At 49.2% G+C, this 72,089-nt stretch overlaps 1 protein-coding gene across 1 annotated transcript; it reads left to right on the forward strand.

Moving 5' to 3' along the window:
* Positions 1-5,176: 5,176 nt before the first annotated feature.
* Positions 5,177-26,338, forward strand: map6d1 (MAP6 domain containing 1). The gene is made up of 3 exons (XM_072474754.1): positions 5,177-6,008; positions 20,426-20,651; positions 25,927-26,338. Exons 1-3 carry the CDS (start codon positions 5,458-5,460, stop codon positions 26,008-26,010), a joined length of 861 nt encoding a protein of 286 aa, XP_072330855.1. The 5' UTR covers positions 5,177-5,457; the 3' UTR covers positions 26,011-26,338.
* The last annotated feature ends 45,751 nt before the right edge of the window (positions 26,339-72,089 follow it).

Below are 72,089 nucleotides of genomic sequence, written 5' to 3' on the forward strand. Positions count from 1 at the left end.
GTCTATCTGGGATCGAGTGGAGGCGGCTTCATGCAGGGGCACCAGTTTGGCAGCGCTGGTCACGGCTCCCCTACCACTGTCGCCGGCCAGGTACTCCACCAGCCCGGTAGTGGGGGCAGCCCTGCGGATATGGGGCCAGTGGAGGAGGCATGTAGGGGGGGGTGGGTGCGTCTGTCTGGGCTCCAATATGTGATAACCATCGATTCGCCCCCGGGAACATGGATGGAGGGTTTCGAACATGGCCACGGGCAGGGATGTGGGGGGGTGGGCGATATGTTCCTGGAGGGGAGCTTTGCGAGTTTGAGGGGCTTGGAGGAGAAATTTGGGCTGGTAAGGGGAAATGACTTTAGGTACTTACAGGTGTGGGACTTTGTACGCAGACAGGTCCCATCCTTCCCACGCCTCCCGCCAATAGGGATCCAGGACAGAATAGTCTCGAGAGGAGAAGGAGGAGAGGGTAGAGTCTCGGATATCTACAAGGTGCTCATGAAGGGGAAAGAGTCCCAGACGGAGGAACTGAAACTCAAATGGGAGGAGGAGCTTGGCGGGGAGATGGAGGATGGGCTGTGGGCAGAAGCCCTGAGTAGGGTAAACTCAACCGCAACATGTGCCAGGCTCGGCCTGATTCAATTTAAGGTCGTTCACCGGGCCCACATGACGGTAGCTCGGATGAGCACATTCTTTGGGGTAGAGGACAAGTGCGCTAGATGCGCAGGAGTACCAGCGAACCATGTTCCCATGTTTTGGGCATGTCCTAAGCTGAGGGGGTACTGGGAGGGATCTGCGGATGTCATGTCCCGGGAGCTGAAAACAAGGGTGGTGATGAGTCCCGAGGTGGCAATGTTTGGGGTTTCGGAAGAAAGAGGGAGAAAGAGACAGATGTTCTGGCCTTTGCTTCCCTAATAGCCCCGCGGCGAATACTGCTGGCATGGAGGGACTCAAAACCCCCGAAGACTTTCGGACATGTCAGGTTTTCTGGGTATGGAAACAATTTAGTTTGCCTTGAGGGGATCTGTATTGGGGTTCGCCCGAAGGTGGCAACCATTCATCGACTTCTTCGCGGGAGAGTGAACGTCAGCAGGGGTGGGGGGGAGGAAGGGGGGGGGAGGGGGGAGATTAGAGTATAGGAGGAGGGATAAATAGACGGGTAGTGTCTAGGGGAGAGGAGCGGGCATGTGCAGTATGGTTTGATTGAAGTATTGGTTTTATATTGATGCTTGCACATTTCTGTTATCTGTAACTGTTTACAATGCCAAAAAATACCTCAATAAAATTGTTTGTTAAAAAAAAATATATAAGTCTACTTGTGACACTAATAAAGATTATTATTAATACTGTAGACATATTTAAATTTAGGAAAGGAATTGATAGATTAGGTGCCGAGAAAATGTTTCTATTTTTAGAGAAATGCAAAACTAGCGGCCATAAATATAACATGATGATTATAAATCCAATGAGGAATTCAGGAAAGATTTCTTTACCCAGTGAATGGTTAGAACTCAATATCACAAGGAGTAGTTGGGGACAAAATAGTATACATACCTTTAATGGAAGCTAGATAAATACATGAGAGTAAGAGGAATAGAGTTTATGTTGAAAAGGTTCAATGAGGTAACATAGGAGGGGCTCACACAGACCGATTGGACTGACCTGTTTAAGATTTTTTGATTCTGTGCAATTCTCTCTTGAGAATGGTTCAACAGTGTACGGTTGTGTTGCCTGAGGGAAAACCCCAGACAATGAAAAGGTTTGGATTTGTGTTTATTGTCATGTGTACCGAGGTACATTGAGAAGTATTGTCCTGCGTAGTCTAGACAGATCATTCCAAACATGAAAAAGCATAGGACATACGATAGATACACAATTTAAGTACATGGTTACAAACATCGGGTGAAGCATACGGAGTGAAGTACTACTCAGTAGAGAAGATTCATGGAGAGATCAGTTCAGTCTATAAGAGAGTCTTCCAGGAATCTGATAACAGTGGGGAATAAACTGTTCTTGAATCTGTTAGCGCGTGTTCTCAGACTTTTGTATCTCCTGCCCGATGGAAGAGGTTGGAAGAGAGAATAACCCAGGTGGGAGGGGTCTTTGATTATGCTGCCCACATTCCCAAGGCAGTGGGAGGTGGAGACTGAGTCAATGGATGGGAGGCAGGTTTGTGTGATGGACTGGGCATTCACAACTCTCTGCAGTTTCTTATGGTCTTGGGCCGAGCAGTTACCATACCAGGCTGTGATGCAGCCAGATAGGATGCTTTTTATGGCGCAGTTGTAAAAATTGGTAAGAGTCAATGTGGGCATGCTGAATTTCCTTAGTTTCCTGAGGAAGTAGAGGCGCCGTTGTGCTTTCGTGGTTGTAACATTGACGGGGGTGGACCAGGACAGATTGTTGGTGATGTGCACCAACACACCACATTGTGTTGGTGGAGTGGTCAATTTACTTCAATCCTTAAGCCTTATGGCTGCATCTGCTTGGGACCCTGAGTAAGTACATGAGTTATACAGACCTGAGGCCATTCCAAGAAGGCGCATCTTCAGACACACAGATACTGGTGACCACACAGAGCCCTCACCATAGATTCTGGTTTGAAAATTGAGGAAATTGTGCAACAACATAAGGCATATGTTAATTTGTTTTAAATGACTGTAAAGATACATGGAAACATAGGAAACATTTTTTAAAATTCATTCTACGAGTTGTGGGAGTTGCTGGTTAGACCAGCATTTATTGCCCATCCCTAATTGCCCTTCAGGAGGTGGTGACGAGTTGCCTTCTTGAATCTGCAGTCCTTCAGGTGTAAGTACATCCACTGTGCTGTTAGGGAGGGAGATCCAGGATTTCGCCCCAGTGACAGTGAAGGAACGGTGATATATTTCCAAGTCAGGGGGTTGAATGACTTGGAGGGGAACCTCCAGGTGGTGGGGTCCCCAGGTATCTGTTGCTCTTGTCCTTCTAGATGATAGTGGTTGTGGGTTTCGAAGGTGCTGGCTAAGGAATCTTAATGAGTTACTGTAGTGCATCTTACCACTGTTCATCAGTGGAGGAGGGTTTGAATGTTTGCGGAAGGGAGAGCAATCACGAGCTTCTTGAGTATTGTTGGAGCTGTACTCATCCAGGCAAGTGGAGAGTATTGCATTACACTCCTGACTTGTGCCTTGTAGATGGTGGACAAACTTTGGGGCTCAGAAGGTGAGTTACTCACTGTAGGATTCCTAGTCTTTGTCCTGCTCTGGTAGCCACAGTATTAATGTGGCTAGCCCAGTTCAGTTTCTGATCAATGGTAACCCCCAGGATGTTGATTGTGGGGGATTCAGCGATGGTAATGCCATTTAATGTCAAGGGGCGGTGGTTAGATCCTCTCTTGTAGGAGATGGTCATTACCTGGCACTTGTGTGGTACGAACGTAACTTGCCACCTGTCATCCCAACCCTGGATACTGTCCAGGTCTTGCTGCATTTGGACATGGACAGCGTCATTATCTAAGGAGTCGCGAATGGTGCTGAGCATTGTGCAGTCATATGTGAACATCACCACTTCTGATATTATGATGGAAGGGAGGTCATTGATGAATCAGCTGAAGATGGTTGGGCCTATGACACTACCCTGAGGAACTCCTGCAGTGAAGTCCTGGAGCTGAGATGATTGACCTCCAACCACCACAACCATTTTCCTTTGTGCCAGGTATGACTCCAACCTGATTCTCATTAACTCCAATTTAGCTAAGGCTGCTTGATGCCTTATTCGGTCAAATGCTGCCTTGATGTCAAGAGCAGTCACTCTCACCTCATCTCTGGCATTCAGCTCTTTTGTCCATGTTTGAACCAAGGCTGTAATGAGGTCAGGAGCTGAGTGACCCTGACGAAACCCAAACTGAGCGTGCGTGAGCAGGTTATTGCTGAGTAAGTGCCACTTGATAGCACTGTTGATGACTCATTCCATCACTTTGCTGATGATCGAGCGTAGACTGACAAGTCAATAATTGGCTGGGTTGAATTTGTCCTGTTCCTTGTGTACAGGACACATCTGGGCAATTTTCCACGTTGCTGGATGGATGCCAGTGTTGTAGCTGTACTGGATCAGAAAACACAAAGGAGGCCATTCAGCCTATCCTGTCTGGGCAATCTCAAATCCCACTCTCCAGCTGCTGGATGTAGCTCTGCAAGGTTGGGTGACTCGCACATATGCAAGTACTTTTTCAATGAGATGAATGTTTCTGCCTCCACTCGCCTAGGGGGATGTGAAAGAGCCAATGGCACTATCTTGAAGAGAGGTCAGTTCTCCCTGGCCTCCTGTCCAATTCCTCCACAACATCACAGAAAAAAAGATTTTCTGGTCGCTATCAGGTTTCTGTTTATGGGATGTGCTGTGCACAAGTGTTAACATTTCAAAAAGAACTTTGTTGGCTATGAAGTGCTTTGGGGTGGCGCGAGGCCTGGAAAGTCGTTACATGGATGCAAAGTGTTTTTGTGCACATTTATGTGGTTCACCGAATCACAGAATCCCTATAGTTTAGCCCCTCGAGTCTGCACCAACCCTTTAAAAGACCACTCTACCTGGGCCCAGTCCCCCGTCCTATTCCTGGCCAATCCACCTAACCTGCGCATCTTTCGACGTTGAGAGGAAACCGGAGCACCCGGAAGAAACCCACGCAGACACGGAGAGAACGTACAAACTCCACACAGTCGCCCAAGGCTGGAATCGAACCGGGGGTCTCTGGTGCTGTGAGGCAGCAGTGCTAACCACTGTGCTATCCTGCCGTTGGTTTCGAAATATCTGTTGATTACACATAGTTTTTTCTTTAAGGGATGCATTTTTATTAAATAGCGTACAAGGCTACGGAGCAAGTGCCGGAAAATGGGATTAGAATAGATAAATGTTGATGGCTAGCGCAGAATAGATGGGCCGAAGGGCCTCTTTCTCTGCTGTAAAAACTCGATGACTAATATGTTGGATGATTTTCGATCAGGTATGTTTGCTTTCTGTGTCTCAGTGTTTGAGACACGAGCTGGAGTCAGAGTACTCAGCAGAGGGTGCTCTGTGACAAGCAGGTTGCAGACACACATCATTGAGAAACAAAAGAGGGGCTGGGGGCTGGAGAATGGCCTGCAGCTGGGTGGCTGAACACTGACCCTCAGGTGCCTGGGCTTGCTGCTGGCCAGGGTGTGGGTGCTGCTCTGTTTTTGGGGGAGGCGCTGGGGGTACACGTGAGCTGAATTTCCAATGCAGCATCTGTCTCAGTGACAGTGCAGGGGAGGGAGGGGGAGAGAGAGGCAGATAGGAGACATGCGCCAGCTCGCTAATCTCGCCGCTAATATTGCGGATTTGGACACGGCCATGGAGGAGCCCGCAAAGGAAGCTCTGGCAGGGTGAAGCTGACCGCTGAATCCTGGGGAAGGCCGGTGCACACAGTGTGTGTGTGTTTGAGTGCTGTTGGCCTCATTGCATTGCCTGGCCATGGCTTGGCCCTGCATCAGCCGGGTGTGCTGCCTCTCCCGCTTCTGGAGCCAGCTGGACAAGTCGGATCTCTCGGTGCCCCTGACCGTCCAGAATTATTCCGAAGTCATAGACCAGGAGGTGAGGTCGGTGGCCCAGCAGGTCCCCCCGGACACATCCCTCAGCAGCAACCCGCCCCTGGTGCCCGAGCCCCGGGGAGCAGAGGGCGCTGTCCAGGAGTCGGTCTCCAAGCACGACTTTAGGTCCTGGAAGGTGCGCAGGGAGGCGAGCTGTAAACCCAGGCGGGAGTACCAACCCTCCGAGGTCCCCTTCTCCAGCGACACCCAGTACAAACTCGACTTCCGAGCCTGGCCAATCCCCAAAAAGGAGAATTACCCCTGGGTGAAGGGAGGGCAGGAGCAGCGCCCCATCAGCAATAGCTCCAGTGCTCACACTCTCCACCCCGAGCCAGACAGGCAGGGAGGACAGAAGCAGCAGAACCCCCGGGAACCCATCCCAAGACACATCAGGGAGGAGCAGATCAGACCAGCAGTGAAAACCACCTCCTACAGGTCAGTGTTTCCATCCCCCTCAGGATTATTTGTTTCGATCCTGCAGACAACAGAGCTTATTCTCCTCAAACAATTCAACATCTCCCACGAGCAGTTGAACTAATCCTATCTGGGAATCAGTGTCAAATACGTTTTGTTTTATATGCAGTAATGAGAAAACAATGATTTGATTGTGTGATATTTGTGAATTGGATTCGGCTCTCTTCTCCTTTGTTAAATTAGACCTTGTGTTTTGATTGTTCTATCTGTCATCCATCTTTACAAAGGTGCAGGTGGGGGTAAGGCAGGATGATCTGGTAGGGATCTCCATGGTAATTGACCAGCCAACGGTAACAATATCTGACATTCTCCACTTTACACTTGCCCTGCTCTGAATCAAAGTTCCCCACTGATTGTTACAGAGCCCCATCTCCATCAGGAGTTTCTCTGTCCCATCTCCATCAGGAGTTACTCTGTCCCATCTCCATCAGGAGTTACTCTGTCCCATCACCATCAGTTACTCTGTCCCATCTCCATCAGCAGTTGCTCTGTCCCATCTCCATCAGTTACTCTGTCCCATCTCCATCAGCAGTTGCTCTGTCCCATCTCCATCAGTTACTCTGTCCCATCTCCATCAGGCGTTTCTCTGTCCCATCAACATCAGGGGTTACTCTGTCCCATCTCCATCAGGCGTTACTCTGTCCCACCAACATCAGGCGTTACTCTGTCCCATCTCCATCAGTTACTCTGTCCCCTCACCATCAGGAGTAACTCTGTCCCATCACCATCCGGGGTTACTCTGTCCCATGTCCATCAGGAGTTTCTCTGTCCCATCATCATCTGGATTTACTCTGTCCCATCACCATCAGGAGTTACGCAGTCCCATCTCCATCAGTTACTCTGTCCCATCACCATCAGTTACTCTGTCCCATCTCCATCAGGAGTTTCTCTGTCCCATCACCATCAGTTACTCTGTCCCATCTCCATCAGCAGCTGCTCTGTCCCATCTCCATCAGTTACTCTGTCCCATCTCCATCAGGCGTTACTCTGTCTCACCAACATCAGGCGTTACTCTGTCCCATCTCCATCAGTTACTCTGTCCCCTCACCATCAGGAGTAACTCCGTCCCAACACCATCAGGGGTTACTCTGTCCCATCTCCATCAGGCGTTACACTGTCCCATCTCCATCAGGAGTTTCTCTGTCCCATCTCCATCAGGAGTTACTCTGTCCCATCACCATCAGTTACTCTGTCCCATCTCCATCAGCAGTTGCTCTGTCCCATCTCCATCAGTTACTCTGTCCCATCTCCATCAGGCGTTACTCTGTCCCACCAGCATCAGGCGTTACTCTGTCCCATCTCCATCAGTTACTCTGTCCCCTCACCATCAGGAGTAACTCTGTCCCATCACCATCAGGGGTTACACTGTCCCATCACCATCAGGGGTTACTCTGTCCCATCACCATCAGGAGTTACTCTGTCCCATCTCCATCAGGAGTTTCTCTGTCCCATCTCCATCAGGAGGTTCTCTGTCCCATCTCCATCAGGAGTTACTCTGCCCCACCCCCATCAGGAGTAACTCTGTCCCATCACCATCAGGGGTTACTCTGTCCCATCATCATCAGGAGTTACTCTGCCCCATCTCCATCAGGTGTTACTCTATCCCATCTCCATCAGGAGTTACTCTGTCCCATCTCCATAAGGAGTTACTCTGTCCCATCACCATCAGTTACTCTGTCCCATCACCATCAGTTACTCTGTCCCATCTCCATCAGGAGTTACTCTGTCCCATCTCCATCAGGAGTCACTCTGTCCCATCACCATCAGGAGTCACTCTGTCCCATCATCATCAGGAGTTACTCTGTCCCATCATCATCAGTAACTCTGCCCCATCTCCATCAGTTAATCTGTCCTATCTCCATCAGTTACTCTGTCCCATCTCCATCAGGCGTTACTCTGTCCCCTCATCATCAGGGGTTTACTCTGTCCCATCTCCATCAGGAGTAACTCTGTGTCATCACCATCAGGGGTTTCTCTGTCCCATCACCATGAGGGGTTACTCTGTCCCATCTCCATCAGGAGTTACTCTGTCCCATCACCATCAGGGGTCATTCTGTTCCATCTCCATCAGGAGTTACTCTGTCCCATCACCATCAGTTACTCTGTCCCATCTCCATCAGGTGTTACTCTATCCCATCTCGATCAGGAGTAACTCTGTCCCATCATCATCAGGAGTTACTCTGTCCCATCATCATCAGGAGTTACTCTGTCCCATATCCGGGCTGTTTAGCACAGGGCTAAATCGCTGGCTTTGAAAGTAGACCAAGGCAGGCCAGCAGCACGGTTCAATTCCCGTACCAGCCTCCCCGAACAGGCGCCGGAATGTGGTGACTAGGGGCTTTTCACAGTAACTTCATTGAAGCCTACTTGTGACAATAAGCAATTTTCATTTCACCATCAGTAACTCTGCCCCAACTCCATCAGGTGTTACTCTGACCCATCTCCATCAGAAGTTACTCTGTCCCATCACCATCAGTTACTCTGACCCATCTCAATCAGGCGTTACTCTGTCCCATCTCGATCAGGAGTTACTCTGTCCCACCACCATCAGGAGTTACTCTGTCCCATCACCATCAGTTACTCTGTCCCATCTCCATCAGTTACTCTGTCCCATCTCGATCAGGAGTTACTCTGTCCCATCTCGATCAGGAGTTACTCTGTCCCACCACCATCAGTTACTGTGTCCCATCACCTTCAGGAGTTACTCTGTCCCACCACCATCAGTTACACTGTCCCATCACCATCAGGAGTAACTCTGTCCCATCTCCATCAGGAGTTACTCTGGCCCATCACCATCGGCAGGTGTACTGGCCCAGCTCGATCATGAGTTATTCTGCCCCATCACCATCAGAACTGGGGTGGTGTCCAGGCACGGGCCTGCAAAGCAGCTATCTTGCTGCATACCCCACTGACCACCAACCTTGGCTCCTGGTACTGCAGAGTGGCACGGGCCGCATGGGTGCCTCCACCCCACCACTCCTGCACCCCACCTGCCAGCGATGTATCACACGGCCCGCTCAAGGGCAATGCCCACAGTACCCCCTTCAGGGGGTACCAATTGGGGGAGCGTACCGCTGGCTTGGGCAGCGCCAGCCCTCTGCACCCCTAGCAGCAGGGATGGGCGCCATGGCTGGAGTCACCCAAGTGCCGTGCACCGACGGGGCTGGGGACATGCGGAGGCAGGGTCCACAGTGCCAAATGGGGCCACCGTGTAGCCCGATGGACCTGGTTAGGCACGGGGGTACGCACCATGCTAACATGTCGGCCTTTCACCCCCTGCAGACAATGGATATTGGAATCCAACCAGGAATGGTGGCCTTCCTCCTAGTCGCCGCAGCCCTGGGGGATGCATTGTGCTGTACAAGCTGGAGCTCTCAAGGGGGACAATGCAGCAGCGGAGCCTGCCCCAGAGGAATAGGAGGCAGCCAGTATGGATGAAGAGCTGGCCGCCCAACAGGCCGAGGAGGAGGGGGTGCAAAGAAGGCACCGCATGAGGCCTCCTATGTACCGGCAGCACCTGTCATAGAACATAGAACAGTACAGTGCAGTACAGGCCCTTCGGCCCACAATGTTGTGCCGACCATTTATCTAATCTAAGATCAACCTAACCTACACCCCTTCAATTTACTGCTGTCCATGTGCCTGTCTAATAATTGCTTAAATGTCCCTAATGACTCTGACTCCACCACCTCTGCTGGCAGTGCATTCCGCACACCCACCACTCTGTGTAAAGAACCTAACTCTGACATCTCCCCTATACCTTTCTCAAATCACCTTAAAATTAAGACAGATTTGAAGGAACTCTGCAGAAATAAAACAGATGAACACTACAATCTTAAGCATATTCAGTATTGATCCTTGAATGAGTTGAACAAAGTCTTAACTAAAACATTAAACATTCAAGTCTTAAAGGGGCATGCATCTACATTCTAGTGGAATTTGGCAGGATTCTCCAATAATGGGGCTATGTCCCCACGCCAGCGTAAAAACACTGACGTTTCACTCTGGACTTTCCTGGCCGATAGGTGGTTAGAATGGTTGCGTGCGGAAAATCGCGGGTTGGGGGCCTCTGTCAATGGCCCCCTACCCGCATAATTCGCGCGCAAGAGACTCCCAAGCGGGAGCGGCGCCGGTCCGAATTTCCGGTTTGATGACCATTCTCCGCCCCCGCGCCGAACGCTATTTCTGACCATTGACTGTACAGCAAAAGGAAATAGACTGTTTATGAAAACAGATGGGTGTAGCTTTGTGTTCATTGTTGTTGAAACAGGATTTGGAATATTGTGCATTGCTTTGGATACCTGACCTTTTAAAGGACACTGATGCATTAGATAGGGAAACACAATTAGGACAATTCTAGGGCTTGGTGAATAATGAAGGAAAACACAGTGGGCTAGGCAACCAGCTCTTGTTTCTTGTTGTCCCTTGGCCTAATTTATTTCTCTCTTTGTCTCTCTTTCACTCACTCATTCTTGCTTCTGCACCACAATCTTTATTTCTCTCCTTTACACTCCCTCTCTCTGTTACCCTCTTCCCTTTCTGTTTCACTCCCTTGCTCTGTGTCACTGTCTTCTTCCACATTGTTTTCCCCTTCTTTGTCTCCATCCCTCTTTCTCCCTTTCTCTCATCACTTTCCCTGTTTGTACAAGGAGCGGTTTGGCCCACTGAAGAGTAAGCGTAAATTGTGTGATAAGCTCTGTGTTGTCATTGTGGCAGGGTTATTTGACTCACTGTCTTACTCGCCCCCAGATACAGTCGTACACAAGGGAAGAGAGCACACCTCCACTGAGCTGCATTATCTCAACGCAAACCGTCTTTGGGGCTTTTTAAAAATTCTTGGTTGATTCTCTGTAACTACAGAGCTGAAAAAGACATCCTTTTATTCGGAGCTTCCATCTCACTGAGGAAAATCATTCTATCTGGCAAGCTCTGGTCAGAAATCACATGTCACATGTGGAGTGCAAAACCCCCTATACTCATAAATAATCAGCCGCAGGGTTGGAGTAGTCAACTTAAAACAAAAGCAGTACAGGACCGTTGGGGTATCAGCACAGGCTCATGTGGTTTCAGCACATCATTTTTATTTATTTTTTCGAAAAAATATACTTTATTCATAAAATTTATCATAAGCATTACAGAGCATTTCTAATTGTCTTGACTGTACATTTCCGTCAGAGCTACACATTGCCTTGACTTTCTTCCATTCAATTTTGATATTATTATACACATATCACTCTTTACATTACTATTCCTTCTTAAATATTTACATTGTCATGTTTGTTTTATACATTGGAGTGTTGGTGGCCCAGACCGAGGTGGGTTTACACTGTTACCCGCCCCTCGGTGTACATTTGCTGGTAAGACCTTACACAGTGGTCTTTCCCCATTGCGCCTTGGCGGCAGCTGCCCCAAGCTTGAGTGCGTCCCTCAGCACGTAGTCCTGGACCTTGGAATGTGCCAGTCTGCAACACTCGGTCGAGGACAATTCTTTGCACTGGAAGATCAGCAAGTTTCGGGCAGACCAAAGAGCGTCTTTCACCGAGTTGATGACCTTCCAGCAGCAGTTGATATTTGTCTCGGTGTGTGTCCCTGGAAACAGTCCGTAGAGCACAGAGTCCTGTGTCACAGATCTGTTTGGGATAAACCTTGACAAATACCACTGCATCTCTCTCCAGACCTTCTTTGCAAAGGCACATTCCACAAGGAGATGGGTGACCGTCTCATTTCCCCCACAGCCACTCCGAGGGCAGCGTGCATTGGCGCAGAGCCTTCGGGTGTGCATGAAGAATCTGACAGGGAGGGCCCTTCTCACCACCAGCCAAGCTAGGTCCTGGTGCTTGTTTGAAAGTTCTGGTGATGAGGCGTTCTGCCAGATGACTCTGGCAGTCTGCTCAGGGAACCATCCAACGTCCTCCACGGTCTCCTTTTCCCTGAGGGCCTCGAGGACATTACGTGCTGACCACTGCTTCATTGCCTTGTGGTCAAAGGTGTTTTTCTTCAAAAACTTTTCCACGAAGGACAGGTGGTACGGTACGGTCCAACTACTTGGAGCGTTCCGCGGCAATGAGGCCAGACCCATCCTTCGTAACACCGGGGACAGGTAGAACCTCAGTATGTAGTGACACTTGGTGTTTGCATACTGGGGGTCCACGCACAGCTTGATGCAGCTGGACACAAAGGTGGCCAACAGGATGAGGGAGGCGTTGGATACGTTTCTCCCTCCTCCAGAGGTTTGTCCATAGTGTCCCTTCGGACACGGTCCATCTTGGATCTCCAGATGAATTTGAAGATGGCCCGGGTGACTGCTGCGGCGTAGGGTCGGGTTATGGGCCAGACCTTCGCCACGTGCAGTAGCACCGAGAGTACCTCACACCTGATGACCAGGGTTTTGCCCGCAATGGAGAGGGAGCGTTGCTCCCACCAGCCCAGTTTCTGCCTTACCTTTGCTATGCGCTCCTCCCAGGTTTTGGTGCACGCCCCAGCAGCTCCGAACCATATCCCCAGCACCTTCAGGTAATCTGACCTGACAGTGAAGGGGACAAAGGACCGGTCGGCCCAGTTCCCAAAGAACATGGCCTCGCTCTTGCCACGGTTTACCTTGGCTCCCGAGGCCAGTTCAAACTGGTCGCAGGTGGTCAAGAGCCTGCGTACAGACGCAGGATCCGAGCAGAAGACAGCAACGTCGTCCATGTACAGGGAGGCCTTGACTTGCATGCCTCCACTGCCTGGGATCGTCACTCCTCTTATACCCGGATCCTTCCTGATGGACTCGGCAAAAGGTTCTATGCAGCACACAAAAAGGGCAGAGGAGGGAGGGCAGCCCTGCCTGACTCCGGATTTGATCTGGAACTTTTCTGATTCCCACCCATTGATTGAGACTGCGCTGTAGATATTTGTGTAGAGCAGTTTGATCCAATTGCGAATTCCCTCCCCAAACCCCATTTTGGAGAGCACATCCATCATGTAGGTGTGCGATATTCTGTCAAAAGCCTTCTCCTGGTCAAGGCTGATGAGGCAGGTGTCCACCCTCCTGTCCTGCACGTAGGCGATCATATCCCTGAGTAGCGCGAGGCTATCAGAGATCTTCCTGCCGGGTACAGCACAGGTCTGGTCAGGGTGGATCACCGACTCCAGAGCAGACCTGACCCGATTGGCGATGACCTTGGCTAGAATTTTGTAATCCCCATTCAACAGTGAAATGGGTCGCCAATTTTGAATTTCTTCCCTTTCCCCCTTCTGCTTGTAGATGAGGGTGATGATGCCTTTCCTCGTGGACTCTGACATGCTGCCTTCCAGAAGCATACTCTCGTATACTTCCAGCAGGTCTGGGCCCATCCAGTCCCACAGAGCCGAATACAACTCAACCGGTAAGCCGTCGCTTCCGGGAATTTTACTCGTCTCGAAGGACTTGACTGCCTTTGTCAGCTCATCCAGAGTTAGTGGTTTGTCCAGGTTTTCCAGCTCGCTGTCGCCTATGACCTCCGTGATGGTCGACAGGAAGGTCTGGGAAACAGTGCTATCTGTTGGCTCCAGGTCATACAGTCCGGCATAAAAGGATTGGCTGATCCTCAGGATGTCAGACTGCGATGAATTTACAGAGCCATCTTCTTCCGTCAGGCTGCTGATCATAGAGGTCTCTCTGTGCACCTTTTGGAAGAAGAAGCATGAGCACTTTTCGTCCTGCTCCACGGAGCGGACTCTGGAACGGAAGATAACCTTGGAGGCCTCCGAGGTGTAGAGCGAGGCTTGCTGGCTCTTCACCTCTTGGAGATCCTCCTTGACATCCACCCCCATCGACTGCAGCTGGAGCAAATTCTGCACACTTTTCTGGAGCCGGGACATGACCCCTCGTCTCTCTCTCACCTTTTGAACGCCCTTGAGGATGAAAAACCTCTTGATATTCCCCTTGATTGCTTCCCACCAGAGATGTGGGGCCTCAAAGAGGTGTTTCACGGTTCTCCAACCCTTGTGATCCCTCCTGAGTTCCTCGAGGTTCTCAGGGGTCAGCAGTTTTACATTCAGCTTCCATGTCCCCCTGCCTACACCCTGGTCTTCCTGCAGGTGGCAGTCGGCCAGTAGGAGGCAGTGGTCAGAGAAGAACACCGGCCATACGTCGGTGGACCTGATTAGAATACCACCAGGTCTGCATTACTGGATAAGTACATTCTTAAACATGGCAGTGCCTTGTCTATCATTGTCCTGGATGCATATGAACATGAGGGTGGAATTTTCAGGGCCTGTTTGCTGCTGGCGCAAAACCCGTTATGGCCGCTAACCTTTGCGCAAGGGCCATAACGGGATTTGCGGAATGAGATCTCAGTTTGAGATCTTCCCTGGCCCCGCCGCTAAGGTAATCAGGCTTACACCCAGAAAGGGCATGAACTGATTACCATGGATTGGAATTAATTTAATTATTCAAAACGGCTTAACGCCATTGCTTCCAGGGCGATCAGATGTTCGCCCCCTCGGGCGACAATGAGTGAGTTCTTTCAGGGGGTAGCAGATGTGTGAGAGCTGTGGGGGAGGGGGCCAGCGAATCATGCGCACATGTTTTGGGGTGGCAAAAAATTGGGAAGATTCTGGTTGGGAATGTTCGCGGTCTTAGCCAGGGTAGTGGAGGAGGAGGTGGACCCGGACCCTTTGGTGCCGATATTTGGGGTTTCAGAGAAACCGGAGCTCATGGAGAGGAGGAAGGCCGATGTCGTGGCCTGCGCCTCTCTGATTCACGGCGACGAATTTTACTGGAGTGGCGTTCGGCATCGCTACCGGGGGTAACAGATTGGTTGGGTGACCTGTACGATTTCCTGCAGTTGGAGAAGATAAAGTATGACTTAAGGGACTCTGCAGAGGAGTTTGAGAAAAAGTGGGGAATGTTTATGACTGTGTTTGAGGAGCTGTTCGTCGCGGGGGGGGTGGAGGGTGAAAAAGGGAGAAACATTTGTACAGACTGGATAGTTGATATCAGGGAAGCATGTTTCTCGGGGTGTTTATGTGTTGTAACCTGTTTTGATACATGTTGATAATAAAATCCATTTAAAAAAAAGATGTTCGCCCCCCCCAACCGCTGTCACGTAACACCAGCAGGAAACCTTACTGGTTTCCAAAAACAAAAACCAATTGTGGTGACCATGCAGAGGGCTCGGAGGTGAGTATCACCCTCAGGTGGTGAGGGACATGGCCAGGCAGTGATGGTGGAGGAATGGGGGGGTGGGGGTGGGGGGAGGGGGGGAGCGTTGTGTCTGAAGGTGGTTGGGGCGACTTAGAATTGGGAGGTGCCCTGATGTCGGCAAGGATGGGGGTTGTCGGGTCACCCTGATGCCTGCATGGCGTGAGGGGGGGGGAAGTGGTAGTGACCCGACCATTAAGTGGTGAGGGGAATGTTGGCTCTCTGTGTTGGGGGATTGGGGGTGTTCCCCTTGTCTGCCGAGGTCTCGACGTCTGGGGGACTTTTACCTTCACTGTGCCACGATCTCTGAACCCCTGCTTTGCCTGCAGATTTGGGCCCAATTCCCCACCCCCAGCTGACTGCCTGATCCTCGCCAGCACTTTGAAATCGCACAGAGTGTGATGTGGCTCGAGTTTCACACTGATTTTCTCACCTGGACCCCCACTCTGTGCAATTTTTGGAAAATTCTGAATGGAAGCTTGCGACTAGTGGTGTTCCACAGGGATTTGTACTTGGGCCTCTGTTGTTTGTAGTATACATAAACGATTTGGAGGAAAATGTAGCTGGTCTGATTAGTAAGTTTGCGGATGACACCAAGGTTGGTAGAGTGGCAGATAGTGTTGAGGATTGTCAGAGGATACAGCAGGACATAGATAGGTTGGAGACTTGGGCAAAGAAATTACAAATGGAGTTTAATCCGGACAAATGTGAGGTATTGTATTTTGGTAGGTCTAACCTGGAGGGGGAATATACCGTAAATGGCAAAACTCTTAGGAATATAGAAAGTCAGAGAGATCTGGGCGTGCAGGTCCACAGATCTTTGAAAGTGGCAACACAAGTGGACAAGGTAGTCAAGAAAGCATACAGACTGCTTGCCTTCATGGGAGGGGGCATTGAGTATAAATACTGGCAAGTCATGCTACAGTTGTACCGAATCTTGGTAAGGCCTCACTTGGAATATTGCGCACAATTCTGGTCGCCACACTACCAGAAGGATGTGGAGGCATTGGAGAGGGTGCAGTGGAGGTTCACTAGGATGTTGCCTGGTCTGGACGGTGTTAGTTATGTGGAGAGGCTGAATAGACTCGGACTGTTTTTATTAGAAAGACGGAGGTTGAGGGGTGACCTGATAGAGGTCTACAAGATTATGAGGGGCATGGATAGAATGGGTGGGCAGGCACTCTTTCCCAGGGTGGAGAGGTCAGTCACCAGGGGCCATAGGTTTAAGATCCGTGGGGCAGCGTTTAAAGGAGATGTGTGAGGCAGGGTTTTTTATGCAAAGGGTGGAGAGTGCCTGGAACGCGTTGCCAGGGGAGGTTGTGGAAGCAGATACATTAACGGCGTTCAAAAGACATCTTGACAAATACATGGAAAGGATGGGTATAGAGGGATACGGCACAAGGAAGTGCTGAGGATTTTAGCAAAGGTTGGTATCTTACCGGTACAGGCTTGGAGGCCCGAAGGGCCTGTTCCTGTGCTGTATTGTTCTTTGTTCTCTCTCTTTATAGGTTCCAGAGAAGATGAATCTAGATAACTAAATACAGTTTAAATTATGAGGGTTAAGAAGGGGGACACAAGTTTGAAGCAAACAGAATTAAATTATGGAAATTCTACTTTGTACAAAGATGGTTCAATACATGAACTAGACTGCCTGATGGAGTAACAAATGCAAAATCCCTAGAATTATTGATGAGCTGGTTACGTGCTGCAATAGGAGGACATTAGGGTCATTTATGCTTTCTTGTTATTTTATTCATTGATGGGGTGTGGGCATCGCTGAGGCCAATATTAATTGCCAGTCCCTTGAGAAAGTGATGGTGAGATGTCTTCTTGAACCACTGTAATCCATGTGTGTCGGCTGAGGTAGTTCCAAGTTCCCAGCGATAATGAAGGAACAGCGATATACATCCAAGTCAGAATGGTGTGACTTGGAAGGAAACGTGCAGGAGGCGGTGTTCCCAAGTGCCTGCTACTCTTTTTCTTTCGAATTTACAAGTTTCAGAGGTGCTATCAAAAAATCAAGGAGGTTCCAAAATAGCTTGCACAATAAAACCACTGATGTATGAGCAAGGTTCCACCCGCTTGATTTTCCTAGTGGCCAGATGTTCTACTGGAAACAAGTGGAAACCTCATGGGTGGATGCTAATCCAGGTCATATGACAATTCTTTCATGCCTGTCAGATATTGGTAGTTCCTGCTCCCGCCCACACTAGCTCACTTTGAAGTGTGTAACTGCACTTGACAGGGTTATCTTTTATATAGAATGGAAATTGTACATCTGACCAGGGCTCGGATGAGTGGATTCTTCTCGGAAGTAGATGATAGGTGCGAGCGGTGTTCTTAGGGTACGGCACATCATACGTACATGTTCTGAACTCATTCTAAGCTTATGAGGTCTCCTTCTTCAGCACCATGTTAGGAATTCTTGGGCTTGAGTTGGAACCTTGCCGTTTGGTGGCTATCTTTGGGATTTCAGATTTACTGGATCTGTGGATCGGGGTAAAGACAGATGCTCTTGCCTTCGCCTCGCTAATAGCCTGAAGGAGAGTTCTGTTTGGATGGAAGTCTTTGGTCCCACCCAATGCAGCGGCATGGTTAAGTCACCTGATGGAGTTCTTACATTTAGAAAAAGTCAAGGATATCTTGAGGGGGTCGACTAAAGGGTTCTACCTGAAGTGGCTGCCATTCATTTCCCACTCTAGGGAGCTGGTCACCGTCAGATGTCAGGGGGGTGAATTTAGGGGATTGATTTTTGTTCTTTTTAAATTTTGGGTTTGAGGGTGGGGTGGGGTGGGGGGGGGGGGCGTGGTAGGGGGTTGAAATATTGTAATTGTGTGAATATGGTTTGAAGGTGTTATATTGGAAAAACCTTTCTGAATAAAAATATTTTTTTAGAAAGGAATGGAAGTCGCATCACAAAAGGATGAGGAGAAAAGTGTGAGCAATACAGAATGTTTCAGGAAACTGTAATTTAGATGTACCTACAAGATGAGTACTTCAAAGATTTGAGTGTTAACATGTTTTAATGAAGTCAACTTTAATTAATTAAATTAACATTTTGCTTCTTACCCAAATCAAAATATCATCGTGATTAACATTTAGAGCTTGTCAAGAAATGTGACCCCAGCTTCCATGCTGGAGCTGCGCTGTGGCCTGGTGTGAAGGACTGTTTGTATTTCGAATTCCGCCGACTCTCGGGGCTGGATTCTCCGTCCCGCCGCGCCATATTTCTGTTTCACCCTGCCGGCGAGATGCTCCGTTACGCCTGCAGGTCAATGGGATTTCCCATTGTGGGGCAGACTCACACCATCAGGAAATCCCCGGGCTGCCGGCAAAACGGAGCATCCCCCGGCGGAGAATCCAGCCCTTGAACCTTTGAGGCCCGTTTCAGAGTTATCATACGGTAGGATCGTCTCCTGAGCTTTCCAATGGAGTCTTGGTTTATAAGGTGTTTGTAGATCTGTGGCCTGACTAAGGAGAAGATTGTAGAACTCTGGTTCTTACAATGACAGATGCATGCTTTTTATTCTCTCTGGGATTGAATCTGCTCAAGAAATCATATTGTTCAAAACAGCACGAATGAAACACAATAGCTCTTGCAATTGTGTCCCTATTAATTGGAGAGAAAAGCAGATTCCTTCCTCATTTTCACTAGGAGAGATTTCAATCTTTTTTAAATTCAAGGGTCACATATTTTCCCTTCAGGCTTTCAAAGCCCAACAACATCTGATCAATACTTCCTGTTTTATTGATTGGCTGCTAGGCTTCTGTATCTGGTCGACTGCTCGATCTACACTCAACAAGAACAACTTGCAGTTATGTAGTGCCTTTTTAATGTATGGAAATGTCCCAAGGTGATTTACCGAAGTGTTATCAATGAAAGAAATTGACGCTGAGGTAAAGAGAGAAATAGAGGGCAAATGGCCAAATGTTTGGGAGAATCTTAAAGGCAGAGAGAGAGGCAGAGATTTAGGAAGGGAATTCCAAAGCTCAGGGCCTAGACAGGTTGAAAGCACAGCATCCATGGATGATTGATTAAAATGGGGTTGCTCAAGAGGGCATAATTGGAGGAACACAAAGTTCTTGGAAAGTTGTAGGGCTAGTGGAAGATACAGAGATAGGAAAGGATAAGGCCGTGGAAAGGTTTGAACACAATGATGAGAATTTTCATAGAATCCCTCCAGTGCAGAAGGAGGCCACTCAGTCCATCGAGTCTGCACCGACCCTCCAAAAGAGCACTCGGCCCAGGCCAACTCCCCCGCCCACCCTGCCCGCGTAACCTAATCTGCACATCCCTGAACCCTAAAGGGCAATTTAGCATGGCCAATCCACCGAACTTGCACATCTTAATTGAAGTGTTTCTGGACTGGGTACTCAAATGAGCACAAGGGTGATGAGGAGATGGATGGGATTTTATTTTGAGTTGGAATTACAGAGGGCAAAATACATCAGACTAGTCAGGAAAGCGTTGGAAGTCTGGAGATACAAATATCTGTTCCCGCTGAGTGAAGATATATAACATAATAACCTTTATTGTCACAAGTAGGCTTCCATTGACACTGCAATGAAGTTACTGTGAAAATCCTCTAGTCACCCCATTCCGGCGCCTGTTCGGGTACACAGAGGGAGAATTCAGAATGTTCAATTCACTTAACACCACCACATTCGGGACTTGTGGGAGGAAACTGGAGCATCCGGAGGAAACCCACGCAGACACAGGTCGACCGGATACACAAGGCTAGCAGCCAAACAATAAAACAGAAAATATTGATCAGATGTTGTAGACGGTCTTGATGATCAAGTGGATAGGAATCGGAAACTCAGCTCAGGGTCAATTAGGAAACAGAGTTTAAGAGCAGTCTGATTGAGCCCGCGATCAGGGAGCAGGATGGAACCTGTGGCTAGGGAACACAGTCTTTGGTCTGAACCCCTTATTTTTCTTTTGAGAGAATGGAAAACAAGCACCTTCAATCAGGGGCAGGTATTAAGAGTGGTTTTTGCTACATGATAATCAGGAGCGATCATAGAAATGCAAGGTTAATTAGGCGAATTGGTTGAAAGAAAGGCAGTGTGTACATTGACGTGCTGTAACAATATACTTGTTGGAAGGAGGGAACATATTGGACACTGGAGTAAAATGTTTATTGGCAGTGACTCGCAGAAACTCCTTTTGCAGCAAACACTTGTATTAAGCCCCTGCTATTTGTTCCAGACAGGAATTCCAACCCTGGACAGGAGTTAAAGTGGTCAAACCTGTGAAGATAAGGCAAGCGTACACTCCCCCAGTTGATAGCATTGTTCTTGAGAGCAGTTACAGGGCTGCCTTCACAGAGGATGCCTTCCGGCGTATTGAACCACTGCAGGTTGCATCCAGTAAGTCTCAGAACCAAATAGCTTCAGTCGCAGAGACGGACGACACAACAACGACCGAGAACTCAGTAAGTACATGTTAATCCATTCTGACGTAAATGGCCTTTGATATCCTTAAGTAGCAAACAAAAACAGATTTCTGGTTGTCTTAAGTTCAACTTTGCATCATCCTTCGTGAGTGGATTCTAACTCGCTCAGTGAGGTTAATCAAAACTTTTAGCACAGGGTAGAAAATGGAATTTAAGCAAATCCGTTTAAGCCTCACACAAATTAATTTTCCGTCGGAAGCAAGTGAGGCGTACAGTTACCGGCCCATCACCCCATTTGCCACCCCGTCAGAAAAGGTGAAATTAACCCCGTAAGTCCTTGAATTTAGTCCTTCCACACTGAGCATAGGAGGATGCTTCAGTGCAATACTGGGGGAGTGCTGCATTGTCAAATGTTCAACATTACCGGTTGAATCGGATTAGGGTCGCACTTGGCTGGGCGGTAATGCTGAACTTTGGCACAATGATTGGTGGCCTTTTCGTGTCTTTAATCATTCAGAACCCATATTCTGCCAGAAACCCAGTGTATTGTGAATGTTAGGCCTGTTTAAAACCTAACAGCAGCACAGGGTACAGTGCCATCAACTTGCAAGCTATATATGCGTTGAATGGCCATTCTTATCCCTATTTATATGTTAGAACAGGATTAAATCATAGTTCAATTGAGCAGAACAATTGGACTTGCAACGAGACAAACAATTATGTTCGGCCTTGTATGGTGCTGTTAAAATCCTAAGGTGCTTCACAGAGCATAACCAGAAAAACAAATTAAGATCATACCAACGAGACAGATATTGGAGCACAGTCAAAAGCTTGGTCAAGGAAGTAGGTTTAATGTAGGGTCGTAAAGCGTGGTGGAGAGACTGTGTGAGTAACAAAGACATTACAGAGCTTAAGGCCAGCATAGCCGAAAGCACGGATACCAGTGATGGAGTAGTGAAAATTAAGAATGAGCAAGAGACCAGATTTGGAAGAGCTCAGGTATTTCAACGTTTACAAGATGGAGCAAATTACGGAGATCGGGAGGGAAGACCATAGATGTGTTTGAAAACAGGAATGGGAATTTGAAAATCCAGGCTTTGCTGGATTGGGAGTCACTGTGGGTCAGCGAGATGATAGGCAAATGGAATGAGTTCAGATACAAGCAGCAGACATTTGAATGAGTTCCAGTTGACCATGGATTTCATTGAAATTATATGGGATTTGGGTGTCGCTGGCTGGGCCAGCGTTTATTGCCCATCCCAAATTGCTCCTTGGACTGAGTAGCTTGTTAGGCCATTTCAGAGGCTGTTTAAGAGTCAACCAAGAGGGAAGCACGGTGGCACAGTGGTTAGCACTGCTGCCTCACGGCGTTGAGGTCCCAGATTCGATCCCAGCCCTGCGTCATTGTCCGTGTCGAGTTTGCACATTCTCCCCGTGTCTGCGTGGGCTTCACCCCCACAACTCAAAGATGTGCATGGTAGGTGATTTGGCCACACTAAATTGCCCCTTAATTGGAAAAAAAATAATTGGGTACTCTAAATTTATTTTTAAAAAGGGTCAACCACATTGCTGAGGATCTGGATTCGCACGTAGGCCAGATCAGGTAAGGATGGAAGATCAGTGAAGCAGATGGATTTTTTAATAACAATAGACAATGGTTTCATGGTCATCATTAGACTTTTGGGGTGTGGTTTAACTAAATGGGAACAAAGTCCCGGCGCTCGCAGCATCAAGAAACACAAGTCTATAAAACATGACTAGTGTTAGATGGGGAGCCTCAACGGGGAACGCATGGCCGAGGCTGCACATAGCCCCGTTTTGTGCAGCCATTTTTAAATGCTGTCCTGATCTCCGAGGCCGCCGAAGCAACCCCAAGCCCATGCGCACAGGGCACCCCAGCCTGAACACACCCATGCACAACATGCCACCTTAGTGGTGCCAATGTGGCACCCTGGCAGTGCCACCTGGGCACCTTGGCAGTGCCCAAGTAGCACCAGCAGTGCCAGGATACCACCCTGCCCAAAGGGCATGCACCTGGGGGCTTTCAATTCCCTGGGAGACCCCCACGAGTGCTGTTCCATCTGTCCCCGTTTATGGAGACCAGTACTGAACAGCGCTTGCCCGAGATCTCCGAGGTGAGGGAGATTGATCCCACGGCTCGGGTAACTCAGGAATCTACACATTAAAGTGAGTCGAGCTGTCTCGCTTTAATATGCAGATTTGATAAAAAGTGATACCGCATATTTACATTGCAACGTCGCACAAGATCGTGTTAGATCTCGCGAGGCATTGCGAGCCGGGTAAATCCTGGGAGTGGGGTCCCCCGGCTTCTATCTGCAGTGCCGCGTCATGGCGAGTTGCTTTTCGAGTGGTGTGGCCAGTAAGTCGCACCCTTGATCCCAGATTTTTATTGAATTCAAATCTTACCATTTGCCATCGAACCTGGGTCCCCAGAGCCCTGGGTCAGTGGATTACTAGTTGAGAGACAATACCACTACGCCACTGCCTCCCTGAAATATGAGCGGCCAGTCTGTAGAGCATTGGAAAACATAGAGACATACATAGAAATTATAAGCAGGAGGAGGCCATTTGGCCCTTAGAGACTGCTTCGCCATTCATTATCTTAGCCAATCATCAAGTTCAATACCCTGATCCCGCCTTCCCTCCATAACCCTTGATCCTTTTAGCCCCAAGAGCTGTATCGAATGCCTTCTTGAAATTACACAACATTTTGGCCTTCACCTACATTTTGCGGTAGTGAATTCCACAGATTCACCACTCTCTGGGTGAAAACATTTCTCCTCACCTCCAAGGACTCCTCAAACTATGACCCCTGGTTCTGGACTCCCCCACCATCGAGAGGTAACAGACATGTGTGTGAGGGTTTCAATAGCAGGTAAGCTGAGACGGAGGTGGGCGATGTTACCTTTCAGACTTTCAGTAATTCACTGACAGGCTGCAAACCCACTCCTGCCAGCTGTACACAAATAGACTTAATCTGCACCGCACTGTTAAGTGCAGCATTCTTGCGCTAATGCCGATCAGCAGGGGGTTTAGAGAAGTGGATGAAAAGAGACTAACTTCAGATAATGTCATCGTCTCCTGTGATAAAACTCTTGCCACACGATGTTGCGATAGAGGCTGGATCTTGCTCGAGTAGAGCATCGCGCCAAATGCCATTTTATTTACTTTTCTCTGCAGCCTTCTGATCAGAAATGTTTTTGCATGGTAACGTCTGGTCGGGCGAGCGATAATATCGTGCCGAGAGTGCCAGGGAACGGTCCATCTCCTTAACCAATGAGATTTAAGGATCGAGAAAAGGACAGGGAAGGAGGTTAATTAGAGTCAAATCAGGTTGGAAAAGAGGAATAAAGAGGAAGAAAGATTGAGGGAGAAAAGAGACAAAGAAAATATAATAATAAGCGCTTATTGTCACAAGTAGGCTTCAATGAAGTTACTAATGCAAAAAGATCTGACATGGTTAGAATCCCTATGAGCAATTTACCGCTTGAATAATGGGAGCAGCCGCGGTTCAGTGTCCGGGCCAGACATTTTGATTGGCATTGTAAGAACCAGGTGCCTATGGTGTTACATACAAATGTAACTTTCTGTGGCAAGTTTAATGGGCAATTAATGTGAAATTCCAACATTTAAACAGATTCAATCTTTCAAAGGACATATATTCCCGGGGTTAGATTGCCATCAGCAGCCACATTCACCCATAGAAACTGTCAGTGAGGCCTGTCAGAGAAAAAAGCCTAACTCTTTGCAAAAAGCACTTGCATACACAAACTCAGACAGCAGGTTCTGCATCTCTCAGCATTTCTCGATGCAACTAATGAGCCGCCCTGGCAACAGGATGTGGAGTACATTTGCTGACACTTAATCTTTTCAAAGGCTGAAACGCTAAAATTGTGCATTCTCGATCAATAGACATTATTTTAAGGTCTTATCAAGAGCAACCACCCGCTGTGACAGCAGGCAGACAGCTAGCAGCACAACATTTAGTTACAGAGAATACCTGAGCACAAGGATTGACTAATATTAATTTCAGGGCTTTCTCTCTCTTCTCTGTTTCTTGCTAATTTAAATGGTCATTCCGTACATGGGTGGGGTTACAATGGAGAATGAGAGAATATGTTTAACTGTTGCCCCATTGGCCTGGTCAGGATGTTCCGGCCCAGTGGGACCTGGCACTGGCCATTCTTTCCCGTCATTGGGGGCCAGGCCTTCTATAGCAGATTTCTAGTCTCCTGTCCACCCCACTTACCACTGATTCCAAAGACTCACATTTGGAAGGCAATGGAAGTGGAGGTCTGTGGAAATAAAAACTAGGGAAGACGTAAAGAAAAAGCTACAGACTTGCTATCACCCGTTTTACACTGTTGCAAAGGTCTATCCGTGTCACCTCTTCCATGTTTGTCATCTGTGTGTGTGCACGCGTTGCACTATCCGTGCATTGCTCCCACTGTGTGCGAATGTTCTATGATGGGCTTTAGAGTGGTTTCACAGGTCGGCGCAACATCGAGGGCCGAAGGCCCTGTACTGCGCTGTAATGTTCTATGTTCCCTGCTCCATGTGCTGCCTCCTCCACATGTCAGCTCTTGCATGTGTCGCTACCTCTGTCCATCATCCCTCCTCCTGTCACCTCCTGTGTGTCATCTCCACATGGGTCTCTCCCTCCACGTGGGTCTCTCCTCCATGTGGGTCTCCCTCCTCTGTGTCTCTCCCTCTTTGAATGTCTCTCCCTCTTTGAGTGTCACTCCCCCCTTTGAGTGTCTCTCCCCCCTTTGAGTGTCTCTCCCCCCTTTGAGTGTCTCTCCCCCCTTTGAGTGTCTCCCCCTTTGTGTGTCTCTCCCTCTTTGAGTGTCTTTCCCTCTACCAGTGTCTCTCCCTCTGTGTGTGTGTGTGTGTGTGTGTGTGTGTGTGTGTGACCTCTTCTGTGTGTGCCTCCCTCTACGTGTGTCTCCCGGGTGGGGAGACATGTTGACGAGGTCGAGGATTCTCAGTACCCTGGGCCTCACCTCTTCAGCCATGGGTGAGTTAGGCCAAGATCTCATCTGCTTGTTCAGGTCAGTGTAAAAGACCTCAACAGGAAATGTTTCAGTGGGACTTAGTCATTTTTCTCACTGATGTTTTAGGGGAGTTGCTGATTACAAATCAGTGTTCGCCTACACTGCGCTTCCAAAGTGGTTTTTTCGGCCTATGAGATATTATCGGCCTTTGGGATATCCTGAGGGTGTGAAAATAGTGTGGAACTGCTGCAAGAATCTATTTCCCTCACTTTCTTTAACCCTTTCTGATTTGTGCAAAGGAGCCAGTGGTGAAGACAAAGTTATCGCCGTCATCAAATTCATCGGCCGTGTTCCAGACTCGGTCCCGTGTGCTGAACATATAAACCCAGTCACAGCTTCCCCTTCGAAGAGACTGATCCCACTGCTGAAGTAGCCCCAGACTAAAGGCAGCTGCTTTAAATCCACCACTACAAACTATGCAAAAACAAACCTTGGAGAAGAGGAATGCTGGTGTTTGACCCTCACCTGGATGTTTGTCTGCAATTGCCTGATAAATCTTGGCCTTGTACAGTAAATCGAACGGGACATGAACAAACATCCATTTAATGTGTGTATGCCTCATCTGCATGTTGGGTAAGGATAGATTGTTTAATTACGCACCAGAGACTCGGACAACAAGCAATGGGTCGGGCAATAAAAGCTGAGAGAAAACTAACGTCTGTGTGAGTTTTTCTGCTGCTGCAAGGAGCTGTTCAAACTAGGAGTACCCATTTCCAAAGGTACGAGATTACTTCTGCCTGGACACCATTCAAATCAGGAATAAACCTCGGATTCACAAGAGTCACCCCCTCCAGGTGAGGAGAAGCTCGATGTATGTCAGTTACAGGCTGTGCTTTACCATCCTGGGATCGTCATTCTCTTCCCTCTTAAAGGGTCTGAATTTTAATCATCACTTTGAGTGTGTTTAAAGGATTAATGATAATTATGTGTCACGATGATGGGAGAATATATTGGAACCAGTCAGAGAAATGGACATGCTGCGGGATTCTCCGTCGGCGGGATCCTCCTCTACGCTGGCAGCGCGCCCACGGGTTTCTGAATGGTATGCGATGGTCACAGTAGGAAACCCCATTGGCCGTCTGGCAGAACGGAGGATCCCGTTGCCGGCAGAGCGGCGTCGCGCCAGAAAATGGGGCTGACGGGACAGAGAATCCTGCACATGGTGTTTTTCAGACACGTTTACACCTGTGAAAGGGCACAAAAGGCTTAGTTTCATAGAGAGGTTTAAAGTAGAGGAATGGCGGGCTTTGACGAGCGAGTGTCTATTTGGGAAGAACAAAATTTGATTGGAGTGGGCATCATGCCAGAGAGCTTGGCTTTGACGGGAGGTATAAGTTGTGAGTTAGAGTGCTTGAGAGATCGGCTTCAGTTGAGGGTTAATGTTCTCAAATAGGCTTGTCCAACCTTTTCGCATGCGGAGGGGGTGCACATGTCAAAACGTCCACACTGAAGGGACTCATGGGCAAATTATGGAAAGATAAAGTTTGACACAACATGAAACAATAAATAAAATGCAAAGCTGTGCAGGTTAGGTGGATTGGCCATGCTAACTTGTCCCTTAGTGTCCAAGGATGTGCAGATTAGGTGGGGTTGCGGGTATAGGAGGAGGGAGTGGCTGAATGGCCTCCTTCTGCACTGTAGGAATTCTATGAATTTTCTAGAATCTGAGGTACGATAATACAGAACTTGCTGAGCAATGAAAAAGATTAAGAAATAAAGATGAGTATTAGAGTATAATAGGGTTTGTGTGTGTGTGCGTGTCCAGCTGAGTCTCAATTTCAGGGACCCACTGTGAGAGTGGACAAGAATGTATGAGGGGTGAGACCGAGAGAGTGTGAGGGAGAGACAGGCAGAGTGTTAATGGGGGTAGAGAATGTGAATGCGTGCTAGAAAGTGTGAATGGGGGGGGGGGGGGGTAGAGAGTGTGAATCAGGGGTAGAGAGTGTGAATGGGGGTAGAGAGTGTGAATAGGGGTAGAGAGTGTGAATGGGGGTAGAGAGTGTGAATGGGGGTAGAGAATGAATGGGCATAGAGAGTCTGAAGGGGGGGTAGAGAGTGAATGGGGGGAAGAGTGTGAATGGTGGGTAGAGAGTGTGAATGGTGGTAGAGCGTGTGAATGGGGGGTAGAGAGTGAATGGTGGATAGAGAGTGTGAATGGGGGTAGAGAGTGTGAATGGGGGTAGAGAGCGTGAATGGTGGTAGAGAGTGTGAATGGGGGGTAGAGCGTGTGAATGGGAGGTAGAGAGTGTGAATGGGGGGTAGAAAGTGTGAATGGGGGTAGAGAGTGTGAATGGGGGTAGAGTGTGAATGGGGGGTAGAGTGTGAATGGGAGGTAGAGAGTGTGAATGGGTGGTGGAGAGTGTGAATGGGGGGTAGAGAGTGTGAATGGGGGGTAGAGTGTGAATGGGGGGTAGAGAGTGTGAATGGGGGGTAGAGAGTGTGAATGGGGGGTAGAGAGTGTGAATGGGGGGTAGAGAGTGTGAATGGGGGGTAGAGAGTGTGAATGCCTGGTAGAGAGTGAATGCGTGGTAGAGAGTGTGAATGGGGGGTAGAGAGTGTGAATGGGGGGTAGAGAGTGTTATTGGGGGGTAGAGAGTGTAAATGGGGGGTAGAGTGTGTGAATGGGGGGTAGAGAGTGTGAATGGGGGGTAGAGAGTGAATGGGGGTAGAGAGTGTGAATGGGGGTAGAGAGTGTGAATGGGGGTAGAGAGTGTGAATGGGGGTAGAGAGTGAATGGGGGTAGAGAGTGAATGGGGGTAGAGAGTGAATTGTGGGCCGAGAGTGAATTGGGGGTACAGAGTGTGAATGGGGGTAGAAAGTGTGAATGGGGGTAGAGAGTGTGAATGGGGGTAGGAAGTGTGAATGGGGGGATAGAGAGTGTGAATGGGGGGGATAGAGAGTGTGAATGGGGGGTAGAGAGTGTGAATGGGGTAGAGAGTGTGAATGGGAGGTAGAGAGTGTGAATGGGGGGTAGAGTGTGTGAATGGGGGGCAGAGAGTGAATGGGGGTAGAGACTGTGAATCTGGGGTAGAGAGTGAATGGGGGGGGGTTAGAGAGTGAAATGGGGGCAGAGAGTGTGAATGAGGGTAGAGAGTGTGAATGAGGGTAGAGAGTGTGAATGAGGGTAGAGAGTGTGAATGGGGGTAGAGAGTGTGAATGGGGGTAGAGAGTGTGAATGGGGGGTAGAGAGTGTGAATGGGGGGTAGAGAGTGAATGGGGGGTAGAGAGTGAATGGGGGGGGGGGTTAGAGAGTGAAATGGGGGCAGAGAGTGTGAATGAGGGTAGAGAGTGTGAATGAGGGTAGAGAGTGTGAATGAGGGTAGGGAGTGTGAATGAGGGTAGGGAGTGTGAATGAGGGTAGGGAGTGTGAATGAGGGTAGAGAGTGTGAATGAGGGTAGCGAGTGTGAATAAAGGTAGAGAGTGTGAATGGGGGTAGAGAGTGAATGGGGGTAGAGAGAGTGAATGGGCGTAGAGAGTGTGAATGGGGGATAGAGAGTGTGAATGGTGGGTAGAGAGTGTGAATGGTGGTAGAGAGTGTGAATGGGGGGTAGAGAGTGAATGGTGGATAGAGAGTGTGAATGGTGGATAGAGAGTGTGAATGGGGGTAGAGAGCGTGAATGGGGGTAGAGAGTAGAATGGTGGTAGAGAGTGTGAATGGGGGGTAGAGAGTGTGAATGGGAGGTAGAGAGTGTGAATGGGGGGTAGAGAGTGTGAATGGGGGGTAGAGAGTGTGAATGGGGGTAGAGAGTGTGAATGGGGGGTAGAGAGTGTGAATGGGGGGTAGAGTGTGTGAATGGAGGGTAGAAAGTGAATGGGGGTAGAGAGTGTGAATGGGGGTAGAGAGTGTGAATGGGGGTAGAGAGTGTGAATGGGGAGGTACAGGGTGTGAATGGGGGTAGAAAGTGTGAATGGGGTAGAGAGTGTGAATGGGGGTAGAAAGTGTGAATGAGGGTAGAGAGTGAATGGGGGGATAGAGAGTGTGAATGGGGGTAGAGAGTGTGAATGGGGGGTAGAGTGTGTGAATGGGGGGTAGAGAGTGAATGGGGGGTAGAGAGTGTGAATGGGGGGTAGATAGTGAATGGGGGGGTTACAGAGTGAAATGGGGGCAGAGAGTGTGAATGGGGGTAGAGAGTGAATGAGGGTAGAGAGTGTGAATGAGGGTAGAGAGTGAAATGGGGGCAGAGAGTGTGAATGAGGGTAGAGAGTGTGAATGAGGGTAGAGAGTGTAAATGAGGGTAGAGAGTGTGAATGGGGGGTAGAGAGTGTGAATGGGGGGTAGAGAGTGTGACTGGGGGGTAAAGAGTGTGAATGGGGGTAGAGAGTGTGAATGGGGGTAGAGAGTGTGAATGGGGGTGGAGAGTGTGAATGGGGGGTTGAGAGTGTGAAAGGGGGGTTGAGAGTGTGAATGGGGGGTAGAGAGTGTGAATGGGGGTAGAGAGTGTGAATGGGGGGTAGAGAGTGTGAATGGGGGGTAGAGAGTGTGAATGGGGGGTAGAGAGTGTGAATGGGGTTTAGAGAGTGTGAATAGGGGTAGAGAGTGTGAATGGGGGTAGAGAGTGTGAATGGGGGTAGAGAATGAATGGGCATAGAGAGTCTGAAGGGGGGGTAGAGAGTGAATGGGGGGAAGAGTGTGAATGGTGGGTAGAGAGTGTGAAATGTGAATGGTGGGTAGAGAGTGTGAATGGTGGTAGAGCGTGTGAATGGGGGGGTAGAGAGTGAATGGTGGATAGAGAGTGTGAATGGGGGTAGAGAGTGTGAATGGGGGTAGAGAGCGTGAATGGTGGTAGAGAGTGTGAATGGGGGGTAAAGCGTGTGAATGGGAGGTAGAGAGTGTGAATGGGGGGTAGAAAGTGTGAATGGGGGTAGAGAGTGTGAATGGGGGTAGAGTGTGAATGGGGGGTAGAGTGTGAATGGGAGGTAGAGAGTGTGAATGGGTGGTGGAGAGTGTGAATGGGGGGTAGAGAGTGTGAATGGGGGGTAGAGTGTGAATGGGGGGTAGAGAGTGTGAATGGGGGGTAGAGAGTGTGAATGGGGGGTAGAGAGTGTGAATGGGGGGTAGAGAGTGTGAATGCCTGGTAGAGAGTGAATGCGTGGTAGAGAGTGTGAATGGGGGGTAGAGAGTGTGAATGTGGGGTAGAGAGTGTAAATGGGGGGTAGAGAGTGTAAATGGGGGGTAGAGTGTGTGAATGGGGGGTAGAGAGTGTGAATGGGGGGTAGAGAGTGAATGGGGGTAGAGAGTGTGAATGGGGATAGAGAGTGTGAATGGGGGTAGAGAGTGAATGGGGGTAGAGAGTGAATGGGGGTAGAGAGTGAATTGTGGGCCGAGAGTGAATTGGGGGTACAGAGTGTGAATGGGGGTAGAAAGTGTGAATGGGGGTAGAGAGTGTGAATGGGGGTAGGAAGTGTGAATGGGGGGATAGAGAGTGTGAATGGGGGGGATAGAGAGTGTGAATGGGGGGTAGAGAGTGTGAATGGGGTAGAGAGTGTGAATGGGAGGTAGAGAGTGTGAATGGGGGGTAGAGTGTGTGAATGGGGGCAGAGAGTGAATAGGGGTAGAGACTGTGAATCTGGGGTAGAGAGTGAATGGGGGGGGGGTTTGAGAGTGAAATGGGGGCAGAGAGTGTGAATGAGGGTAGAGAGTGTGAATGAGGGTAGAGAGTGTGAATGAGGGTAGAGAGTGTGAATGGGGGGTAGAGAGTGTGAATGGGGGGTAGAGAGTGAATGGGGGGTAGAGAGTGAATGGGGGGGTTAGAGAGTGAATGGGGGCAGAGAGTGTGAATGAGGGTAGAGAGTGTGAATGAGGGTAGAGAGTGTGAATGAGGGTAGAGAGTGTGAATGAGGGTAGGGAGTGTGAATGAGGGTAGAGAGTGTGAATGAGGGTAGCGAGTGTGAATAAAGGTAGAGAGTGTGAATGGGGGTAGAGAGTGAATGGGGGTAGAGAGAGTGAATGGGGGTAGAGAGTGTGAATGGGGGATAGAGAGTGTGAATGGGGGGGTAGAGAGTGTGAATGAGGGTAGAGTGTGAATGGGGGCAGAGAGTGTGAATGGGGGCAGAGAGTGTGAATGGGGGTAGAGAGTGTGAATGAGGGTAGAGAGTGTGAATGAGGGTAGAGAGTGCGAATGGGGGTAGCGAGTGCGAATGGGGGTAGAGAGTGCGAATAGGGGTAGAGAGTGCGAATGGGCGTAGAGAGTGCGAATGGGGGTAGAGAGTGCGAATGGGGGTAGAGAGTGCGAATGGGGGTAGAGAGTGCGAATGGGGGTAGAGAGTGCGAATGGGGGTAGAGAGTGCGAATGGGGGGTAGAGAGTGCGAATGGGGGGTAGAGAGTGCGAATGGGGGTAGAGAGTGAATTGTGGGTAGAGAGTGTGAATGGGGAGGTACAGAGTGTGAATGGGGGTTGAAAGTGTGAATGGGGTAGAGAGTGTGAATGGGGGTAGAAAGTGTGAATGAGGGTAGATAGTGTGAATGGGGGGATGGAGAGTGTGAATGGGGGGATAGAGAGTGTGAATGGGGGGTAGAGAGTGAATGAGGGTAGAGTGTGTGAATGGGGGGTAGAGTGTGTGAATGGGGGTAGAGTGTGTGAATGGGGGTAGAGTGTGTGAATGGGGGTAGAGTGTGTGACTGGGGGGTAGCGAGTGTGAATGGGGGTAGATAGTGAAGGGGGGTTAGAGAGTGTGAATGAGGGTAGAGAGTGTGAATGAGGGTAGAGAGTGTGAATGAGGGTAGAGTGTGAATGAGGGTAGAGAGTGTGAATGAGGGTAGAGAGTGTGAATGAGGGTAGAGAGTGAAATGGGGGCAGAGAGTGTGAATGAGGGCAGAGAGTGTGAATGAGGGCAGAGAGTGTGAATGAGGGCAGAGTGTGAATGAGGGTAGAGAGTGTGAATGAGGGTAGAGAGTGTGAATGAGGGTAGAGTGTGAATGAGGGTAGAGAGTGTGAATGAGGGTAGAGAGTGTGAATGAGGGTAGAGAGTGAAATGGGGGCAGAGAGTGTGAATGAGGGCAGAGAGTGTGAATGAGGGCAGAGAGTGTGAATGAGGGCAGAGAGTGAATGAGGGTAGAGAGTGAATGAGGGTAGAGAGTGTGAATGAGGGTAGAGAGTGTGAATGGGGGTAGAGAGTGTGAATGGGGGTAGAGTGTGTGAATGGGGGTAGAGTGTGTGACTGGGGGGTAGCGAGTGTGAATGGGGGTAGATAGTGAAGGGGGGTTAGAGAGTGTGAATGAGGGTAGAGAGTGTGAATGAGGGTAGAGAGTGTGAATGAGGGTAGAGTGTGAATGAGGGTAGAGAGTGTGAATGAGGGTAGAGAGTGTGAATGAGGGTAGAGAGTGAAATGGGGGCAGAGAGTGTGAATGAGGGCAGAGAGTGTGAATGAGGGCAGAGAGTGTGAATGAGGGCAGAGTGTGAATGAGGGTAGAGAGTGTGAATGAGGGTAGAGAGTGTGAATGAGGGTAGAGTGTGAATGAGGGTAGAGAGTGTGAATGAGGGTAGAGAGTGTGAATGAGGGTAGAGAGTGAAATGGGGGCAGAGAGTGTGAATGAGGGCAGAGAGTGTGAATGAGGGCAGAGAGTGAATGAGGGTAGAGAGTGAATGAGGGTAGAGAGTGAATGAGGGTAGAGAGTGTGAATGAGGGTAGAGAGTGTGAATGGGGGTAGAGAGTGTGAATGGGGTAGAGAGTGTGAATGGGGGGTAGAGAGTGTGAATGGGGGGTAGAGAGTGAATGGTGGGAAGAGTGTGAATGGTGGGTAGAGAGTCTGAAATGTGAATGGTGGGTAGAGAGTGTGAATGGTGGTAGAGAGTGTGAATGGGGGGTAGAGAGTGAATGGTGGATAGAGAGTGTGAATGGTGGATAGAGAGTGTGAATGGGGGTAGAGAGCGTGAATGGTGGTAGAGAGCGTGAATGGGGGGTAGAGAGTGTGAATGGGAGGTAGAGAGTGTGAATGGGGGGTAGAGAGTGTGAATGGGGGGTAGAGAGTGTGAATGGGGGGTAGAGAGTGTGAATGGGGGGTAGAGAGTGTGAATGGGGGTAGAGAGTGTGAATGGGGGGTAGAGAGTGTGAATGGGAGGTAGAGAGTGTGAATGGGAGGTAGAGAGTGTGAATGCGTGGTAGAGAGTGTGAATGGGGGTAAAGAGTGTAAATGGGGGTAGAGAGTGAATTGTGGGTAGAGAGTGAATTGCGGGTAGAGAGTGTGAATGGGGGTAGAGAGTGCGAATGGGGGGTTAGAGTGTGTGAATGGGCGGTAGAGAGTGTGAATGGGGGGTAGAGAGTGTGAATGGGGGGTAGAGAGTGTGAATGGGGTTTAGAGAGTGTGAATGGGGGGTAGAGAGTGTGAATGGGGGGTAGAGGGTGAATGGGGGTTTGAGAGTGTGAATGGGGGGTAGAGAGAGTGAATGGGGGGTAGAGAGTGTGAATGGGGGGTAGAGAGTGTGAATGGGGGGTAGAGAGTGTGAATGGGGGTAGAGTGTGAATGGGGAGCAGTGTGTGAATGGGGGATATATAGTGTGAATGGGGGTATAGTGGGTGAATGGGGGGTAGAGTATGAATGGGGGTAGAGAGTGTGAATGGGGGGTAGAGAGAGTGAATGGGGGTAGAAAGTGTGAATGGGGGTAGAGAGTGTGAATGGGGGGTAGAGAGTGTGAATGGGAGGTAGAGAGTGCGAATGCGTGGTAGAGAGTGAATGGGGGGTAGAGAGTGTGAATGGGGGGTAGAGAGTGTGAATGGGGGGTAGAGAGTGTGAATGGGGGTAGCGAGTGTGAATGGGGGGGTAGAGAGTGTGAATGGGGGGTAGAAAGTATGAATGGGGGTAGAGAGTGTGAATGGGGGTAGAGAGTGTGAATGGGGTAGAGAGTGTGAATGGTGGTAGAGAGTGAATTGTGGGTAGAGAGTGTGAATGGGGGGTAGAGAGTGTGAATGGGGGGTAGAGAGTGTGAATGGGGGGTTGAGAGTGTGAATGGGGGGTAGAGAGTGTGAATGGGGGTAGAGAGTGTGATTGGGGGGTGGAGAGTGTGAATGGGGGGTAGAGAGTGTGAATGGGGGGTAGAAAGTGTGAATGGGGGTAGAGAGTGTGAATGGGGTAGAGAGTGTGAATGGGGGTAGAGAGTGTGAATGGGGGTAGAGAGTGTGAATGCGTGGTAGAGAGAGTGAATGGGGGGTAGAGAGTGTGAATGGGGGGTAGAGAGTGTGAATGGGGGGTAGAGAGTGTGAATGGTGGGTAGAGAGTGTGAATGGGGGGTAGAGAGTGTGAATGGGGGGTAGAGAGTGTGAATGGGGGGTAGTAAGTGTGAATGGGGGTAGAGAGTGTGAATGGTGGGTAGAGAGTGTGAATGGGGTAGAGAGTGTGAATGCGTGGTAGAGAGTGAATTGTGGGTAGAGAGTGTGAATGGGGGGTTGAGAGTGTGAATGGGGGGTTGAAAGTGTGATTGGGGGGTAGAGAGTGTGAATGGGGTGTCGAGAGTGTGAATGGTGGGTAGAGAGTGTGAATGGGGGGTAGAGAGTGTGAATGGGGGGTAGAGAGTGTGAATGGGGGGTAGAGAGTGTGAATGGGGGTAGAGAGTGTGAATGGTGGGTAGAGAGTGTGAATGGGGGGGGGGTAGAGAGTGTGAATGGGGGGTAGAAAGTATGAATGGGGTAGAGAGTGTGAATGGGGGTAGAGAGTGTGAATGGGGGTAGAGAGTGTGAATGGGGGGTAGAGAGTGTGAATGGGGGGTAGAGAGTGTGAATGGGGGGTAGAGAGTGTGAATGGGGGATAGAGAGTGTGAATGGGGGCAGAGAGTGTGAATGGGGGCAGAGAGTGTGAATGGGGGTAGAGAGTGTGAATGGGGTAGAGAGTGTGAATGGGGGTAGAGAGTGTGAATGGGGGGTAGAGAGTGTGAATGGGGGGTAGAGAGTGTGAATGGGGGATAGAGAGTGTGAATGGGGGCAGAGAGTGTGAATGGGGGTAGAGAGTGTGAATGGGGGTAGAGAGTGTGAATGGGGGTAGAGAGTGTGAATGCGTGGTAGAGAGTGTGAATGGGGGTAGTGGGCGTGAATGGCGGGTAGAGAGTGAATGAGGGTAGAGAGTGTGAATGGGGGGTAGAGAGTGTGAATGGGGGGTAGAGAGTGTGAATGGGGGATAGAGAGTGTGAATGGGGGCAGAGAGTGTGAATGGGGGTAGTGGGCGTGAATGGCGGGTAGAGAGTGAATGAGGGTAGAGAGTGTGAATGGGGGTAGAGAGTGTGAATAGGGGGTAGAGAGTGTGAATGGGGGTAGAGAGTGTGAATGGGGGTAGAGAGTGAATTGTGGGTCGAGAGTGTGAATGGCGGTACAGAGTGTGAATGGGGGAAGAAAGTGTGAATGGGGGTAGAGAGTGTGAATGGGGGTAGAGAGTGTGAATGGGGGTAGAAAGTGTGAATGGGGGTAGAAAGTGTGAATGGGTGGATAGAGAGTGTGAATGGGGGGTAGAGAGTGTGAATGGGGGTAGAGAGTGTGAATGGGGGTAGAGAGTGTGAATGGGGGTAGAGTGTGTGAATGGGGGTAGAGAGTGAATGGGGGTGGTTAGAGAGTGAAATGGGGGCAGTGAGTGTGAATGGGGGTAGAGAGTGTGAATGGGGGTAGAGAGTGTGAATGGGGGTAGAGAGTGTGAATGGGGGGTAGAGAGTGTGAATGGGGGGTAGTGAGTGTGAGTCGGGGGTCGAGAGTGTAAATGGGGGGTAGAGAGTGTGAATCGGGGGTCGAGAGTGTGAATGGGGGGTAGAGAGTGAATGGGTTAGAACATGAGAATGGGGGTTAGAGAGTGAGAATGGGGGTTAGAGAGTGTGAATGGGGGTAGAGAGTGTGAATGCGTGGTAGAGAGTGTGAATGGGGGTAGTGGGCGTGAATGGCGGGTAGAGAGTGAATGAGGGTAGAGAGTGTGAATGGGGGGTAGAGAGTGTGAATGGGGGATAGAGAGTGTGAATGGGGGCAGAGCGTGTGAATGGGGGTAGCGGGCGTGAATGGCGGGTAGAGAGTGAATGAGGGTAGAGAGTGTGAATGGGGGTAGAGAGTGTGAATAGGGGGTAGAGAGTGTGAATAGGGGGTAGAGAGTGTGAATGGGGGTAGAGAGTGAATTGTGGGTCGAGAGTGTGAATGGCGGTACAGAGTGTGAATGGGGGTAGAAAGTGTGAATGGGGGTAGAGAGTGTGAATGGGGGTAGAGAGTGTGAATGGGTGTAGAAAGTGTGAATGGGGGTAGAAAGTGTGAATGGGTGGATAGAGAGTGTGAATGGGGGGTAGAGAGTGTGAATGGGGGTAGAGAGTGTGAATGGGGGTAGAGACTGTGAATGGGGGTAGAGTGTGTGAATGGGGGTTAGAGAGTGAATGGGGGTAGAGAGTGAATGGGGGTGGTTAGAGAGTGAAATGGGGGCAGTGAGTGTGAATGGGGGTAGAGAGTGTGAATGGGGGTAGAGAGTGTGAATGGGGGTAGAGAGTGTGAATGGGGGGATAGAGAGTGTGAATGGGGGGTAGAGAGTGTGAATGGGGGTAGAGAGTGTGAATGGGGGTAGAGAGTGTGAATGGGGGTAGAGAGTGTGAATGGGGGGTAGAGAGTGTGAATGGGGGGTAGAGAGTGTGAATGGGGGTAGAGAGTGTGAATGGGGGGTAGAGAGTGTGAATGGGGGTAGAGAGTGTGAATGGGGGTAGAGAGTGTGAATGGGGGGTAGAGAGTGTGAATGGGGGGTAGAGAGTGTGAATGGGGGGTAGAGAGTGTGAATCGGGGGTCGAGAGTGTGAATGGGGGGTAAAGAGTGTGAATCGGAGGTCGAGAGTGTGAATGGGGGGTAGAGAGTGAATGGGTTAGAAAATGAGAATGGGGGTTAGAGAGTGTGAATGGGGGTAGAGAGTGTTAATGCGGGGTAGAGAATGCGTGAATGGGGGGTAGAGTGCGAGGGCGATGCGAGAGAGTGCGAGGGGGATGCGAGAGAGCGTGTGAGGGGGAAGAGAGAGTGTGAGGGAGAAAGAGTATACGAGGGGGAAGCGAGAGAGTACGCGGGGTAAGCGAGTGGGAAGCGAGAGAGTGCGAGGGGGAAGCGAGAGAGTGCGAGGGGGAAGTGAGAGAGCGCGAGGGGAGAGATAGTGTGAGGGGGAAGTGTGAGATTGTGAGGGGAGAGAGAGTGTGAGAGAAGAGAGGTAACAAGTCCAAATCTGCCCACAGTACTCCAGTTGTGGTCTCAGCAATGCCCTGCATAATGATAGCAAGACTTCTTGCTTCTTAACACTCCAATCCTTTTCTAACAAAAACAAACTTACCATTTGCCTTCTTAATTGTTTGCTGTGTCTGAACTTTTGCTTTTTGTGATTCATGGACCAGAACACCCTGGTCCTCTGAAGTACAACAATTTCCCAATCTCTCACTATTCAAAACAGTCTTTTTAAAAAACAAATTCCTGGTTAAAAAAAATAACTTTGCACCTCGCCACATTGCATGGTAACTGCCCTGACCTTGCCCGTTCACCCAACCTGTCTGACTCCACAGCTGCGATGCATGCTCCTCATGCTTTATTTTCCCACTTAGCTTCGTGTCATTAACAAACTCGGATACATTACCTTCAGCTCCATCAACTAACTCATTAATATAGATTGTAAATAACTGAGGGCCAAGTTTTGATCATTGGGGTATCTTTCTAGTTCCAGCCTGCCACCCTGAAAGTATTCCATTTATTCCCACTAGATTTTCTGCCCATCCATCTCTCTGAAATCCATGCTGATGTATTGCCCCATCCCATGAGCCCAAGTTTTTGCCATATTGCCTGTTGTATGTCGCCACATGGAATGCCTTTTGAAAATCCAATTATATCCACTGATTCCCACATATCTATTATTTAATTACAGTCTCAAAAAATTCTGAACAGATTCGTCAAACGTGATTTCTCTTTCATATATGTTCGTACATCCGTGTTATGATCTTCTAAATGTCTTTTTGCCAGGTTACTAATAGATTTCAGCAGTTTGCCTACTACTGATGTTAGGCTAACTGACCTAAGATCCCTATTTTCTCTCCCCCCCCCCCCCACCCCCTTTCTTAAACAGCAGGTTATAGAAGATCATAGAATTTACAGTACAGAAGGAGGCCATTCGGCCCATCGAGTCTGCCCCAGCCCTTGGAAAGTGCACCCCAGTTTTGCCCACACCTCCACCTCCCTGTAATCTGTAAACCCCACTTAATCTTTTTGGCAATTTAACATGGCCAATCCACCCAACCTGCACACTTTTGGACTGTGGGAGGAAACCGGAGCACCCGGAGGAAACCCACTCAGACACGGGGAGACCGTGCAGTCTCTGCACAGACAGTGACCCAAGCCAGGAATTGAACCTGGGACACTGGTGCTGTGAAGCAATAGTGCTATCACTGTGCTACCATGCTGCCTCATCTCTGTCCTAAATGGTCTACTCCATATCCTCAGACTGTGACCCCTGTTTCGGGACACACTCAACATCGGAAACATCCTTCCTGCATCTACCCCTATGTTTGTTATCTACCAGTCCTTGGGATCTGTTCTTGAATCCAAGGAATTTTGTAAGATCAAAACCAAGGCATGCACCACAGTTAACTATTTTCAATCCCAAGGATGCACGCGGTCAGGTCTCGAAGATTTGTCACCACTGAGTCCAATTAATGTTTCCAGTACTATTTCTTTATTCATACGGATGTCTTTAGGTGCCTCACTCTTGCTAGACCTTTGGTTCCCCATTATTTCTGGAATATTTTTTGTGTCTTCTATCGTGAAGCCAGATACAAAGTATTTGTTTAATGTCGCCGCTATTTCCTTTTTTGGAAAATACACAAATTACCATTTACAAACCCTTACCCTTAAAAATAAACATAGAACATAGAACAGTACAGCACAGAACAGGCCCTTCGGCCCTCGATGTTGTGCCGAGCATTGTCCGAAACCAAGATCAAGCTATCCCACTCCCTGTCATTCTGGTGTGCTCCATGTGCCTATCCAATAACCACTTGAAAGTTCCTAAAGTGTCCGACTCCACTATCACAGCAGGCAGTCCATTCCACACCCTAACCACTCTCTGAGTAAAGAACCTACCTCGGACATCCCTCCTATATCTCCCACCCTGAATCTTATAGTTATGCCCCCTTGTAACAGCTACATCCACCCGAGGAAATCGTCTCTGAACATCCACTCTATCTATCCCCCTCATTATCTTATAAACCTCTATTAAGTCGCCTCTCATCCTCCTCCGCTCCAAAGAGAAAAGTCCTAGCTCCCTCAACCTTTCCTCAGAAGATCTATCCTGCAAACCAGACAGCATCCTGGTAAATCTCCTTTGCACCCTTTCCAATGCTTCCACATCCTTCCTATAATGAGGTGACCAGAACTGCACACAATACTCCAAATGTGGTCTCACCAGGGCCCTGTACAGTTGCAGCATAACCCCGCGGCTCTTAAACTCAAGTCCCCTGTTAATAAACGCTAACACACTATAAGCCTTCTTCACGGCTCTATCCACTTGAGTGGCAACCTTCAGAGATCTGCGGACATGAACCCCAAGATCTCTCTGTTCCTCCGCATTCCTCAGAACCCTGCCGTTGACCCTGTAATCCGCGTTCAAATTTTTTCTACCAAAATGAATCACCTAGCACTTATCAGGGTTAAACTCCATCCGCCATTTTTCGGCCCAGCTCTGCATCCTATCAATGTCTCTTTGCAGCCTACAACAGCCCTCCACCTCATCCACTATTCCACCAATCTTGGTGTCATCAGCAGATTTACTGACCCACCCTTCAGCTCCCTCCTCCAAGTCATTGATAAAAATCACAAATAGCAGAGGACCCAGCACTAATCCCTGTGGTACACCGCTGGTAACTGGTCTCCAGTCTGAAAATTTTCCATCCACCACCAACCACCCTCTGTCTTCTATGTGATAGCCAGTTACTTATACAATTGGCCAAATTTCCCTCTATCCCACACCTCCTTATTTTTTTCATGAGCCGACCATGGGGAATCTTATCAAACGCCTTACTAAAGTCCATGTATACGACATCAACTGCTCTACCTTCATCTACACACTTAGTTACCTCCTCAAAGAATTCAATCAAATTTGTGAGGCAAGACCTACCCTTCACAAATCCGTGTTGACTATCTCGGATTAAGCTGCATCTTTCCAAATGGTCATAAATTCTATCCTTCAGGACCTTTTCCATTATTTTCCCGACCACCGAAGTAAGACTAACTGGCCTATAATTACCAGGGTCATTCCTATTCCAATTCTTGAACAGAGGAACAACATTCGCCACTCTCCAGTCCTCTGGCACTATCCCCGTGGACAGCGAGGACCCAAAGATCAAAGCCAAAGGCTCTGCAATCTCATCCCTTCCCTCCCAAAGAATCCTTGGGTATATCCCATCTGGCCCAGGGGACTTGTTCTGCAAAATTTTTCAAAATTGCTAATACATCCTTCCTCAGAGCATCTACTTCCTCAAGCCTACCCGCCTGAATCACACTCTCATCCTCAAAAACATGCCCCTCTCCTTTGTGAACACTGAAGAAAAGTATTAATTCAACGCCTCTCCTATTTCTCCTGACTCCATGCACAAGTTCCCACTACTGTCCTTGACAGGCCCTACCCTCACCCTGGTCATTCTTTTATTTCTTTTTTAAAAAAAATATATTTTATTAAAGTTTTCAAACACAATTTTTTCCCTTACGAATCAACAAAAATGGTAACATGATAACTGCTATATAACATTGTTTAACTAACATAGTAAGCTAACCAAATAACACGAAGTAATGCTCCCCCCACCCCCTCTCCCCCTCGAAAAACACAAACAATTTACCCCCCCCCCCCTCACCCCCCCTGGGTTGCTGCTGCTGGCCATCTATCTTCCCCCTAACGTTCCGCTAGGTAGTCGAGGAACGGTTGCCACCGTCTGGTGAACCCTTGAGCCGATCCTCTCAGCGCAAACTTCATCTGCTCCAGTTTTATGAACCCTGCCATATCGTTTATCCAGGTCTCCAGGCCGGGGGGTTTCGCTTCCTTCCACATGAGTAAAATCCTACGCCGGGCTACTAGGGACGCAAAGGCCACGCCATCGGCCTCTTTCGCCTCCTGCACTCCCGGCTCATCCGCTACTCCAAATATAGCTAACCCCCAGCCTGGCTTGACCCGGACCTTCACCACCTTTGAGATCACTCCCGTCACTCCCCTCCAATACCCCTCCAGTGCCGGACACAACCAAAACATATGTGTGTGGTTCGCCGGGCCTCCCCCGCACCTCCCACACTTGTCCTCCACTCCGAAGAACCTGCTCAACCTTGCCCCCGTTATGTGTGCTCTATGCAGCACCTTAAATTGGATCAGGCTAAGCCTGGCACACGAGGAAGAGGAATTTACCCTGCTTAGGGCATCAGCCCACAAACCCTCCTCAATCTCCTCCCCGAGCTCTTCTTCCCATTTTCCCTTCAGTTCGTCCACCAGCTCCTCCCCCTCTTCTCTCATCTCCCGGTATATCTCTGACACTTTGCCCTCCCCGACCCACACCCCCGAAAGCACCCTGTCCTGGATCCCTTGTGTCGGGGGCAGCGGAAATTCCCTCACCAGTTGTCTCGTGAACGCTCTCACCTGCATATATCTAAAGAAATTTCCCCGGGGCAGCTCATACTTTTCCTCAAGCGCTCCCAAGCTCGCAAACGTCCCATCTATAAATAAGTCTCCCACTCTCCTGATTCCTGCCCGGTACCAGCTCTGGAATCCTCCGTCCAGCCTCCCTGGGGCAAACCTATGGTTGTTCCTGATCGGGGACCACACCGAGGCTCCCAGCACACCCCTCTGTCGCCTCCATTGCCCCCAGATACTTAATGTTGCCGCCACCACTGGGTTTGTGGTAAATATCTTTGGGGAGAGCGGTAGTGGCGCTGTCACCAGCGCTTTTAAGCTTGTTCCTTTACAGGACTTCATCTCCAACCTTTTCCATGCCGCTCCCTCTCCCTCTATCATCCATTTACGAATCACCGCCAAGTTGGCGGCCCAATAGTAATCACCCAAATTCGGCAACGCCAGTCCCCCCTCTGACTCTGCTACGTTGTAGGAACCCCCTCCTTACCCTCGGGCCTACCCTGCCCACACGAAGCTCGTGATGTTTCTATCTATTTTTTTGAAAAAGGCCTTAGTGATCAGTATAGGGAGACATTGGAACACGAATAGAAACCTCGGGAGGACCATCACCTTAATCGCCTGCACTCTGCCCGCCAGTGACAGCGGCTGCATGTCCCACCTTTTGAAATCCTCTTCCATTTGTTCCACCAGTCGAGTCAGATTGAGTCTGTGTAAGGTTCCCCAACTCCTGGCTATCTGAATCCCCAGGTATCGGAAGTTTCTTTCCACTCTCCTTAGCGGTGGGCCATCTATCCCTCTACTCTGGTCCCCAGGGTGTATCACAAAAAGCTCACTCTTTCCCATGTTAAGCCTATATCCCGAGAAATCTCCAAACTCCCTCAATATCTGCATGACCTCTGTCATCCCCCCCACTGGGTCCGTCACATACAGCAGTAGGTCATCCGCGTAGAGTGACACTCGGTGTTCCTCTCCCCCTCTAATCACCCCTCTCCATTTTCTGGAGTCTCTCAGCGCTATGGCCAGTGGTTCAATTGCCAGCGCGAACAGTAATGGGGACAATGGGCATCCCTGTCTTGTTCCCCTGTGTAGTCGAAAATACTCCGACCTTTGCCGATTTGTGACCACACTTGCCGTTGGGGCCCCATATAGGAGTTTAACCCAGCTGACAAACCCCTCCCCGAACCCAAACCTCCTCAGCACCTCCCATAGATACTCCCACTCCACCCTATCAAATGCCTTCTCTGCATCCATTGCCGCCACTATCTCTGCCTCCCCCTCTGCTGGGGGCATCATTATCACCCCTAATAGCCGTCGCACGTTGACATTTAATTGTCTCCCCTTTACGAACCCTGTCTGGTCTTCGTGCACCTCCCCTGGGACACAATCCTCTATCCTCGTCGCCAGCACCTTTGCCAGCAACTTGGCGTCCACATTTAGCAGTGAGATAGGCCTACAGGACCCGCACTGCAGCGGATCTTTATCTTGCTTCAAGATTAGCGATATAATCTCGTCCGACATTGTCGGGGGTAGGGTCCCCCCTTCTCTGGCCTCGTTAAAGGTCCTTATCAGCAGCGGGGCCAACAAGTCCACATATTTTCTATAGTATTCCACCGGGAACCCACCTGGTCCCGGGGCCTTCCCTGCCTGCATGTTCCCCAGCCCTTTGGTAACCTCGTCCGCCCCAATTGGCGCCCCCAGGCCTTTCACCTCCTGCTCCTCCACCCTCAGGAACCTTAATTGGTCCAAAAACTGCTGCATCCCCTCTTTTCCCTCCGGGGATTGGGACCTATATAGTCTCTCGTAAAAGGTCTTAAACACCTCGTTTATCTTCCCTGCTCTCCGCACCGTGGCTCCCATTTCATCCCTAATTCCCCCTATCTCCCTCGCCGCTGTCCTCTTTCGCAGCTGGTGGGCCAACAGGCGACTCGCCTTTTCCCCATATTCATATCTCATCCCCTGTGCCTTCCTCCACTCTGCCTCTGCCCTCCCTGTGGTCAGCAGGTCGAACTCCGTCTGGAGTCGTCGCCTCTCCCTGTATAGTCCTTCATCCGGGGCCTCCGCATATTTTTTATCTACCCTCAAAATCTCCCCCAGTAGTCTTTCCCTTTCCTTGGCCTCTGTTTTCCCCTTGTGGGCCCTGATGGAGATCAGCTCTCCTCTGACCACCGCCTTTAGTGCTTCCCATACTACTCCCACTCAGACCTCCCTGTCGTCATTGGCCTCCAGGTACCTTTCGATACATCCCTGCACCCTTCTGCAGACTCCCTCATCGCCAGTAATCCCACATCCAGTCGCCAGAGTGAACGCTGCTCCCTCTCCTCTCCTAGTTCCAGGTCCACCCAGTGTGGGGCATGATCTGAAACAGCTATAGCTGAGTACTCAGTTCCTTCCACCCTCGAAATCAGTGACCTTCCCAAAACAAAGAAATCTATCCGGGAGTACACCTTGTGGACATGGGAGAAGAAGGAGAACTCTTTGGCCATCGGCCTAACAAATCGCCATGGATCCACTTCCCCCATTTGGTCCATAAACCCCCTAAGCACCTTGGCCGCTGCCGGCCTTCTTCCGGTCCTAGATCTAGATCTATCTAACCCTGGGTCCAGCAAGGTGTTGAAGACCCCCCCCATTATCAGGTTTCTTACCTTCAGGTCCGGGATACGTCCCAGCATCCGCTTCATAAATCCCGCATATCCCAATTCGGGGCATATACATTAACCAACATGACCTCCATTCCCTGCAGTCTGCCACTCACCATCACATATCTGCCCCCGCTGTCTGCTACAATGTTCCTAGCCTCAAATGACACCCGTTTCCCCACCAGTCTGGCCACCCCTCTATTCTTTGCATCCAGCCCTGAGTGGAACACCTGTCCCACCCATCCTTTCCTTAACCTAACTTGGTCCGCCACCTTCAGATGCGTCTCCTGAAGCATGGCCACGTCTGCCTTCAGTCCTTTTAAGTGCGCGAACACTCGGGCCCTCTTAATCGGCCCATTTAGGCCTCTCACGTTCCACGTGATCAGCCGAACTGGGGGGCTGCCGGCACCCCTCCCCTGTTGACTAGCCATCACCCTCTCTGGGCCAGTCCCACGTCCCGGTTCCGCGCACCCACCCGTTTCCCAGGCGGCGCATTCCCGCCCCGACCACCTTTTCTTTTACCAGTTCCTTTTCGATCTCTGCAGCAGCAACCCAGTTATCCCCCCATCCCTCCACCCCCCGCCCCCCCCCCTTCCCCCCGCTAGATCCCCATGTAGCATGGTTACTCCCCCCATATTGCTTCCGAAAGTCAGCTGACTTCAACTGACCCCGGCTTCTCCCGCTCTCTCCTTGACCCCCCCCGTGTGGGGAACTCCCATCCACCTTGCGCCTATCTTCCCGCCATCATCTTTCTGGCGCAGGAACAAGAAAAATAAACCCCGTGTTCTCTAGAGTCGTCCCGCCCCTCGTGGCGCAGCTCACTCTGCCGCCCCACTCCCATTCCCCATCCCCCACCTATGTCTCTTCTTCCCCCCCCACCAGCGCCCACATTTCTCAGTGTCCCCCCCTCCCCAATTTACATCTCTATATACATCAGCATTGTCGTTTCCCCTCCAACATCAGTCCCACCGTTCTGTTCCAGTTTCTCGTTTTTAATGAAGGTCCATGCTTCTTCCGCCGTTTCGAAGTAGTGATGCCTCTCCTGGTGCGTGACCCACAGTCGCGCCGGCTGCAACATCCCGAACTTCACCTTCTTCTTGTGTAGCACCTCCTTGGCTCGATTAAAACTCGCCCTCCTTCTCGCCACCTCCGCACTCCAATCCTGGTACACCCGTACCACCGCATTCTCCCATCTACTACTTTGTACCTTTTTGGCCCATCTCAGAACCACCTCTCTGTCATTGAAGCGGTGAAATCGCACGATCATCGCCCTGGGTGGTTCTCCCGCCTTTGGTCTCCTCGCAGGGACCCGATGGGCCCCTTCCACTTCCAAGGGGCCCGAGGGGGCCTCAGCTCCCATTAGCGAGCGTAGCATTGTGCTCACGTAAGCCCCGCCGTCAGCTCCTTCCACTCCCTCAGGGAGACCCAGGATCCGGAGGTTCTTTCTCCTTGATCTGTTTTCTAGGACTTCAATCCTTTCAATGCACTTTTTGTGGAGTGCCTCGTGCGTCTGCATTTTGACCGCCAGGCCCAGGATCTCGTCCTCGTTGTCCGTCACCTTCTGCTCCACCACACGGAGCTCCATCTCCTGGGTCTTTGTGTCTCCTTAAGCCCCTCAATTGTTAGTAGCATCGGGGCCAGCACCTCCTTTTTAAGCAGCTCCACACACCGTCTTAAAAATTCGCCTTGGTCCAGTTCCCATGTCGCCTGGGCTCCCTCCGCCGCCATCTTGCTCCTTTCTTCCTTCTGCCCCTGTCCTCGAGGATTCTTCGAGATCTGGCCGCCGCCGCTGATATTTTTCTTTTTCGCTGGGGGGGACTCCCTGTTGCCTCACCCCACACCGGGTTTCGTCCCGAAAAAATTCCCCGTTGGGGCTCTTAAAAGAGCCCGAAGGTCCGTTCGAGCTGGAGCCGCGAAACGTGCGGCTTAGCTGGTCATCGCCGCAACCGGAAGTCCCATTCTTTTATTTCTAACATAAGAGTAAAAAGCCTTGGAGTATTCCTTGATCCAACCCGCCAAGGACTTCTCATGCCCCCTCCTTGCTCTCCTAAGCCCTTTTTTCAGCTCATTCCTTGCTACCTTGTAACCCTCAAGCGACCCTATTGAACCTTGTTTTCTCATCCTTACATTCGCTTCCTTTTTCCTCTTGACAAGACATTCAACCTCTTTTGTGAACCATGGTTCCCTCACACGGCCATTTCCTCCCTGCCTGACAGGGACATGCCTATCAAGGACACGCAGTATTTGTTCCTTGAACAAGCTCCACTTTTCATTTGTGCCTTTCCCTGAGTTTCTGTTCCCATCTTATGCTCCCTAATTCTTGCCTAATCGCATCATAATTAGCCCTCCCCCAATTATAAACCTTGCCCTGCCATATGGCCCTATCTCTCTGCATTGCAATGGTGAAAGACACCAAATTGTGGTCACTATCTCCAAAGTGCTCTCCCACAAACAAATCTAACCCTTGGCCCGGTTCATTACCCAGTACCAAATCCAATGTGGCCCCGCCTCTTGTCGGCCTATCCACATATTGTGTCAGGAAACCCTCCTGCACACACTGTACAAAAACTGCCCCATCCGAACTGTTCGACCTATAGAGGGTCCAATCAATATTTGGAAAGTTAAAGTCACCCATGACAACTACCCTGAGACCTCCACACCTATCCATAATCTATTTTGCAATTTCTTCCTCCACATCTCTATTACTATTTGGGGGCCCTACAGAAAACTCCTAACAATGTGACCGTTCCTTTCCTATTTCTAACATCGGCCCATATTACCTCAGTAGGCAGAACCCCTTCAAACTGCCTTTCTGCAGCCGTTAAACTATCCTTGATTAACAATGCTACTCCTCCACCTCTTATACCACCTCTTATACCACCTGTAGAAAAAGATGCCCTATTCTTACTGAAACATCTATACCCCGGAACTTCCAACAACCATTCCTGTCCCTGTTCTAACCATGTCTCCGTAATGGCCACAACATCGTAGTCCCAAGTACCAATCCACGCTCCAACTTCACCTACCTTAGAACATGGAACATAGAACATTCCAGTGCAGTACAGGCCCCTCGGCCCTCGATGTTGCGCCGACCTGTGAAACTACTCTAAAGCCCATCTACACTATTCCCTTATCGTCCATATGTCTATCCAATGACCATTTGAATGCCCTTAGTGTTGGCGAGTCCACGACTGTTGCAGGCTGGGCATTCCACGCCCTTACTACTCTCTGAGTAAAGAACCTACCTCTGACATCTGTCTTATACATACCTCCCCTTCATTTAAAGCTATGTCCCCTCGTGCTGGACTTCACCATCCGAGGAAAAAGGCTCTCACTGTCCACCCGATCCAATCCTCTGATCATCTTGTATGCCTCAATTAAGTCACCTCTTAACCTTCTTCTCTCTAACGAAAACAGCCTTAAGTCCCTCAGCCTGTCCTCATAAGATCTTCCCTCCATACCAGGGAACATTCTGGTAAATCTCCTCTGCACCCTTTCCAATGCTTCCACATCCTTCCTATAACGCGGCGACCAGAATTGCACACAATACTCCAAATGCGGCCGCACCAGAATTTTGTACAGCTGCAACATGACCTCATGGCTCCGAAACTCAATCCCTCTACCAATAAAAGCTAACACACTGTACGCCTTCTTAACAACCCTCTCAACCTGGGTGGCAACTCTCAGGGATCTATGTACATGGACACCGAGATCGCTCTGCTCATCTACACTGCCAAGAATCTTACCATTAGCCCAGTACTCTGTCTTCCTGTTATTCCTTCCAAAATGAATCACCTCACACTTTTCTGCATTAAACTCCATTTGCCACCTCTCAGCCCAGCGCTGCAGCTTATCTATGTCCCTCTGTAACTTGTAACATCCTTCCGCACTGTCCACAACTCCACCGACTTTAGTGTCATCTGCAAATTTACTCACCCATCCTTCTACGCCTCCTCCAGGTCATTTATAAAAATGACAAACAGCAGTGGCCCCAAAACAGATCCTTGTGGTGCACCACTCGTAAATGGACTCCAGTCTGAACATTTCCCATCAACCACCACCCTTTGTCTTCTTCCAGCTAGCCAATTTCTGATCCAAACTGCTAAATCACCCTGAATCCCATGCTTCCGTATTTTTGCAGTAGCCTACCGTGGGGAACCTTATCAAACGCTTTACTGAAATCCATATACACCACATCAACTGCTTTACCCTCATCCACCTGTTTGGTCACCTTCTCAAAGAACTCAATAAGGTTTGTGAGGCACGACCTACCCTTTACAAAATCGTGTTGACTATCTCTAATCAAATTATTCCTTTCCAGGTGATTATACATCCTATCTCTTATAAACCTTTCCAAGATTTTTCCCACAACAGAAGTAAGGCTCACTGGTCTATAGTTACCGGGGTTGTCTCTACTCCCCTTCTTGAACAAGGGGACAACATTTGCTGTCCTCCAGTCTTCTGGCACTATTCCTGTAGAAAAAGATGACTTAAAGATCAAAGCCAAAGGCTCAGCAATCTCCTCCTTAGCTTCCCAGAGAATCCTAGGATAAATCCCATCCGGCCCAGGAGACTTAACTATTTTCACACTTTCCAGAATTGCTAACACCTCCTCCTTATGAACCTCATGCCCTTCTATTCCAGTAGCCTGAATCTCAGTATTCTCCTCGACAACATTGTCTGTTTTACTGATGAAAAATATTCATTTAGCAGCTTTCCTATCTCCTCGGACTCCAAACACAACTTCCCACTACTGTCCTTGACTGGCCCTACTCTTACCCTAGTCATTCATTTATTTCTGACATATCTATAGAAAGCTTTAGGGTTATCCTCGATCCTACCTGCCAAAGACTTCTCATGCCCCCTCCTGGCTCTTCTTAGCTCTCTCTTTAGGTCCTTCCTAGCTAACTTGTAACTCTCGAGCGCCCTAACTGAACCTTCATGTCTCATCTTTACATAAGCCTCCTTCTTCCTCTTGACAAGTGTTTTGACTGCTTTAGTAAACCACGGTTCCCTTGCTCGACCACTTCCTCCCTGCCTGACAGGTACATACTTATCAAGGACAGGCAGTAGCTGTTCCTTGAACAAGCTCCACATTTCCATTGTGCCCATCCCCTGCAATTTTCCTCTCCATCCGATGCATCCTAAGTCATGCCTCATCGCATCATAATTGCCTTTCCCCCAGATATAACTCTTATCCCGCGGTATATACCTATCCCTTTCCATCACTAAAGTAAACGTAATCAAATTGTGGTCACTATCACCAAAGTGCTCATCTACCTCCAAATCTAACACCTGTCCTGGTTCATTAACCAGTACCAAATCCAATATGGCCTCACCTCTCGTTGGCCTATCTACATACTGTGTCAGGAAACCCTCCTGCACACATTGGACAAAAACAAACCCATCTAAAGTACTCGAACTATAACGTTTCCAGTCAATACTTGGAAAGTTAAAGTCTCCCAGAACAACTACCCTGTTGCTTTTGCTCCTATCCAAAATCTTCTTTGCAATCCTTTCCTCTACATCTCTGAAATTTTTCAGAGGCCTATAGAAAACCCCGAACAGGATGACCTCTCCTTTCCTGTTTCTAACCTCAGCCCATACCACCTCAGTAGACGAGTCCTCATCAAACGTCCTTTCTGCCACCGTAATACTGTCCTTGACTAACAATGCCACCCCTCCCCCTCTTTTACCACCTTCCCTGAGCTTACTGAAATATCTACACCCCGGCACCTGCAACAACCACTCCTGTCCCTGCTCTATCCATGTCTCCGATATGGCCACAACATCGAAGTCCCAGGTATCAACCCATGCCGCAAGTTGACCCACTTTAATCCGGATGCTCCTGGCATTGAAGAAGACACACTTTAAACCACCTTCCTGCCTGCCGGTACACTCCTGCAACTTTGAAACCTTACTCATGACCTCACTACACTCAACCTCCTGTATACTGGAGCTACAATTCAGGATTCCAAGCCCCTGCTGAACTAGTTTAAACCCTCCCGAAGAGCATTAGCAAATTTCCCCCCCCAGGATATTGGTACCCCGCTGGTCCAGGTGTAGACCATCCCATTTGTAGAGGTCCCACCGACCCCAGAATGAGCCCCAATTATCCAGAAATCTGAAACCCTCCCTCCTGCACCATCCCTGTCGCCACGTGTTCAACTCCTCTCTCTCCCTATTCCTCGTCTCACTATCACGTGGCACGGGTAACAACCCAGAGATAATATTCCGGATGCTCCTTGCATTGAAGTAGACACACTTTAACCCACCTTTCTGTCTACCAGTACACTCCTGCAACCTTGATACCCTTATCAGTACCTCAGTACCTCACTACTCTCGACACTGGCTTCTGGAACACAGCTCATTTTCCCAGCCCCCTGACAAATTAGTTTAAACCCCCCCCCCCCGAAGAGCCGTAGCAAATTTCCCTCCCAGGATATTGGTGCCACTCTGGTTCAGGTGCATACCGTCCTGTCTGTACAGGTCCCACCTTCCCCAGAAAGTGCTCCAATTATCCACATACCTGAAACCCTCCCTCCTACACCATCCCTGCAGCCACGTGGTTATCTGCACTCTCTCCCTGTTCCTCACCTCGCCAGCACGTGGCACCGGCAACAAACCAGAGATGACAACATGGTTTGTCCTGGCTCTCACCTTCCACCCTAGCTCCCTAAATTCCTGTTTTAAATCCCCGCCCCTTCTCTTACCTATGTCGTTGGTACCGATGTGTACCACGACTTGTGACTGCTCCCCCTCCCCTTTAAGGATTCTGAAAACACGGTCCGAGACGTCACGGACCCTGGCACCCGGGAGGCAACATACCATCTGTGAGTCTCTTTTGCTGCCGCAGAACCGTCTATCTGTCCCTCTAACTATCGAGTCCCCAATAACTATTGCTCTCCTGCTCTCCCTCCTTCCCTTCTGAGCCACAGGGACGGACTCAGTGCTGGAGATCAGTTCACCGTGGCTTACCTCTGGTAGGTCGTCCCCCTCAACAGTATCCAAAACGGTATACTTGTTACTGAGGGAAACGACCACAGAGGATCCCTGCACTGACTTCTTCCTCCCAGCCCCTCTCGCCGACACCCATCTACCTTGATTCTTCGGAGTAACTACATCCCTGAAGCTACTATCTATGACCATCTCTGCCTCCTGAATGATCCGAAGTTCATCCAGCTCCAGCTCCAGTTCCCTAACCCGGTTTCTGAGGAGCTGGAGATGGGTGCACTTCCTACAGGTGAAATCAGCAGGGACACTGAGGGCGTCCCTCACCTCAAACATTCTGCAGGATGAACATTGCACTGCCTACCCTGCCATCCCCTCTAGATTAAGAAAGAAAAAGAAGGAGCTTACTGTGGCACCATCGATAACACACAAGGCGGGACGTAGTGAACTCAATCGAGGCTTTATTGAGCAGACTTGTTCCCCAGCAGCTCAGTTACAGAATGCGGCTGCTGGGAGAACCTGGGTTCTTATACCCCGCCTTTCTGGGTGGAGCCCAGTAGGCGGCAGATCCAATCAGGACCCAGTATCTATCCACCAATAGCCTCTCGACATCATGGTGTACCGTATTACCCCTAATACATACCACCACACTTGCCTGTTATTCACCCTACCCCTTAGGTTAAAGGAGGTGGAAGGGTGGGGGACACTACAAGTGTAGTGTCTAGGGTTTAGAAACTGCCCAACTTAAATACAGGTAAAAATAAAACACATAACCAGCAACCACTGCGCCCCACACGAGAACAGCAAACAGCTGTTATGGCCCTGCGCAAACAATTTAAATCTTTACTACTTACCCAGCAGTCACTCTGTCCTCACTCCGACCGGATTCAGCTGGAAACTCCCAACAGTAAGTTTTTTAAAAAAAATGTACTCCCCTTTTCAGCAAGCACTCACTCAGCAACCACTGCGCCCCGCACGATAACACCTCAGGGAAAAAGATAAACTACTTACCACTCACCAGCCAATCACTTACCTGCAGGCTGTGAGGTCACGGTTCAACTTCTTTCTACTTCTACCTGTCCTCGAGTCTCCCTCTTGATCTTTACTCGGCTGGGATCCTTACAGTGATTGTCTTTTTTTTTGGTTAAAGGAGGAGGTAGGGAGGGAAACACTGAAGAAGTGTTTCGGGTTTAACTGTCACTTGACAACAGCGCCTCCACAAACCACCTACAAGATACGGTGACCGCAATGCACTGATGCAAATTTTCCCCGCAACAGCCAATCAGCTACTCCGCTCTACTGCCCTCTGCTGGATCCCTAACCAGAACCACCTCCCCCAACGCACTGGCTCCTTCGAAGGATTACCCCAATGTAACCTTCTTACCACCAACCTTCTTCAAAGATTTTGACATATTTTCAATGACAAGTTCCATACCCATCTGATGGGCTAGATTTGATGGCCAAAATCCGAGGACACCTTGTTTAAAAAGTCCAAAAAAACAAAGACCAGGGCGGGAGCCACCTTGTATGCAAACGTCTCCTCCCTGTCCACCATTTCTTTATTAACCATTATAATTTCACCTGTCCATGTTTACTTTTGTCATTCTCTTTCTATTTCCAGACCAATAGGAACGTTTATAACCTATTATATCTGTTACTAGTCTACTTTCATTGTCTCCTTTCTCTTTGCTAATGAATTTCTCAGTTGCTTTTGCTGAACTCTAAAATCCTCCCAATCCTCAGGCTTACTACATTTTCTGGCAACAAGCGAAGCCTTTTCCTTTGATCTAATACTATCTTGTTAGCCAAGGTTTGATCTCTTTTTCTGTGGAACTTTTTTGCCTTAAATGTATATTTGTTGAAAATTGTATATTAATTCTCTATATGCTTGCCATTGCTTGTCTTTTAATATATTTTCCCAGATAATATATTGTCCCAATCTATCTTAGCAGTTCGCCTATCATACTTTGACAGTTTGCTTTGTTTAGAGTTTAAGACCCTTTCGGACTTAATTAAATCACTTTCAAACACAATACAAAATTCTATGATATTATGGTCACTCTTCCCTAAAGGCTACTTTATTATAAGGTTATAAATTAACCCCCTCTCATTGCACAATACTAGATCCTGACCTCCTAGTTGAGTCCTCGATCTACTCATGTAGAAGACTATATTGTATACATTCCATGGCCTCGACCTCCAAACTATTACTGCAAATTTGGTTTTCTTAATCTATATAATTTAAGGTTTCCCCATGATTACTGTATTATCTTTTTTGCATGTACCTTTAATTTCCTGATTTTTACTCTGCCCAAATTCATGTAGTTAAAGCCATTTCCTTCGATACTTACAATGCTGAATTACAGTCCCTGCAATCTGGCTAATTCAATTTTGCTACCAGGTCATTGAAATTCAGCCAGTGAAATTCAAGGGGAGTGAAGTGATGATTCAGTAATTACAATGCTAAATCATTAACCTCACTAACTATGAGTTTTATTCCAGACCAGTGATGTACCAGCCTCCCGTACCAGCCTGCTTGTGACAATAAACCTACTTGTGACAATAAGCGATTTTCATTTTTCATTTCATTTCATGTCCAATACATTAGTCACAAGTCACCTGTGATCCAGTTGTGGCTAATTCAATTTCTAATTTATTAATTAAAATTAGCCAATCGACCATTGTTGAACAAATGAACTTAATACTCATACTCGCATGGTGTCTGCATAGGAACTTAACCTGTTTTTGTTTTATTCATTTCCGGGATGTGGGTATCACTGGCGAGGCCAGCATTTATTGCCATCGTGAGTTGCCCTTCAGAAGGTAGTGGTGAGCTGCCTTGTTGAACCATTGTAGTCCCTGCTGTGTAGGTAATAATAATCTTTATTGTCACAAATAGGCATTCATTAACACTGCAATGAAGTTACAGTGAACACCCACAGTGCTGTCAGAGAGAGAATTTAGACCCAGCGGCAGGAAAGGATCGGTGATCTACTTCCACATCAGGATGGTGAGTGACTCGGAGGGGAACCGCCAGGTGATGGTGTGCCCTTGTCCTTCTGGGTGGGATGTTTACTGGTAAAAGGAGGAAAAGTGGTGCTTGAGGCTGATTTTTGATAATTGGAGTACTTCACATCCTTAGTCATTGATCAGGGGTAGACATCTGCTACTAAATATACTGTAGACAGTGAACTGACTAGGAGTAACTGCTGACTGTGCCATACATGCAGGGAACAAAGGTGTGTGTTTATAATCAACACCTCAAATTAGAGACAGTAGACATATTCAGCCTGCAGTTTGAATAGGGTGAAGATGCCAGAATGAGCTCTTATTAGTTGCTATTGTACCTGTGTCTGCTGCAACCAGGTGCTTCTGAAAACCTTAGAGATTTCTTCTTTTAATCTGAAACATTGCAATTGAAAAAGATTAGCAGCAAAATCGAGGAACAAGAAATTTCTCACAGCAGATGGGTACTCAGTGTGTGTCTGCTCAGCTTCAAGTGAAACTCCACTCTTGCTGAAGCACACTGTTACTCCTGATTGAGGCTGTTCACCTGCTCAAAATACCTCTGGCACCGGTATGAGAGGCAGAAATATCAGCCATGCTTCCCATTTCTGACTGCAATCCACTGGCGCCAGCTGGAATAGTGATGTGAGTTGGTGTGCAAGCAAGGTGCAGATTAGATGACAGGCAGTTGCGATTCCCTACCCAACCACCCACCAATTTAACTGGCCCATTGACTATGTTCACTGTCCTGACTCAGACAGGAATGGCAACAATTCTGGGTATTAAACAGCTGCCCTGCACGCAGAGAACCTTATATTGACAGGGTGCACTCAGACAGATCTAATGAGAATTGAAGGTGCTGACAAGGAGGCAGTATAGTCGGTCCACTAAATAGTTACCAAGTTTCAGATGCTTGAACTATCATGAAGATGTGAAGAGCCCAAAATTATTTACTCTGAAGAAACATTTGCAAGAGGGTTTGAGGGGGAACGGGGAGGGGTGGACACACTACGCAAAAGGATATGTGTATCTTAAAGGGATAGCGAGCATGACAAACAGATACCAATATAACGCAGCATAAATAAGCAGACACCTACATTGCACCCTGTCAAAACAGGCAGCTAAAGTGAACGCTGTCAATATACAGATGGTGACAGTGCACTCCGTCAATATACAGACGGCAGCAGTGCACCCTGTCAATATACAGACAGCTACAGTGCACCCCGTCAATATACAGACATCTACAGTGCACCCCGTCAATATACAGACAGCTACAGTGCACCCTGTCAATATACAGACAGCTATAGTGCACCCCGTCAATATACAGACATCTACAGTGCACCCCGTCAATATACAGACAGCTACAGTGCACCCCGTCAATATACAGACAGCTACAGTGCGCCCTGTCAATATACAGACATCTACAGTGCACCCTGTCAATATACAGCCAGTTACAGTGCACCCCGTCAATATACAGACATCTACAGTGCACCCTGTCAATATACAGACAGCTACAGTGCACCCCGTCAATATACAGACAGCTACAGTGCGCCCTGTCAATATACAGACAGCTACAGTGCGCCCTGTCAATATACAGACATCTACAGTGCACCCTGTCAATATACAGCCAGTTACAGTGCACCCCGTCAATATACAGACAGCTACAGTGCACCCCGTCAATATACAGACATCTACAGTGCACCCCGTCAATATACAGACTGCTACAGTGCACCCTGTCAATATACAGACATCTACAGTGCACCCCGTCAATATGCAGACATCTACAGTGCACCCTGTCAATATACAGACAGCTACAGTGCACCCTGTCAATATACAGACAGCTATAGTGCACCCCGTCAATATACAGACAGCTACAGTGCACCCCGTCAATATACAGACATCTACAGTGCACCCCGTCAATATACAGACTGCTACAGTGCACCCTGTCAATATACAGACATCTACAGTGCACCCCGTCAATATACAGACTGCTACAGTGCACCCCGTCAATATACAGACAGCTACAGTGCACCCCGTCAATATACAGACATCTACAGTGCACCCCGTCAATATACAGACAGCTACAGTACACCCTGTCAATATACAGCCAGTTACAGTGCACCCCGTCAATATACAGACATCTACAGTGCACCCCGTCAATATACAGACAGCTACAGTGCACCCTGTCAATATACAGACAGCAGCAGTGCACCCTGTCAATATACAGCCAGCTACAGTGCACCCTGTCAATATACAGACAGCTACAGTGCACCCTGTCAATCTACAGACTGCTACAGTGCACCCTGTCAATATACAGACATCTACAGTGCACCCCGTCAATATACAGACAGCTACAGTGCACTCCGTCAATATACAGAAAGCTGCAGTGCACCCTGTCAATATACAGCCAGCTACAGTGCACCCCGTCAATATACAGACAGCTACAGTGCACCCTGTCAATCTACAGACTGCTACAGTGCACCCTGTCAATATACAGACATCTACAGTGCACCCCGTCAATATACAGACAGCTACAGTGCACCCTGTCAATATACAGACAGCTACAGTGCACCCTGTCAATCTACAGACTGCTACAGTGCACCCCGTCAATATACAGACAGCAGCAGTGCACCCCGTCAATATACAGCCAGCTACAGTGCACCCCGTCAATATACAGACAGCTACAGTGCACCCTGTCAATATACAGACAGCTACAGTGCACCCTGTCAATATACAGACAGCTACAGTGCACCCTGTCAATATACAGACATCTACAGTGCACCCTGTCAATATACAGACAGCTACAGTGCACCCTGTCAATATACAGACAGCTACAGTGCACCCCGTCAATATACAGCCAGCTACAGTGCACCCCGTCAATATACAGCCAGTTACAGTGCACCCCGTCAATATACAGACAGCTACAGTGCACCCTGTCAATATACAGCCAGTTACAGTGCACCCCGTCAATCTACAGACTGCTACAGTGCACCCCGTCAATATACAGACAGCAGCAGTGCACCCTGTCAATATACAGACAGCTACAGTGCACCCCGTCAATATACAGCCAGCTACAGTGCACCCTGTCAATATACAGACAGCTATAGTGCATCCTGTCAATATACAGCCAGTTACAGTGCGCCCTGTCAATATACAGCCAGCTACAGTGCACCCTGTCAATATACAGACAGCTATAGTGCATCCTGTCAATATACAGCCAGTTACAGTGCGCCCTGTCAATATACAGCCAGCTACAGTGCACCCTGTCAATATACAGACAGCTACAGTGCACCCCGTCAATATACAGCCAGCTACAGTGCACCCTGTCAATATACAGACAGCTATAGTGCATCCTGTCAATATACAGCCAGTTACAGTGCGCCCTGTCAATATACAGCCAGCTACAGTGCACCCTGTCAATATACAGACTGCTACAGTGCACCCTGTCAATATACAGACAGCTACAGTGCACCCCATCAATATACAGCCAGTTACAGTGCAACCCGTCAATATACAGCCAGTTACAGTGCACCCTGTCAATATACAGCCAGCTACAGTGCACCCCGTCAATATACAGCCAATTACAGTGCGCCCTGTCAATATACAGACAGCTACAGTGCACCCCGTCAATATACAGACAGCTACAGTGCACCCCGTCAATATACAGCCAGCTACAGTACACCCTGTCAATATACAGACAGCTACAGTGCACCCTGTCAATATACAGACAGCTACAGTGCACCCCGTCAATATACAGACAGCTACAGTGCACCCCGTCAATATACAGCCAGTTACAGTGCACCCCGTCAATATACAGACAGCTACAGTGCACCCTGTCAATATACAGACAGCAGCAGTGCACCCTGTCAATATACAGACAGCTACAGTGCACCCTGTCAATATACAGACATCTACAGTGCACCCTGTCAATATACAGACAGCTACAGTGCACCCCGTCAATATACAGACAGCTACAGTGCACCCTGTCAATATACAGACAGCAGCAGTGCACCCTGTCAATATACAGACAGCTACAGTGCACCCTGTCAATATACAGACAGCTACAGTGCACCCTGTCAATATACAGACAGCTACAGTGCACCCCGTCAATATACAGACAGCTACAGTGCACCCCGTCAATATACAGACAGCAGCAGTGCACCCTGTCAATATACAGCCAGTTACAGTGCACCCCGTCAATATACAGACAGCAGCAGTGCACCCTGTCAATATACAGACAGCTACAGTGCACCCTGTCAATATACAGCCAGTTACAGTGCACCCCGTCAATATACAGACAGCTACAGTGCACCCTGTCAATATACAGACAGCTACAGTGCACCCCGTCAATATACAGACAGCTACAGTGCACCCCGTCAATATACAGACAGCAGCAGTGCACCCCGTCAATACACAGACAGCTACAGAGCACCCCGTCAATATACAGACAGCTACAGAGCACCCCGTCAATATACAGACAGCAGCAGTGCACCCCGTCAATACACAGATAGCTACAGTGCACCCTGTCAATATACAGACAGCTACAGTGCACCCCATCAATATACAGACAGCAGCAGTGCACCCCGTCAATACACAGACAGCTACAGTGCACCCCGTCAATATACAGCCAGCTACAGTGCACCTTGTCAATATACAGACAGCAGCAGTGCACCCCGTCAATATACAGCCAGCTACAGTGCACCCTGTCAATATACAGACAGCTACAGTGCACCCTGTCAATATACAGACAGCTACAGTGCACCCCGTCAATATACAGACAGCAGCAGTGCACCCCGTCAATATACAGCCAGTTACAGTGCACCCCGTCAATATACAGACAGCTATAGTGCACCCTGTCAATATACAGCCAGCTACAGTGCACCCTGTCAATATACAGCCAGCTACAGTGCACCCCGTCAATATACAGCCAGCTACAGTGCACCCTGTCAATATACAGACAGCTACAGTGCACCTTGTCAATATACAGACAGCAGCAGTGCACCCTGTCAATATACAGACAGCAGCAGTGCACCCCGTCAATATACAGCCAGTTACAGTGCGCCCCGTCAATATACAGACAGCTACAGTGCACCCTGTCAATATACAGACAGCAGCAGTGCACCCTGTCAATATACAGACAGCAGCAGTGCACCCTGTCAATATACAGACAGCTACAGTACACCCCGTCAATATACAGACAGCTACAGTGCACCCTGTCAATATACAGACAGCTACAGTGCACCCCGTCAATATACAGACAGCTACAGTGCACCCTGTCAATCTACAGACTGCTACAGTGCACCCTGTCAATATACAGACATCTACAGTGCACCCCGTCAATATACAGACAGCTACAGTGCACCCTGTCAATATACAGACAGCTACAGTGCACCCTGTCAATCTACAGACTGCTACAGTGCACCCCGTCAATATACAGACAGCAGCAGTGCACCCCGTCAATATACAGCCAGCTACAGTGCACCCCGTCAATATACAGACAGCTACAGTGCACCCTGTCAATATACAGACAGCTACAGTGCACCCTGTCAATATACAGACAGCTACAGTGCACCCTGTCAATATACAGACATCTACAGTGCACCCTGTCAATATACAGACAGCTACAGTGCACCCTGTCAATATACAGACAGCTACAGTGCACCCCGTCAATATACAGCCAGCTACAGTGCACCCCGTCAATATACAGCCAGCTACAGTGCACCCCGTCAATATACAGCCAGTTACAGTGCACCCCGTCAATATACAGACAGCTACAGTGCACCCTGTCAATATACAGCCAGTTACAGTGCACCCCGTCAATCTACAGACTGCTACAGTGCACCCCGTCAATATACAGACAGCAGCAGTGCACCCTGTCAATATACAGACAGCTACAGTGCACCCCGTCAATATACAGACAGCTATAGTGCACCCTGTCAATATACAGACAGCAGCAGTGCACCCCGTCAATATACAGACAGCAGCAGTGCACCCCGTCAATATACAGCCAGCTACAGTGCACCCTGTCAATATACAGACAGCTATAGTGCATCCTGTCAATATACAGCCAGTTACAGTGCGCCCTGTCAATATACAGCCAGCTACAGTGCACCCTGTCAATATACAGACAGCTATAGTGCATCCTGTCAATATACAGCCAGTTACAGTGCGCCCTGTCAATATACAGCCAGCTACAGTGCACCCTGTCAATATACAGACAGCTACAGTGCACCCCGTCAATATACAGCCAGCTACAGTGCACCCTGTCAATATACAGACAGCTATAGTGCATCCTGTCAATATACAGCCAGTTACAGTGCGCCCTGTCAATATACAGCCAGCTACAGTGCACCCTGTCAATATACAGACTGCTACAGTGCACCCTGTCAATATACAGACAGCTACAGTGCACCCCATCAATATACAGCCAGTTACAGTGCAACCCGTCAATATACAGCCAGTTACAGTGCACCCTGTCAATATACAGCCAGCTACAGTGCACCCCGTCAATATACAGCCAATTACAGTGCGCCCTGTCAATATACAGACAGCTACAGTGCACCCCGTCAATATACAGACAGCTACAGTGCACCCCGTCAATATACAGCCAGCTACAGTACACCCTGTCAATATACAGACAGCTACAGTGCACCCTGTCAATATACAGACAGCTACAGTGCACCCCGTCAATATACAGACAGCTACAGTGCACCCCGTCAATATACAGCCAGTTACAGTGCACCCCGTCAATATACAGACAGCTACAGTGCACCCTGTCAATATACAGACAGCAGCAGTGCACCCTGTCAATATACAGACAGCTACAGTGCACCCTGTCAATATACAGACATCTACAGTGCACCCTGTCAATATACAGACAGCTACAGTGCACCCCGTCAATATACAGACAGCTACAGTGCACCCTGTCAATATACAGACAGCAGCAGTGCACCCTGTCAATATACAGACAGCTACAGTGCACCCTGTCAATATACAGACAGCTACAGTGCACCCTGTCAATATACAGACAGCTACAGTGCACCCCGTCAATATACAGACAGCTACAGTGCACCCCGTCAATATACAGACAGCAGCAGTGCACCCTGTCAATATACAGACAGCTACAGTGCACCCTGTCAATATACAGCCAGTTACAGTGCACCCCGTCAATATACAGACAGCTACAGTGCACCCTGTCAATATACAGACAGCTACAGTGCACCCCGTCAATATACAGACAGCAGCAGTGCACCCCGTCAATACACAGACAGCTACAGAGCACCCCGTCAATATACAGACAGCTACAGAGCACCCCGTCAATATACAGACAGCAGCAGTGCACCCCGTCAATACACAGACAGCTACAGTGCACCCTGTCAATATACAGACAGCTACAGTGCACCCCATCAATATACAGACAGCAGCAGTGCACCCCGTCAATACACAGACAGCTACAGTGCACCCCGTCAATATACAGACAGCTACAGTGCACCCTGTCAATATACAGACAGCTACAGTGCACCCCGTCAATATACAGCCAGCTACAGTGCACCCCGTCAATATACAGACAGCAGCAGTGCACCCTGTCAATATACAGACATCTACAGTGCACCCCGTCAATATACAGACAGCTACAGTGCACCCCGTCAATATACAGACAGCTACAGTGCACCCTGTCAATATACAGACAGCTACAGTGCACCCCGTCAATATACAGCCAGTTACAGTGCACCCCGTCAATATACAGACAGCAGCAGTGCACCCTGTCAATATACAGACATCTACAGTGCACCCCGTCAATATACAGCCAGCTACAGTGCACCCCGTCAATATACAGACAGCTACAGTGCACCCTGTCAATATACAGACAGCTACAGTGCACCCCGTCAATATACAGCCAGTTACAGTGCACCCCGTCAATATACAGACAGCTATAGTGCACCCTGTCAATATACAGCCAGCTACAGTGCACCCTGTCAATATACAGCCAGCTACAGTGCACCCCGTCAATATACAGCCAGCTACAGTGCACCCTGTCAATATACAGACAGCTACAGTGCACCTTGTCAATATACAGACAGCAGCAGTGCACCCTGTCAATATACAGACAGCAGCAGTGCACCCCGTCAATATACAGCCAGCTACAGTACACCCCGTCAATATACAGACAGCTACAGTGCACCCTGTCAATATACAGACAGCTACAGTGCACCCCGTCAATATACAGACAGCTACAGTGCACCCTGTCAATATACAGACAGCTACAGTGCACCCTGTCAATATACAGACAGCTACAGTGCACCCCGTCAATATACAGACAGCTACAGTGCACCCTGTCAATATACAGACAGCTACAGTGCACCCCGTCAATATACAGCCAGTTACAGTGCACCCTGTCAATATACAGACAGCTACAGTGCACCCTGTCAATATACAGACAGCTACAGTGCACCCTGTCAATATACAGACAGCTACAGTGCACCCCGTCAATATACAGCCAGTTACAGTGCACCTTGTCAATATACAGACAGCAGCAGTGCACCCTGTCAATATACAGACAGCAGCAGTGCACCCCGTCAATATACAGACAGCTACAGTGCACCCCGTCAATATACAGACAGCTACAGTGCACCCCGTCAATATACAGACAGCAGCAGTGCACCCTGTCAATATACAGACAGCTACAGTGCACCCCGTCAATATACAGACAGCAGCAGTGCACCCTGTCAATATACAGACAGCTACAGTGCACCCCGTCAATATACAGACAGCAGCAGTGCACCCTGTCAATATACAGACAGCTACAGTGCACCCTGTCAATATACAGACAGCTACAGTGCACCCTGTCAATATACAGCCAGCTACAGTGCACCCCGTCAATATACAGCCAGCTACAGTGCACCCTGTCAATATACAGACAGCTACAGTGCACCCCGTCAATATACAGACAGCAGCAGTGCACCCCGTCAATATACAGACAGCTACAGAGCACTCCGTCAATATACAGACAGCAGCAGTGCACCCTGTCAATATACAGACAGCAGCAGTGCACCCCGTCAATATACAGACAGCAGCAGTGCACCCTGTCAATATACAGACAGCTACAGAGCACCCTGTCAATATACAGACAGCTACAGTGCACCCTGTCAATATACAGACATCTACAGTGCACCCTGTCAATATACAGACAGCAGCAGTGCACTCTGTCAATATACAGACAGCTACAGTGCACCCCGTCAATATACAGCCAGCTACAGTGCACCCTGTCAATATACAGACAGCTACAGAGCACCCCGTCAATATACAGCCAGCTACAGTGCACCCTGTCAATATACAGCCAGTTACAGTGCACCCTGTCAATATACAGCCAGCAGCAGTGCACCCTGTCAATATACAGCCAGCTACAGTGCACCCCGTCAATATACAGCCAGCTACAGTGCACCCCGTCAATATACAGCCAATTACAGTGCGCCCTGTCAATATACAGACAGCTACAGTACACCTTGTCAATATACAGACAGCTACAGTGCACCCCGTCAATATACAGCCAGTTACAGTGCACCCTGTCAATATACAGCCAGCTACAGTGCACCCTGTCAATATACAGACAGCTACAGAGCACCCCGTCAATATACAGACAGCTACAGTGCACCCCGTCAATATACAGACAGCAGCAGTGCACCCCGTCAATATACAGACAGCAGCAGTGCACCCCGTCAATATACAGACAGCTACAGTGCACCCCGTCAATATACAGACAGCAGCAGTGCACCCTGTCAATATACAGACAGCTACAGTGCACCCTGTCAATATACAGACAGCTACAGTGCACCCCGTCAATATACAGACAGCAGCAGTGCACCCCGTCAATATACAGACAGCTACAGTGCACCCCGTCAATATACAGACAGCTACAGTGCACCCCGTCAATATACAGACAGCTACAGAGCACCCCGTCAATATACAGACAGCAGCAGTGCACCCTGTCAATATACAGCCAGCTACAGTGCACCCTGTCAATATACAGACAGCAGCAGTGCACCCTGTCAATATACAGACAGCAGCAGTGCACCCTGTCAATATACAGCCAGCTACAGTGCACCCCGTCAATATACAGCCAGCTACAGTGCACCCCGTCAATATACAGACAGCAGCAGTGCACTCTGTCAATATACAGCCAGTTACAGTGCACCCCGTCAATATACAGCCAGTTACAGTGCGCCCTGTCAATATACAGACAGCTATAGTGCATCCTGTCAATATACAGACAGCAGCAGTGCACCCTGTCAATATACAGACAGCTACAGTGCACCCTGTCAATATACAGACAGCTACAGTGCACCCCGTCAAAATACAGCCAGTTACAGTGCACCCTGTCAATATTCAGATGGCGACAGTGCATCCTGTCAATATACAGATATTCATAATGCACCCTGTCAATATGCAGACACTCACAATGCACCCTGCCCATATGCAGACAAGCACAATGCGCAGTGTCTATATACAGACAGCACAATGCACCCCATCAATATACAGACCCTCACAATGCACCCCGCCAATATGCAGACAAGCACAATGCGCAGTGTCTATATCCAGACACTCACAATGCACCCCGTCAATATACAGACAAGCACAATGCGCAGTGTCTATATCCAGACAGTTACAATGCTCCCCGTGAATAAACCTGCTGTTGAGATCCAAGTGTGAGTTGCAGGGTACATTTGCTCAAAATCAATAAACTCTGAACTCCCACTGTTGGTTTGACCAAATTGGAATTAAACTTTTCAGTCATCCTGGATAGCTTACTGCTGGCTGAATGCAATTGTTGATGGATGTCATTGGTGGGTTCAATGGAAAAAGGACAAGTTCACATCTTAATTACTTTCTTCAGCAGAAAGATGATTGCCCCCAAAAGAGGCAACAAAGATTTCACAAGGATTGGCAGTGGGTTCAGAGATAGTTGCTAAGATCTAGGACCTTTTCTTCCAATAGATCATCTGCTTCTGCGGCGACATCATTCGCTCCTACTGTGTCCCGAGAGAGCTAACCGAGGTCTGGGAGCTGGTCTGGACGATGGCCACTGTCTCGTTTCGTGCATCCTGCTTTTGCTTCGTCTAGCCTGCCTTCAAGGAGCAGTGAGAGGTCTGCAATCCCCTCCTGTGTCGCAGTGGGCCATGTTTCTCCAAGAAAGACCGACTCACTGTAGAATGGTTCAACTTCAGTTTCTGCTGCTCTGCTTTCCCGGTCCTGGAAACAACTTAGGAAATTTCTCCCAGAGTATTGTTCTGCTGAGGTCTACAGTTATCCCATCGATCATTTGTGGCGGACCAAGTCCTACTGACGCTGGCCTGCTGAGTAAAGAAATGTGCTGGTTCTGTAAGATATGAAGAGTTTATGTTTAAGGGTTGTACTGAACTGGCCCCCTCACTGTGAGGTCCATGCCTCTGGGACCCAATGTCCAGTTTAATTTTTGTTCTGTATCCAGCTCTACAGAACAGAGCTGTATATTGGGCTCTTTTTAAAAAATATATATTTTATTAGAATTTTTCGAACAAAAATGTTTCCGTTTTTACAACTCAACAAGGATTATACATTATATACATTAACTGGTAAATAACATTATTTAAATAATATAGTGAACTAACAACAAAAACTAAAAGAAAAACAAATAGCAAAAACACAGAATAGTGCTTCCCCCCCCCCCCCCCCACCCCCCTGGGTTGCTGCTGCTGTCATTTCTATCCTTTCATTATCGTTCCGCGAGATAGTCAAGGAACGGTTGCCACCGCCTGGAGAACCCCTGAGCCGATCCTCTCAGCGCAAATTTTATTCGTTCCAATCTTATGAACCCTGCCATGTCGTTTATCCAGGCCTCCACGCCTGGGGGTTTCGCTTCCTTCCACATGAGTAGAATCCTACGCCGGGCTACTAGGGACACAAAGGCCAAAATATCGGCCTCTTTCGCCTCCTGCACTCCCGGCTCTTCTGCAACCCCAAATATAGCTAAGCCCCAGCCTGGCTTGACCCGGACCTTCACCACCTTTGAAATTACCCTTGCCACGCCCCCCCAGAACTCATGCAGTGCCAGACACGACCAGAACATGTGTGTGTGGTTCGCCGAGCTTCCCGAGCACCTCCCACACCTGTCCTCCACCCCAAAAAACCTGCTCAGTCTTGCTCCTGTCATATGTGCTCTATGTAGAACCTTAAATTGAATCAGGCTAAGCCTGGCACACGAGGACGAGGAATTTACCCTACTCAGGGCATCCGCCCATAGCCCCTCCTCAATCTCTTCCCCTAGCTCTTATTCCCATTTTCCCTTCAGCTCCTCTATCATCGCCTCCCCCTCGTCCCTCATCTCCCGGTATATTTCGGACACTTTGCCCTCTCCGACCCATGCCCCAGAAATCACTCTATCTTGGATCTCCTGCGTCGGGAGCTGCGGAAATTCCGTCACCTGTTGCCTTGCAAATGCCCTCACTTGCATATACCGGAAGGCGTTCGCCAGGGGCAACTTATATTTTTCTTCTAGCGCTCCCAGACTTGCAAACGTCCCGACTATAAACAGGTCCCTCAGCTTCCTAATTCCTGCTCGTTGCCAACACTGGAACCCCCCATCCATCCTCCCTGGGACAAACCTGTGGTTATTCCTTATTGGGACCACACCGAGGCACCCGTCACTCCCCTGTGTCGCCTCCACTGCCCCCAGATCCTCAAGGTTGCCACCACCACTGGGTTTGTGGTGTACCTTTTCGGGGAGAACGGCAGCGGCGCCGTCACCAGCGCTTTTAGGCTCGTTCCCTTACAGGACGCCATCTCCAGCTTCTTCCACGCTGCTCCCTCTTCCTCCCTCATCCACTTACAGACCATCGACACATTGGCAGCCCAATAATAGTCGCTCAAACTCGGCAGCGCCAGTCCCCCTCTGTCCCTACTGCGCTGCAGGAACTCCCTCTTTACTCTCGGGGTCTTTCCTGCCCACACAAAGCTCGTGATGCTCCTGTCTATTTTTTAAAAAAAGGCCTTTGTGATCAGAATGGGGAGGCACTGGAACACGAAAAGAAACCTCGGGAGGACCACCATTTTAACCGCCTGTACTCTGCCCGCCAGCGACAGCGGCACCATATCCCACCTCTTAAAGTCCTCCTCCATCTGCTCCACCAGTTGCGTCAGGTTAAGTCTATGCAGGGTTCCTCTGTTCCTGGCCACCTGGATCCCCAAGTATCGGAAGTTCCTTTCCACTCTCCTCAGCGGCAGAGCATCTATCCCCTTCCCTGTTCCCCGGGGTGCATTACAAAAAGCTCGCTCTTCCCCATATTTAATTTATATCCCGAGAACTCTCCAAACTCCCTAAGTATCTGCATTACTTCTGGCATCCCCTCTACCGGGTCCGCAACGTATAGCAGTAGATCATCTGCGGAGAGCGACACTCGGTGCTCCTCTCCCCCTCTAAGCACCCCCCTCCACTTCTTATAATCCCTCAGTGCTATGGCCAGTGGTTCAATTGCCAATGCGAACAGTAACGGGGACAGGGGACACCCTTGTCTTGTACCCCTATGTAGCCGAAAATACCCCGATCTTTGCCGGTTTGTGACTACGCTTGCCACCAGGGCCCCATATAAGAGCCTGACCCATCTAATAAACCCCTCAACGAACCCAAACCTCTTCAGCACCTCCCACAGATAGTCCCACTCCACCCTATCGAATGCCTTCTCTGCATCCATCGCCGCCACTATCTCTGCCTCCCCCTCCGGTGGGGGCGTCATCATCACCCCCAGCAACCTTCGTACATTAACATTCAGTTGTCTCCCCTTCTAAACCCTGTCTGATCGTCATGCATCACCCCTGGGATGCAGTCCTCTATCCTTGTCGCCATCACTTTTGCCAGCAGTTTGGCATCTACATTTAGGAGTGAGATAGGCCTGTATGACCCGCATTGCAGCGGGTGTTTATCTCGTTTCAGGATTAGCGATATCGTCGCCTCCAACATTGTCAGGGGTAGCATCCCCCTTTCCTTAGCCTCATTAAAGGTTCTCGCCAAGAGCGGGGCCAACAGATCCATATACTTCCTGTAGAATTCCACCGGAAACCCGTCTGGCCCCGGGGCCTTCCCTGCCTGCATGTTCCCCAGTCCTTTAATCACCTCATCCACCTCGATTGGCGCCCCCAGACCTGCCACCTCCTGCCCCTTCACCTTGTGTAACATTCCTTCTTTTCCCCCTGGGGTTGGGACTTATATAGCCTCTCATAAAAGGTCTTGAACACCTCGTTCACTTTCCCTGCTCTCTGCTCCATATTTCCCGTTTCGTCCCTAACTCCCCCGATCTCTCTCGCCGCCATCCTCTTCCGAAGTTGGTGGGCCAACTGCCGGCTCGCCTATTCCCCATACTCATATTGCATCCCCTGTGCCTTCCTCCACTGTGCCTCTGCCTTTCCCGTGGTCAGCAGGTCAAACTCCGTCTGTAGTCTTCGTCTTTCTCTGTATAGCCCTTCGTCTGGGGCCTCCGCATATTTTTTATCCACCCTCAAAATTTCCCCCACTAATCTCTCTCTTTTTTTGCCCTCTTGTTTCCCCCTGTGGGCTCTGATGGAGATCAGCTCTCCTCTAACCCCTGCCTTCAGCGCTTCCCATACTACCCCCACCTGAACCTCCCCATCGTCGTTGACCTCCAGGTATCAATACACCCCCTCACCCTTCCGCAGACCCCCTCGTCCGCCAGTAGTCCCATATCTAGTCGCCAGAGTGGGCGCTGCTCCTTTTCCTCTCCTAGTTCCAAATCCACCCAATGCGGGGCGTGGTCTGAAACGGCTATGGCCGAGTACTCCGTTCCTGCCACTTTCGGGATCAGTGCCCTTCCCAAGACGAAAAAGTCTAACCGGGAGTATACCTTATGGACGTGGGGGAAGAAAGAGAACTCTTTAGCCATCGGCCTGGCGAATCTCCACGGATCCACTCCCCCCATTTGTTCCATAAATCCCTTAAGCACCTTGGCTGCTGCCGGCCTTCTCCCGGTCCTGGATCTGGACCGGCCCAGCCCTGGATCCAGCACTGTGTTAAAATCCCCCCCCCCCATTACCAAATTTCCCACCTCCAGGTCCGGGATACATCCCAGCATCCGCTTCATGAATCCCGCGTCATCCCAGTTCGGGGCATATACATTTACCAGCACAGCCGCCTCTCCCTGCAGTCTGCCACTCACCATCACATATCTGCCCCCACTATCCACCACCATATTCTTAGCCTCGAATGATACACGTTTCCCCACCAATATTGCCACCCCTCTGTTTCTCGCGTCTAGCCCTGAGTGGAATACCTGTCCCACCCATCCTTTTCTTAGTCTAACCTGATCCGCCACCTTCAGATGCGTCTCCTGGAGCATGACTACGTCCGCCTTCAGTCTCTTTCAGTGCGCAAATACCCGTGCCCTCTTAATCGGCCCATTTAAGCCTCTCACATTCCACGTGATCAGCCGGCCACCTTCGCACTCCAGTCCTGATACACACGTATCACCGCATTCTCCCATTTGCTACTCCATGCCTTCTTGGCCCAGCTCAGGACCATCTCTCTGTCCATGTAGCGATGGAACTTCACCACTATTACCGATCTTGCCTCAGAGAAAGCATTTGGCTCCCCTGCTGGACAGTGTTCGTGGTGACGTTGTCTTTTGGCGCTTATTACGACACCCTGGGCTAGGGCGCGGTCAATTCCAGCCCCCTTGACCCAGGCTCACAACACAATTGAATTAACCAATAATTCTTAGAAAAATGCCTGAAGTTGTACAAATCTTTATTCAATCTTTCCACTGTCCTTCTTCCAAATAGGCAAACTGGTTCTTTAATTGTCCTAAGATGCCTGTATTTGTTAGTTGTACTACCAGAGGGTCATTGTGCACTGTCCACCTCTTCTCCCATCTCACTCTTCCCATTACTGTCGTCTTCCATTACCTGTACCACCTGAAGTACTTGTATTTATGAAACTGCAGGATAGAAAGGGATATCAGCTTTTCTGAAGAAAACACGAGAGCGAGAGAGACACAGACAGACAGAGAAAGCCCTTTCCCCTGAGTGTCCGCATCTCAACTCTGCTTTCCTTCGGTCTCTGGAAATCATCCCACTCAGGCAGGATCCAATCGCCACCTGTTACCGGGCAGAAAGGGCTTTTTGACCAATTCATTGGGCACCAACCAACCAATCGAACAAAGTCCCACCCCACCTCCCGGGGGCAGAAATGTCTGAGTTTTTGCTGTCCAAAGCTAGCACCATGTAATATGTTGTAACTTTCAAGTTCCTCATTTCCCCTACTCGACTTAAAGATACACATCCATTAAGCATCCATGAACCAAAATGAGATCAGCAAAAATAAAGAAAGGCGATAAAAAGGAATCAACAGGAAGCACCCTTACACGCTGCACCTGGAACATTTTAAAACAGGAGGAAGTGTTCTTCCCACTCCTTCAGCAGTTTTGGCAGGCTTTTTGATGGGCAGTACTCCCGACTTCGGGCCGACATACTGGATCAAAGCTTCCTGAGCCTCGATCCCTCACAAAGATACCCGATTCTGCTGTCACAACTCCACTTGCTTTGCAAACGTTTTGGCCTGGTCGAATGTTAAATCCTCTTTGGTTCCTCAAAGGTCTGACGGTGCTTCGTCGAGTACGCCAATTAGATGTGGTCAAGAATGAACTCGAGCTTTAAAGCTCCATAACTGCAACTACTGACCAACCGATGCAAATCCTTTGCCAGCTTTGGTTGAATCTCACTCGTTCAATGACCAGATTCTTTCTCGGTCTGAAGTATTTATCGCAAGTTCTCAGAACCCCCACTTGGATTCCGAGGTCTCCCCAACTTCTTGTTATACCAGGATATCGTCAGCTATGGCCTCAATCGCAAATAAAAGGGTTCAGACTTGGGGTGGGATTTTCCACGTAACCCACCACGAAATGGAGGAGGCCTGCCATTGGCCGTTGAACGTACCCCTCACCACCAGGAAACCCCCAAAATTCCAGTCTTGGTAATTGTGTGCCTTTTGTCGTAAACCTGGAGCTGTTTAGTACCTTTCAAACTGTTGCCTCCAAAACTCCCTTCCTTTTCCTTGCTACAGACCCTCAATGTGATGGAAGGGCTGTGGAGGAGGCAGTGGCTATTTAATGGCTGCTGACGTTGTGAGTGGTTCACTGTCCCTTACCAAGGTATATTTTATTTTTATTCTTCTTTGTTGCAAAGTTGAGCTGT

Source organism: Scyliorhinus torazame, chromosome 14 (genome assembly GCF_047496885.1).
Source record: "Scyliorhinus torazame isolate Kashiwa2021f chromosome 14, sScyTor2.1, whole genome shotgun sequence".
Lineage (NCBI taxonomy): Eukaryota > Metazoa > Chordata > Chondrichthyes > Carcharhiniformes > Scyliorhinidae > Scyliorhinus > Scyliorhinus torazame.

Bases quoted from the DNA above. Each gene is read 5' to 3' on its own strand.
- map6d1 (XM_072474754.1), top strand. From the start codon at position 5,458: ATGGCTTGGCCCTGCATCAGCCGGGTGTGCTGCCTCTCCCGCTTCTGG. The intron at 6,009-20,425 runs GTCAGTGTTTCC...TATTTGTTCCAG, and splicing joins GTGAAAACCACCTCCTACAG to ACAGGAATTCCAACCCTGGA. The intron at 20,652-25,926 runs GTAAGTACATGT...ATTTGTGCAAAG, and splicing joins CAACAACGACCGAGAACTCA to GAGCCAGTGGTGAAGACAAA.